Source organism: Caretta caretta, chromosome 9 (assembly GCF_965140235.1).
Source record: "Caretta caretta isolate rCarCar2 chromosome 9, rCarCar1.hap1, whole genome shotgun sequence".
In the NCBI taxonomy this organism is placed as follows: domain Eukaryota; kingdom Metazoa; phylum Chordata; order Testudines; family Cheloniidae; genus Caretta; species Caretta caretta.
Window position 1 is genome coordinate 101,022,351 of NC_134214.1, and position 72,089 is coordinate 101,094,439.

The window sequence follows — 72,089 nt, forward strand, 5'->3', positions numbered from 1 at the left end:
GGTCTGAACAACATGGACCCAGGAGTGGTGATCAGGTCAATAATTATTTAGGTCTTTAGCTGCAGTTAAGGTGCTTGTTAAATAGTGCAAATGAACCCACAGGTGCCATCTTTTCTCTGTGCCGGTGGGTGCTCGCATTCCCCTGCCCCTGGCCCCGCCCAAACTCCACCCCTGCCCCGCTCCTGTCCTGCCCCCATTCCAACCCTTTCCCTAAAGTCCCTGCCCCAGCTCCGCCCCTCCCTGCTCCTATTGGACCCCTTCCCCAAATCCCCGCCCTGGCCCCACCTCCTCCCCTGAGCACGCCGCGCTCCCCCTCCTCCCCCGCCCTCCCAGGCTTGCCGTATGAAACAGCTGTTTTGCGGCGCAAGTGCTGGGAGCTAGGGGGAGAAGCAGGACGCGGCAGCGTGCTCAGGGGAGGAGATGGAGGTGAGCTGGGGGGGGGCAGGGCGGGGAGCAATTTTTCCCCATGGATGCCCCAGCCCCGGAGCACCCACGGAGTCAGTGTCTATGAATGAACCTACAGGTATCATACTTTCGAATGCAAAGAGCCTTACAGAACATTTTAAAGTGGGCTTTGCTGTCTGACGTCTAGTATTTAGCTGGAGGCCTAGTGGTAGCAACAGTTAGCACAAGGCCCCAGGAAGCCTACTAAAAGCTGGCATTGGTGAGTAACCTTGGGTGAGAGGATTTAGCAATATAGACCTCGTGATAAACTGTCTAGGCTGTAAAGGCTTTATTTAGCCAGACTTATTGTGTAGAGAACCTTTGAACTGCACCGCTGCTTATGACAATTGTTAGACCCACCCACATGGGTAGCGGGAATGACAAATATGGACAAGAGGCCAAAACTTAACCACATAGGGTCCCAGCAATAGGTAGGTGTAAGGAATTGGTGCATAAAAAGGGAATCAAACCCGACCATCTGTGGGACCTTGAGATAGCAGGATGGTGACAACCTTAACACTTAATCTCACCTTAAGGGGAACCCCCAGGCCCACAGTTTGGGAGTACATGTGATGCTGTCACCTTATCTGGTTTTTCTAGTTCTGTGATTTCACTTATATTGATCGTGCTACTAATAAAATTCGAAGTCTCTGTGAGTCTCACCAATCATCTTTATAATTCGGCTCTAACTCACCACCAAAGAATGAATTTGTTATTAGTGACAAATGCATTTTGCACTCCAAATTAATCATAAAGCTACAGAGGGTGGGGTGTTTACTATCACACAACAACACAACAAACCTACAGATGCTCCTGGAAAGCACTGCATGGCCGACACCTAGGCTTGCACACCACTTTGGGCCCAGTCTCACCTCACTGAAGTCAGGGGCAGAGCTCAAACAGCATAGCCCCCAGTGCTCAGATGGCACACAGAGGTGGGTGCAGCGTCAGAAGCAGGAGCATACAGCTGGGCATACTGTTCCGCCACTGGTCTGCAAGCATCAAACAGAGCTCTGTTTTCTTTCCCTTCCCCTCCTCCCTCTTTTCTGTGTTTCTCTTGGTTTAAATTTAAATGTAATTAAATATTAGAAAATTCTGAGAGTCGCACAAGTAAAACCAAGTCCCTAGTAACAGAATCCTGAACCCAAACTGCTTTATATACTGTGGGAGTAAGAAAAACAATCCATAAGCCCCATCACAAGATTGTGTTAATAATTTGATCAGACGTATCCCACTCTGTCACACCCTGAGTGTTCACTTAAAACCTCACTCCATCTCAGTCTAGGTGCCCGCTCCCTGCCATCTTGGCTTCAGAGAGGATGCAGCTTCATATTTCATGGGGTCTTGTGTTCTCCTGGTGACTTGGAAGGTATTTAGCCTAAGGATCTACAACTGCAAATCCATGAGAAATCAAAAGCTCACTGGCTATTTGCCACCATCTACAGGGCAAGGTCAGAGATCATTGACTGTCATCACGTTGCAACTGCAGCACCTTGGAGCAAAACTAAACTTGGATGGTTTATGCAGAAGCTTGGAAAACTGCCACCAACATGAAGCCATTAGATGTATATTTTCTTAAGGATAGTCAAGTGCAATTCCGCTATTTTCAGAGGCAGCCGCTAAGCATAATACAGCTGCTCAAAACTACACGAGGAAAGTTCTTTTGTGGGGGGAAGGGAAGGCATCCCGCTTTTGGCATTTCAAACTTTAAAGTTTTGTCAACTTTTAAAAATTAACAAATTTCTCCCAGCTCTATAGTTAATTGCAATTTGAAAAATTTACACCAGGTGAGCATCTAGTGGGACCCATCAACCTCAGTATGGAGAACATTTAACTGAAGACAAACTTGTCTAGTCTTGTTTAGAAGTAGCAGAATCTACTTGCTGCTGAAGAAGTGCTGAGCAGGGCTGGTCAGGAATTTACTGACACAACAGGTTAATGTTGGAAAATGCTGATTTGGAAAATTAATGTTGGAAAAACTGATTTGGAAAATTAATGTTGGAAAAACTGAAACTTTGTGCAGGAACATACCAGTCTTGACAAAACTTCAGGTAGGAAGCTCTCTTGGGGCTAGGATGTAATTCCTGGTCAGGGGGAGACACCCACACTGGAATAGCCAATAGCTGAGTGGTTAGGCACTCACTGGAGATGTCTGCTCGGTCTAATGTGGTCTCCAACTGCCCACAATGACAATGAAAGCTTCTTATCAATAAAATCAATCTAAACAGTTTATTTTCTCCTGCTATTCTTATAAAACAAATATACCAGCTGAATGTGATTCATAGGCCTAGGCCAGGCCTCACTGAATTCAATGGGAGTGTTGCCATTGACTTTACCAGGACCACGATTTGGCCTGGCATCCGCTTTATTGTATTTAAGCATTTTGTTCAATTACAACAGATTACATCTTGCCTGAGCAGAGGTGCCTGACACTGCAATCTGCAAATTATCTTTACCTAACAAGATTGCCTGTTCATTATCATTGGACACCTTTATTCCTGCCTGGAGTTACACCAAAATTACTAGTCATGTTTTGCCATTCATGATTAACAACACAATGTTTTAATAACTCCAGGGGCTCGTCCTGTAACTTTTACTCACATGAGTCATTCCCCTGACTTTAATGGGGCTACTTGTGGAGAACAGCTCGATCATAGGAATAAGGATTTCAGGACTGCGGATCATAACTGGTGTATTATGTCCCATCAGTTCTGTACATAGGACTGGATCCAACACCCATTGAGGTCAAAGGAAAGACTCCCTGGGCATTGAACTTTACTTTAGCTATAATTTTCAATATAAAACACACAAGAGTTCTACTCAGAGTCCACAGCATTGGAGCAATGTGTACAGTGGGGGTGCTGAGAGCCATTAAACAAATCTGTAAACCCTGGGTATGATGGAAACCACCTCAAGCAGGGGGCGCTTCTGCACCCCCAGCACCCCTGCTCAGAGTTAAACCAAGGATTTATATCATGGCTCCAATTTACTCAGTAAGTATTAGGAATAGGTAGGCATCAGTCAGCTGTGATATACTGGAGTATAGAGGGTCACAGAAATCCAGATATGACTTTTTCTAATGGGGCCACAGAGTCAGTTGAGCAAAACTCCCGTTGAACTTGGTCCAGGGTCACGAACATCTGCGAACAAACCTGAAATCTTGACTTGGGAGGGGGAGGACTGTTCCCTAGCTCACCATTTCACACGCCCTGGATACAGAATGTTTGGGGTTTTAATCACTGGTATCGCTGGGAACAAAAATCACAACCACAAAACAAGGTGGGGGGATGGGGGAATGCCTTTTATGGGACCAACTTATGTTGGTAAGAGGGACAAGCTTTCAAATGACAAAGAGCTCTGTTAGTCATCACTTCTCCTTTCTCTGCCAGCCACCAGGATATGACCTTTTCCCAGAGTTCATGAGTACTATGCAGTAAGAATGAAACATGATGCTCTCTCCAGAGCATGCAACTGTGGCAAGCAACCAGCGTGCATTTGGCAGTGCATGCCATCTGGACTGAAATGCACTGCGATTGCCTAAAGCTTGTCTCATTACATAGACGCCAACGAGCAGCCATATGGAAGCAGTAAGGCTCCTGGGAAGTATGGACTCCCAGCAAAGAATCTGGGGTGTTGCGCTTACCGCTGCAGTTCTTACAGCTAATGAAATTTACACAGTGACTAGCTTTGCAAGCAGTAACTGATTTCTCAGCTAATGCAAAGTGGTCTATATAGCTTATGTAGCGTAAGTGTGCAAGAATTGGTAGGTAAAACAAAGGCATTTCTACCACTACAGCCATCAAATAGATTCTGAGTTGAATAATTTAGATGTTTTTCAACTCTCAGGTCATAGAACAGTGTAATTTAAACCTATTGTACGCCTGTTTCCCCAGCACAGTTTGAGGAATGCAATTAGGGTGATCAGACAGCAAGTGTGAAAAATCAGGACAGAGGGTGAGGGGTAATAGGTGACTATATAAGAAAAAGCCCCGAATATCAGGACTGTCCTTATAAAATCAGGACATCTGGTCACCCTAAATGCAAAGACCAGAATAGCCTGGTTGTCTGCTAGGATTTTTTGGAGGAGGACTTAGAAAAATAGCATTGCTTTCACAAACAGGTGTGTTTTGAAATTTTTCAGCCCATTAGTCAATAGTTTTCATAGATTCATAGATATTAAGGTCAGAAGGGACCATTATGATCATCTAGTTCGACCCCCTGCACAACGCAGGCCACAGAATCCCACCCACCCACTCCTGCGATAAACCTCTCACCTATGTCTGAGCTATTGAAGTCCTCAAATCGTGGTATAAAGACTTCAAGGAGCAGAGAATCCTCCAGCAAGTGACCCGTGCCCCATGCTACAGAGGAAGGTGAAAAAACCTCCAGGGCCTCTTCCAATCTGCCCTGGAGGAAAATTCCTTCCTGACCCCAAATATGGTGATCAGCTGAACCCTGAGCCTGTGGGCAAGACTCACCAGCCAGACACCCAGGAAAGAATTCTCTGTAGTAACTCAGATCCCACCCCATCTAACATCCTATCACAGGCCATTGGGCCTATTTACCATGAATAGTTAAAGATCAATTAATTGCCAGAATCATATTATCCCATCATACCATCTCCTCCATAAACTTATCGAGTTTAATCTTAAAGCCACATAGGTCTTTTGCCCCCACTGCTTCCCTTGGAAGGCTGTTTCAAAACTTCACTCCTTCACACCCTTCTGACCTTAATATCTATGCATCTATGAAAACTATTGACTAATGGGCTGAAAAATTTCAAAACACACCTGTTTGTGAAAACAATGCCATTTTTCTAAGTCCTCCTCCAAAAAATCCTAGCAGACAACCAGGCTGTTCTAGTCTTTGCATTTAGGGTGATCAGATGTCCTGATTTTATAGGGACACCTTTATTCATAGATTCATAGTATGATGGGGAGGGGGGGAACCTAATTTAAAAAGTTTGAACTATTTTGTGGAGAAATACAGTTTTCTACTCATATGCGCTAAGCTTCTACTAATATAAAAATGTCTAAGGGTTTTAAGCCCGTGCACAATTACGTACTATCAATCAGCTCAATAAATTGCATATCCGAGAGGGATTGTTATAACAGACCCTGTACAATTGTTTCAACATCTCATTTTTAATGAATGCCCAAATATATATGTAATCAGTACAACATAAGGGTCTAAATTAATTCCTTGGTGAAATTAATTATTACACCAGGGATGAAGTTGTCCCAAAAACTCCAACAGAGTCCCACACATTTTCAAATTTGATAAATATTTGGGCAGCCTATCAAACAGACCATAAAGATGTCTTCCAAGCACTTGCAATCAGTTAGGTGGGTAAGAGGCATTTGGAGAACAACATGTTTACTTTCCCAATTAAGCCTTTATGTGATCAAAAGGACTATCAGACAAATACAGCTGCCAAGCTACACTCACTGCATCAAACAAGAGTGCGGAGAGGAACAGAGGGGGGATGGTTTTCTACTGTGTATATCATTGCATGTGTAAGGGGACTGTTGCCCCCTTACTAACATTCAGGGGGGGTGTTTTAGTTGCTAGCTCCCAGTACTAAAAGGGGGAAGGGTGATGGGGAATCAGGACCCTGAGACTGACAGTCCCCAGAACAATGGGGAGAGGCCAATGCTCCAGGTCAGCCTGAATGACAGGGCAGGCAGGCTAATCAGGGAGTCAGGAGGCCAGGGAGGTCCTGTCCTCCCTGTGAGCTGGATTGGCCTGGGTCAGACAGAGTGGGGCTGAGCAAAGGAGGAAGCAGGGGCCCGAGCTGAGCTGCAGAGCAGAGCTGGGCCAGAGCCAGAGGGGCCAGAAAAGCAGCCCAGAGAGAGCAGACCCTGTCCTGGGAGCAGAGCTGCAGCGACCTGAGCCAGAGGGGCCAGAGAAGCAGCCCAGGAAGCAGGTCAGTGCTGGGAGCAGGGTCACAGAAGCAGCCTGCAGAGCAGACCTGTCCTGGGAGCCGAGCTGCAGCATCCAGAGCCAGAGGGGCCAGAGCAGCAGCAGCCGTGCAGAGACCAAGTGGTGGAGCTGGGGCTGGAGCAGTCCGGAGCTGGGTGTGGTGAGCAGCTGGGGAGAGCAAGGGGGGACCCTGGGCAGCGGGCCCAGCACAGGGAGACGCCTCAGCCAAGAGGCTCTGCAGGCCAGGCTTGGATCGTAACCCCGACAGGGCGGGGGTGACACTGGGCAGAAGGGTCCTACCACTTAGAGCGTGTGGCCACCACCAGAGCAAGTGTCCAACCCCCAGCATCCCTGCAGCACGGCCAGGGCCGGAGCAGGGGCCTGGGACTTACAAGGAGCAGGCTGTGAACTGCCCTGACGTTCCAGAGATGCTGTTTGTGATGTTCCCTGCCACAGAGCGGGGTGATGTGTTTCCTTTCACCTTTCCCATTTTCCCTTATTCTTTTTAAAATTAATTGTTGATTAAATAACTTGCATTTGCTTTAACTTGTTTGTAATGGTCAGTGGGTCAGAGAAGTGCCCAGTGCAGAGAGAGTACCCCAGAGTGGGGACACCCTAGCCCCTGTCCTAGGTGACCGCAGCAGGGTTGGGGGTCGAGCTCCCCAGGAATCCTGGGCCCAGCCTTGTTGGGGTTACGAGGACTCTGCCAGACAGGAGAGAGGAAGGGGAGTCCTCAAGGGCAGGGAGGACACTGGGTAAAGGAAGTGGGAGCGAGGACTCAGATCCTTTTGCTAGGCCACTTCAGCGGGGTAGTGCAGAAGCCAGGAAAGTTCCCCACAAGAGCGGGACTATTCCCCCGCTTACACATAGGTGACAGGGTGTATTACGGTGTATAGGCTGGGTTTGCTGCACTGCCCATTATGTCGCGTTTGTTTGTAATTTCCCATCTGTCTGTACCTATCAGCTGTCTCTTGTCTGCTTGGATGGTAAGCTTTTAGGGGAAGAGCCTTTGTACTGTGTTTATACAGCACGTAACACAGGGGGGTCCTGGTCCGTGACTGGGGCCCCTAGATGCTGCAGTGATATAAATAAATAATGATCGTAATAATGTGTGAGGCAGGGAGGTTGTGTTTGACTGAAGCATCAAGTCTTGGCCACACCTGGTTAAAGGTGATCAGGCACAGGGCAGTGGTTAGCCCAGGGCATTACCTCCTGAGTACCTACGTAAACCAACATTTACTCCTCTGACAATAACAATGAGTCCAGTCTAGCAAAACGTGTCCCTGGGCTGCCCAAGTCGCGTAAACACACATATGAAGCCACCGCAAAGGCTGGTTTATCTAAGGAAAAGCTTGGTCTGTCTGCCGGAAAGTAAAAGACTCAACTTGCTGGACCGGACCCATCTGCCTCTGTTCATCCACCCCAAAGCAATGCAGTGTGCCTTGGAGTAGGTGAGGGGATTTCCCCAGCTATGTCTGCTAAGAGAGCACACATTACAACCCCCCTGGGCAGTCCCCATGCTTTGCCAGCCTCCTGAAGTATTGCTGAGGAGGGCTTTAACTTTTCTTTGCATCTGCATTGTCATCACTGTTCATAAAACAAGTTTCCAAGGGAAGCTAAATTAGGAGCTGAGAAAAATAATAAAGAACAATGTAATCAGATGTAAGAGGGAGATTGTTTCATTACCTGAACCAAGGCTCATTATTCACCATTTCTCTGGGAAGAGCTGATAAAGTCAAACTAATGAGTCTTAGCCCAAAGAAACAAAGAGGGACTATCTATTTCAATACTGTAGCATACCAAGCAGGGAGCAGATTTTGTGGGTGGTGTAGCTTCCCGTACAAAGTGAAACAGCAGTGAAAAAAGCCGAACCAATATTATCTTCTGTTACTAGAGAAATACAGTGAAATTATAGAAGTATCTTACAGATACAGTAGTTACCCTTACAGAATCCCCATTCACCAACAGGTAGTAGACATGGGGGTAAGTTGCTATCAGGGCACTTCACCTTCCTGTTTTAAAGTTGTGTAGTGACAAAACCACAAGGAGGGGGATGATTTCATACTTTTTTTGGGAGTCCAGAGCATCTGGTAAGATTACATCTGTATAAATATCCAAAATATAATAGATACACTCCCTGTCATATTTTCTATATAGCCCTTCTGCCAGGTGTCGGCAGTAGCAATAAGGAGCAGTTTCAAATATTGAGGGGGACCCTCTTCAAACCACAAACACCTCTAGCCTGAGCCCCACTCAGCATTTCTAGGATGACTAAATACCTTCCCTACGCACCCTGTAGAGACAATACTTCCCCACTCTCAATCATTGTACAAAACACGGCTAACTTCACTGGAGGAATGGTTACTCAATATCAGCTTGGGAAAACACAGCAACAGTCTAAGAGAATGAGAAATAAATCACTCCTCCATGGTAACTTGTACAGTTATTGGTTAACTCTGCTCCCCATCCACCAGTTTAACCATCCAAGAAACAAAATGCCCTTTACAGTGTCATTTCCCCTTCCCCGTTCCCAGCCCCTTCCCCTTAACTCCACTCACGGTTAGGTGTCAATGATAGCATAGGCCCTGAGATCACTCAGGCAGGCCTATCTCCAGTTTCGTAGATAGTGCAGCTTGGTCCTGGCCTGAGGCTTCACCACCTTTTGCAGCTATATGGTTGAAGCTTTATTTGGATGCTGGCTAGAAAGGACTCTGGTGTTGTCTCCCATCAAAGAGTCTTCCCCGTGATGCAGGGCCCTTGTTAAATGGAAACCAGTACCATATAGGACCCTTGTACAAAATCTTTGCCACAAGCTAGGAGCTCTTTTTTCTAACCAATTCTGAGTTTGTGCATAGTTATGGTGACTCCCAAAGCATCAATGGAGGAATTCTGGGTGGGAGGCTTATGCAAATGAAGCTCTCTCTGTAGCTGTACTTCTCCCTTTTCACCAATAGATGGAGGCAGAGCACACCTTTCCCTCTAGAGCTTCTGTTCCTCTGGAGTTCTGGGTAAATAGCTTATGCAGATGAACCAGCTCTGTGGCCATCCTTACCCCTGTTCAGCAACAGATGGACAGGACCTCTCTGCTCCCGTCCCTCTAGAGCTTCTGGCTCCAGGGCTTACCCCTATACTGTTCCCATTCTCATTTTCACTGAAGACAGCAGTGTACAATCCCCAACATCACTTAATTAGCCCCCAGAATGTTTGCAGAAGTTGCAGAATGTCAGGCCCCTTTCAGCTGCACTGGTGTGCACTGAAAAAATACAAAGAGTGCTTAAGGCTTTACTCTACTGATCCACTCACCCTTATTTTTTTCCTTCTCCAAAGCATTTGCTCATGCAGGATATTCTCCAGTGACAGATTCCCAGGAATCCCTCAGAAAGTTCACACCGTATTTCCCCACTGGATTAGAATGAAATGAGAAACCCTAGAATCATAGAATGTCAGGGTTGGAAGGGACCTCAGGAGGTCATCTAGTCCAACCCCCTGCTCAAAGCAGGACCAATCCCCAGCTAAATCATCTCAGCCAGGGCTTTGTCAAGCCAGGCCTTTAAAACCTCTAAGGAAGGAGATTCCCCCACCTCCCTAGGTAACACATTCCAGTGTTTCAGCACCCTCCTAGTGAAAAAGTTTTTCCTAATATCCAACCTAAACCTCTCCCTTGACAACTTGAGACCATTGCTCCTCGTTCTGTCATCTGCTACCACTGAGAACCATCTAGATCCATCCTCTTTGGAACCCCCTTTCAGGTAGTTGAAAGCAGCTATCAAATCCCCCCTCATTCTTCTCTTCCGCAGACTAAACAATCCCAGTTCCCTCAGCCTCTCCTCATAAGTCATGTGTTCCAGCCCCCTGATCATTTTTGTTGCCCTCTGCTGGACTCTTTCCAATTTTTCCACATCCTTCTTGTAGTGTGGGGCCCAAAACTGGACCCAGTATTCCAGATGAGGCCTCACCAATGTCGAATAGAGGGGAACAATCACGTCCCTCGATCTGCTGGCAATGCTCCGACTTACACAGCCCTAAGTGCTCTTAGCCTTCTTGGCAACAAGGGCACACTGTTGACTCATATCCAGCTTCTCATTCACTGTAACCCCTAGGTCCTTTTCTGCAGAACAGCTGTCTAGCCATTCGGTCCCTAGTCTGTAGCGGTGCATGGGATTCTTCCGTCCTAAGAATAGAGTAGAGGAAAAACTTAGTGGATTCCACAGCCCAGCAAAGGTTTCAGTAGCATTAGCAGGAGGTAGCACTGCCAAATGCATAGTCTGCATGAAATTCTCTGCTCGTGCAAATGGAGGCAGTTTCACTGGCTTCCGTGGTGTTTTGCACACCGGCTCTGGCATGGCAGTCTTCTTTGCACTGACCCACTGGCGAAATCCCATTGTTCTCAATGGAAGGGCTGAAAAACAGAGCCCAAAATGTCTGAATTCTCAAAGTGGAATTTAACATTAGAAATGTCTTGGTTGAATAAAAAAAGGGAAACTGAATGAGCAGATGGTGGTTTAGCCCAGATGGAAATGATGGTTTATTCTACTAAACTATACTCGTAAATTAATTTAGAAAATAAAGACAATATAAGGGAGACAAAAAATCCTAACCTCCAGGATAGCGAGAGTGCAACTCAGCAGCTGGAACTGTGGAGACAGCCTGGACATAGACTGACTTCCAAGCACGAGAGCTGGGAACCAAGAAGTTCAGTTCAAGCCACCTTCTTCATGTGAGTAGTTCTATTGTCATCAGGGGCTCTGTTTGCATGATTAAAGTTGGGCAGAGTTCAACCCTGTTTCCTAGCTCCTTTCTTGACAGGGACCAGGATTCTGTCCTGGTAGAATTCCAACACCAGGGGGAGTGAAGGCAAATGTTTGACGTCTAGGACGAAAAAAGGAGAAATAAAGGTACATCCATTTCACTAAAAATAGGCTTTTCAAGTGAAAACGTTACAGTGAGTTGAGAACGTAGACTGTTTGCAGATGTAACCCTTCTGCCAGGTGGAGCCAGCAGCAACCAGGGCGGGTTCAATATCTAGGGGTTCCTTTTCAACAACACAACACAGAACCGGCTCAAGCCCCCGTCCAGTCACCTGGAAAAATTACACCCCATCCCTGGGAACCTCTGAGAGGCAATACTTCCCTACTCACAAGCGCAGAGTCTGAGTGTAGAACAGAAACTTTTAATGAAAGGAGGGAAGTCACCCAACATTAATTAGGGAAAATGCCACAAGCGGGATTCATAATCATAGAACTGTGATCAGGACACCCACCCTCCAGGGCGTGGGGCAGAGCCTTCTGCCCCCTGTTCTTGAGTTCTACAACCGAAAATTCCTTTTCTGTGCCCCTCTGCTCCCTCTCCACACCCAACTCACAGGGGTTGTCCTGGGTCAGAGAGGATCCAGGGTTCAGAGACGCATCTGTGTGAGTTCCCCTCCCACCCGGGGAAGAAGACCACTTGCTTGCTTTGCCATCTGAGTGCTTGTTTTGGCTGGGTGTCCCGCCAGCCGCTGCTCCTCACCACCCAGCCATCTTGTCAGCCACTGTTCCTCCCTGCCTGGCCGCGCTGCCAGCTGCTGCTCCTCGCTGCCTGGCTGCTGCTCCTTGCTGCCTCACCAACCACTTGTTCACCAGACATCAGTCACCTTCTGCTGCTGTGACCACTACACATCCATCTCTTAGTCATTTTCAGCTCTTTGCTGGCTGGGTAGAAACACAGCCCCACCACAACGGAATTCCGCTCTGATTGAGCATTCAACATAACAAAGAGGCTCCGAATGAAGCCTGTGTAGTTCTTTCTGTGAGCAGTTGGGAGGAACAGGTTAAACCAGACCAGTAGGGACAGTCCATGTCATCTGGCTAGGATACGTATCCCTATTTATTGTCACAGGGCTCTGATATTCAAGCCCCTGGTTTAACTAGGTCCTTTCAGCTGAGGGTGACCCCCTATTTTGGGACAGGTTGAGCACAGTTTTGCCCCCCTTTATTCATACAATAAAGACAACAACATTGATAACAGCATTCCACTACCCTGGCATTCAGTACTAAAGTGATTTGTAACCCAACACCAGCCAAAGTTGATCACTTTGAGCAACAGGGCTCTATCTGCTGGATATCTAAGCAGAGTAGGTGTGTTCAGATAAATACAGTTTGCTCCTGAAGTCTCTCCCCCTCCCAGCTAACTGTCAGGTAATAGTTCATTCTAGGGTGACCAGATGTCCGGATTTTATAGGGACAGTCCCAATTTTGGGGTCTTTTTCTTATATGGGCTCCTATTTATCTCCCACTCTCTGTCCCGATTTTTCACACCCTAGTTCATTCAGACCCTGCTTACACAGATTTTGTTTGTGATACAGAAGGAACTTCTATTACTTCTCCACGAGACAATGCTGACAACGAAGTGAGATCTGCAGAAAGTATTTTGGCTGATGGAAGTACAGAGCACAGAACGTCTCCGTTCACGTTTTTCAAAACTCCAGGGGCAGCACTGCTCTCTGAGCAGATGGAAATGCTACTCTATCCAGGGCTGGGCCTGCTAGCTCTTTCGATGAGGTTAGTGTCGCTGCGTCTCAGAGTGAGGGGGTGGAAAGCAGGATTTTGCTGATTCCCAGTATGCTGACACCTGTGCTGGGCTGTGTCTTCCACCCCCCGCCCCCAGACTCCCATTCTGTTTGACTGTATTTAGTAAACCCCAGATTTAATCTGCCTCTCCAACGTTGAAAGCACAGTTGCAAGTGACTGGCATTTTGAGAGTCATGCCAACATGCTGAACTCTGAATCCTCTAACTCATAAATCCAACATACAGGGATATTTTTTAAAAGATGGTTTTCATCCATCTGAAATCCCGAGAAGAGCAAATACAGATATGTCTTGTCTTATACTGTGTCAAACTAGCGCACTGGAGACTCTAGACAAGGGTTTAGAACATGCTTTGGCTTTAGGGTACAGACCTGTCCCCTGGGGGAAAGTGGAAGGATGTATTCTGCTCCCCGCCAGCTGATGGCATTGGCCCATCTTGCTAGATGGGTCACTATTGGCCAGTCACCACCCAGCTTCATTAGGAGCAGGGACTGGCCAAGATGGCCTGCACCCTGACCTGCTTGCGGGCAGATGTAGCTAATGTCTCCTCCACCTGCTACCTAGAAACCTCTACTTCTCCCCACCACACCACAAGTCACCTAGTGTCATAGGGTTGTGGCCACTATCTTAGTACAACTGCTACATCACCCCCTAGCTCTGACCCCAGAGTGCTGGCAATAGCTGTTACTTCTTCCCACACTTGGACAAAACTCAAACAGGAGCTGCAGGCTTTGACCCACAGGAAATCCTGGAAACTGGGAGTCTGTCCCATCCATCCAGTAGTCCCATGATACCAGGACCTAGAACCTTGGTGACGGGCCAGGACTATGGCTTTGGGGCTAATGGTAGGTCCTAGCAGCATCCTGCCCAGCACAGAAACTCCTGGGGGCCAACCCACTGCTCTCAGACAGCTGCACTTAGCCGCTGCCATTCTAGGCACATGCCCTATCCTAACCACTGTATGAAAGAAAGAAAGAAAGAAAGAAAGAAAAATGTCACTTCCAACTTGTTGACAGAAACAAACAAAAGATTCCACCAATAAAACTAAATATTCATGGAAATTCTCCATAGTGAATAAAATACCCATTTCCTGAGCGGCTCTAAGAGGGGAGAGTCTCTATGACTGATGCCAGGAGCCCAGTTGGACTAGTTTAGTCACCGAAGCCACGTCTAATACTGACACATTCCTTATCAGGTGATCCTGTGCCCTTCCCTGTGTCATGTCTCCACCCTCGTTTCTGCCACTTCACGTGCTCTTGAGTCTGATCCATACCCCAATAATCACCGCAAGGCCCTTCTGCATGATTTTTTAATTTGTTTAATCATTTCACACTCTAGTCATTCACTTTAGTCAGGTGCATTACAACAGATTCCTCTAATTAGTTTAGTCTTCGTAATAACTCTGTAATATTCTACATAGTTATTAATTTCTCCCCAAACAACTCTTTCTTTGCTAATATTGCTATATCTTCCCCTTCTATATTTCTGTCTTCCCTACATAATCCATAGCTGTGACTATTTGTCCCTGACTAGCCTTTTCATTTCTTTATGTTTGTTTTTAAAGCCTTTGGATGAAATTTGACTAAAGAAAAACACTGTAGACTAAAATTCAGAAGCAAGGTAGTTAAAAGAGCTGTAGTTAGCTGAAGAGCTCTGGGTGGCTGGAGAGCTTGTCTCTCTCAGCAACAGAAGTTGGTCCAATAAAAGATATTACCTCCCCCACCTTGTGTCTCTAATGAGCAAGGTAGTAATTCACCCACGTCTAATCATGCTAGTCGTTTAACAGATGGAGGAAATCTTTCTTTTTCATGTTCTTAATGTTTTATTTCTACCTTTTTAATAAGCACCAGATACAAGTTAACTTGCAGGGCTTTGAATATTCGTGAGTGCAATAAGATATCAGCTTTTTCTGCGCACTGCAAATGGGTGTGCATACTATGGTCCGTACTATGGCACATGCCATATTCAAAGTTGAATTCCAACTCCTATTGTAAATGTTTTCCCAGTCTTCCAGCAAGCAATATCTCAAGTGTTGTCCAGACGTGAATTGTTTTTGCAAATGTTGAGCAATAGTAGTTCAGCCATTTGCCCGTGTGTGTGTGTGCAGACACATATATATTCATTGGGCATGTGTAATTTGAACTGCTGGACTGATTTTTGTTCAAACTTGACTTACTTTGTAGATCTCATTCACGCAATTTGAGTTAAACACTGGCATTGGTGTCGTACATCTGAAATCTACACGACACGTAGAACTGATGAGAATCAGACATTTCCCTGGGAACAGAATTGCGCTATCCTGTTAAGTGCTTTTATGAGCAAAAGAATGTCTCTACTTTGCCCACCCAGCAGAATCCTTGCCCTGCTTACCCAGAATTCTGAGTATCCTGGAGGCTGAACGCAGGGGGAACCTGGACTTATATTTTAAAAAATAATCTACAAATATGTCTGTGGTTTTAGCACGGTGTAACCAGCACAGGAGAGGCCTGAGAAATCTGGGAGTTTGAATGGGAATCTCAGGAGAAATCATGAGCTAAGGAAAGGTATAATAGAAAAAAATACCAGTGCTCCAAAATAGACTGCATGTTTGGGCTCAAACCTGTGCTGTCTGCTGCTGTCCAAATGCAGGCGGCCAAAAAAATGACTGATTGAAATTCCCAGGTTTGATTATGCTCCTTTTCCCCGCCACCTCCCAGACCATCTGGTGGCTTGCTGCGGATCCAATCCCAGGAGTGAATGTCAACAGAGCAAAGAAACAGACAAGGAAATCAATTATCAGGTCCCTTCTCCCTGCTAGGCCTGATTGCTTTTCGCCATGCACAGCCTCCAGTGCAGAAAGACAGCAGCATCTGCCTATCACCTTTTATTAGCCAGCAAACTTTAGCAGCCATTGTTGCAGGGCAATATCATATATAGTGCACCCTTTCCCTTTCTGAAGCATTGATCTTTTGGGCCATGCTTTAAGCTTCCTGTACTCGTATTTCCCCTGGAATGTTTAATACCCTTTTTTAAAAAATGCCCATGTTTACTTCCCCCTGCCTTTTGTCTCATTACTTAGAGATCATAGAATCATAGAAAAGTAGGGTTGGAAGAGACCTCAGGAGGTCATCTAGTCCAACGCCCTGCTCAAAGCAGGACCAACCCCAACTAAATCATCCCAGCCAGGCCTTGTCAAGCTGGGCCTTCAAAACCTCGAAGGATGGAGATTCCACCACCTCCCTAGGGAACCCATTCCAGTGCTTCACCACTCTCCTTATGAAATAGTGTTTTCTAATATCCAACCTAGACCTCCCCCACTGCAACTTGAGACCATTACTCCTTGTCCTGTCATCTGCCACCACTGAGAACAGCCGAGCTCCATCCTCATTCGAACCCCCCTTGAGGTAGTTGAAAGATGCTATCAAATCCTCCCTCACTTTTCTCTTCTGCAGACTAAGTAAGCGCAGTTCCCTCAGCCTCTCCTCATAAGTCATGTGCCCCAGCCCCCTGATCATTTTTGTTGCCCTCCACTGAACTCTCCCCAATTTGTCCACATCTTTTCTGTAGTCGGGGGCCCAAAACGGGACACAATAGTCCAGATGTGGCCTCACCAGAGCCGAATAGAGGGGAATAATCACTTCCCTCAATCTGCTGGCAATGCTCCTACTAATACAGCCCAATATGCCGTTAGCTTTCGTGGCAACAAGGGCACACTGTTGACTCATATCCAGCTTCTTGTCCACTGTAACCCCTAGGTCCTTTTCTGCAGAACTGCTGCCGATCCACTCGGTCCCTAATCTGTAGTGGTGCATGGGATTCTTCCATCCCAAGTGCAGGACTCTGCACTTGTCCATGTTGAATTTCATCAGATTTCTTTTGGCCCAATCTTCCAATTTGTCTAGGTCACTCTGGACACTATCTCTACCCTCCATCATATCTACCTCTCCCCCCAGCTTAGTGTCATCCGCGAACTTGCTGAGGGTGCAATCCAGCCCCTCATCCAGATCATTACTGAAGATGTGGAACAAAACCGGCCACAGGACAGACCCGTAGGGCATCCACTTGATACCAGCTGGCAACTAGACATTGAGCCATTGATCACTACCCCCTGAGCCCAACGATCTAGCCAGTTTTCTATCCACCTTATAGTCCGTTCATGCAATCCATATTTCTTTAACTTGCTGGCAAGAATACTGTGGGAGACTGTATCAAAAGCTTTGCTAAAGTCAAGATATATCACATCCACGCTTTCCCCATACCACAGAGCCAGTTATCTCATCATAGAAGGCAATCATGTTGGTCAGGCATGACTTGCCCTTGGTGAATCCATGTAGACTGTTCCTGATCACCTTCCTCTCCTCCAAGTGCTTCAAAATGGATTCCACTCCATGATTTTTCCAGGGACTGAGGTGAGGCTGACTGGTCTGTAGTTCCCCAGATTCTTCTTCTTCCCTCTTTTGAAGATGGGCACTATATTTGCCTTTTTGCAATTATCTGGGACCTCCCCCAATTGCTATGAGTTTTCAGAGATAATGGCCAATGGCTCTGCAATTACATCAGCCAACTCCCTCAGCACCCTCGGATGTGTTAAATCCAGCCCCAAGGACTCGTGCATGTCCAGCTTTTCTAAATAGTCCTTAACCTGTTCTTTCACCACTGAGGGCTGCTCACCTCCAGGGCAGCAGTCTGGGAGCTAATCTTGCCTATGAAGACCAAGACAAAAAAAGCATTGAGTACTTCAGCTTTTTCCACAACATCTGTCACTAGGTTGCCTCCCCCATTCAGTAGGGGTCCCACACTTTCGCTGACCTTTTACTTGTTGCTAACATACCTTTCTTGTTACCCTTTACATTCCTTGCTAGCTACAACTCCAATTATGCTTTGGCCTTCCTGATTACACCCCTGCATGCTCGAGCAATATTTTTTTATTCCTCCCTCGTCATCTGTCCAACTTTCCGCTTGGATTCCCGTCTTTCAATTTCTTGTTTTCTCTTTACCTTCCCTTCCCGGTGCTGTTATTTTATTTTGGTAGAGAGTCCCACTATATAAATCCATGATATGCCCACACCTTGAGTACTGTGTGCAGTCCCGGTTGCCCCGTCTCAAAAAAGGATGTATTAGAAATGGAAAAAATACAGAGAAGGGCCACAGAAATGATGAGGGGTCTGGAACAGCTTCCACATGAGGCGAGATTAGAAAGACTGGGCCTGTTCAGCTTGGAAAAGAGACGATGAAGGGGGATTGAGAGAGGTCTATACAATCATGCCGGGTGTGGAGAATGTGAATCAGGAAGTGTTATTTACTCCTTCTCATAACACATGAACCAGGGGTCACGCACTGAAAGTAATTGGCAGCAGGTTTAAAACAAACAGAAGGAAGTCCTTCACACAACACAGTCAACCTGTGGAACTTATTGCCAGCGGATGCTGTGAAGGCCAAAAGTATAACTGGGTTCAAAAAAGAATTAGATAAATTCCTAGAGGACAGGTTCATCAATGGCTATTAGCCAGGGGTCAGGGCTCTGGGTGTCCCTAAACCTCTGACTGGGAGTGAAAGACAGGGGATGGATCACTTGAAAATTGCCCTGTTCCATTCACTCCCTTTGCAGTGCCTGGCACCAGCCACTGTTGGAAGACAGGATACTGGGCTAGATGGACCATTGGTCTGACCCAGTCTGGCTGTTCTTAATCCACGGGAGGGGGAAGTGAAAACCTCACAAGCTGGCATTCCCTGACGCTACGTCTATCCTGCAATCATTGGTTCAAATGGTGCTCAAGTGGCTTTATAGATTCATAGATACTAAGGTCAGAAGGGACCATTATGATCATCTAGTCCGACCTCCTACACAACGCAGGCCACAGAATCCCACCCGCCCACTTCTGCGATAAACCTCTCATCTATGTCTGAGCTATTGAAGTCCTCAACTCGTGGTTTAAAGACTTCAAGGAGCAGAGAATCCTCCAGCAAGTGACCCGTGCCCCATGCTACAGAGGAAGGCGAAAAACCTCCAGGGCCTCTTCCAATCTGCCCTGGAGGAAAATTCCTTCCCGACCCCAAATATGGCGATCAGCTAAACCTTGAGCATGTGGGCAAGATTCACCAGCCAGATACTACAGAAAATTCTTTCCCGGGTAACTCAGATCCCACCCCATCTAACATCCCATCACAGGCCATTGGGCCTATTTACCATGAATATTTAAAGATCAATTAATTGCCAAAATCATGTTATCCCATCATACCATCTCCTCCATAAACTTACCGAGTTTAATCTTAAAGCCAGATAGATCTTTTGCCCCCACTGCTTCCCTTGGAAGGCTGTTCCAAAATTTCACTCCTCTGATGGTTAGAAACCGTCGTCTAATTTCAAGTGTAAACTTCCTTTACTCTAGCTAGCTTGGGCAGTGGAGCAGCGAAGCTCATGGCAGCGCAGAATTCAGCGTGGGCTTGCACCGCAAGAGCTCCCTGGGGCTCCAGGCAGACCAGTACAGCCTGCCCTGACGTGCCAGCTGCCACGGCTTCACTGCTCTGGGACCTGAGCTGGCTCGATTCACTGCAATCACAGCCCACATTTCAGGCTAGACGTACCCTGTATTCTCCTGATTCGTCCTTTGGAGAAGGGGTTGGAGACACCTCTTACCTGCTCTCAGGACATCCACTGGAGGCCAGGGTTATCTATATGGGGCCTCCTTGTTTCCATATGCCGACCCTGGTCCTTGGCTCCCCTGGGCAATATGTTTTCTGCAGGATTTTGTTGGGTGTCCCCAAGCTGAAAGTACTGCCGGTGACCCCCTCCTTGCATTCCCCTCCCCAGTTCTCTCATGCCAGAAGGTCAGGCAACGTATCCTGAGACAACAATGGCAGCTGCCCAAGGAACTCCCTGAGAGGCGGTTGCAAAGCAAGAGGGGAAAGTGACGAAGGTCCCTGCAGACCCTGGGGCTGATGCACTGCTCCCCGTGTAGGCCCGTCACAGTGGCGCACGTGTGTTCCCTGTTCCCGCCAGCCTGGCTCGGCCGTGGCAGGAGAACGCTGCTCGGGATACAGCACTGATACCGTGTGATCAGGAGCTGGCCCCTCAGGGGCCTCTTGGGTAGAGCTGGTCAAAACCATGGAAAGACACCAGCTGGCCATCAGACAACGCAGGGATGTCCAAGCTGAAGCATTCGACTTCGACAAAAGTTTATACAGAAAAAAGCTGAAATGAAACATTGCAACTTTCTCGTTTTGTTGTCAAAACGTCTCCTTTCGACAGGGCAAAACCCTCTTGTTTTGCCTTGAGCATTTCAGTTCATTTTGTTTTAACTTTCTTATGCTATTGACCTATTAACTTAAATATCACATCACACTTAGATGGCTGTTATACAATAGATGGCTTCACATTGCGTTACGCTGTCACGACACGAAGAAAATGAAGAATACGAAACATTTCAGCGTTCCTGACTCAAAGCTGGGGCGGGGGGGAGGGGGATTGGCACTCCGCAGGACACCGCAGCTTCTCACTCAGGTTCAGATGGAAACCAGAGCTCAAACTGGAGGAATTCCTCACTGAACGGCTAATCCATTTTCTGAGCAGCCCTATCCTGGGCACCTGGTGTCCACACTCCCAGGGCTTTAGCGCTCCTCATGTGGCTGTGAGCTCTGCTGAGCAGTGCGTGTGGGGCTGGGGGGGAGCCAGTCCCATTGGCAAGAGGAATGAGCTGTCCCCTTACTCCCAGGAGTGCTCATCTCTGACCCACGCTGCACAAGGAGCAGGGCAAAGGGCTCTGCACACTCGCTCCCCCCTGCTCCCCACTGCACACTTGTGCAAAGGCCGGGGGGGGATTCCAGCCCTTCTGGTGCAGGCTGGAGAACAGCAGCGACCATTGGGACTGTACCGTTGCAACCAGATACTGGTTTCTTGCCCCAAAAGCCGCAGACAAAACTAATGTGTTCCAGCCCGAGCTGCTGAAGAGCCCATTTGCCTGCACCTAGTTGACAAATGCAGTGCAGGGAGTACAGAGCACCAGTGCAAAGAGGCCCGTGGACATCAATGCGTTCTGCATAGCAGTGCATGCAGCTCCCATCAGCTTGTCTCCATGTGCCGAACTACGCAGCTTCCCTGCAACGCCCTTTAAGCTGCCAGGAGTGTTGTGGTAGGAGACACCCCCCGCCCCCCAGAAATGGATGAGACAACTGGGGAGCTGAACACGTATTTGCTTGAATCGCTCTGCCACAAAAATGCGGCAGTTGGTGCCAGCCCCTTAGGAATGCACAGGGGCCATGCTGCCAGGTGTAGCAGCTAAAGCAAAAGCAAATGTCTGTCCATGGATCACAAGGGAAAATACCTTTGTGCCGCAGTGTATCCGGAGGGGTGGTCGGGGGCCTGCCAGCTGAGAGGAGTGCAGGGGAAGCCATTGTTTTTCGATGGCATGTTTTGCGGTAATTGCTGCCTCGTTTGCACTGAGCATTCTGCAAGGCCAGCGGGAGGGGGGCATTGCTTCGGTTTCCCTTTATTCATTGCTCCTTCCTTCTGCCCATGACTGTGTCGGGGCGGAGGGTCTCATGGCCCGGGAAGCAGCGCCCCCACACACCCGTAGTAAGGTTACGTTCTAGTCACGGGCATTTTTAGTAACAGTCAGGGACAGGTCACAGGCAGCAAACAAAAATTCACAGCCGGTGACCTGTCCATGACTTTTACTAAAAACACCTGTGACTAAAACTTGGGCGGGAGGATCATGGCGAATTTTCATGCATCACCCAAGTGTGAAGAAGAGCAATAGATACCATGAATCTGATTCTGGTCTCAGTGACACGAATGTAAATCGGGAGTAATGGCAATGAGGTAAAACTGCTGTGAAATGGGAGTGAGGCCAGAATCAGACCAAGAAATTTAGCTACAAGCATTTCTGCTTTCAAATGAAATCCTCAGTGAAGCCTCTCATGAACACAAAGAAGAGCGTAAGCTAGGGGCCACCTCTGAGTCTAACAGTCCGTATTAGGCGTGGCGGCAGACTCTGGAATACAACAAACAGCGTGCATACCTTGCCATCTCTTCCCCAGCGCTGTGCCATGATACTGCATCTTAGGAGTGCACCTGAGCGAGAGAGGAAAGAGAAAAAGCAGCAAACCCACACTGTCCCCTACTGGCCAAACACCAACATGCACTGTGACTAGAGAGTAAAACACCCCACCCAAGGGCATTCCGTAGACATTAATTAGGGAAGGAAGGAAGGGGTTTTGGTCAAAAAAGGAGGAGGGGATTTGACAAAAAATAGCTATTGACCTTATGAAAATGTTCACATCAGTCAAAAGCTTCTCACTCTACTACCAACAATCAAAACTCACATTTTCATTTGGATTCAAACCGAATGGAATCGAAGTGATGGTTCTGTTTGGTTTTTCTGCCCTTTCCCTCCCCCCTGCCCCAAAGAGAGAGAAAGAGGGGAAAGGAATTTAAAAAAAAAACATAAAAGTATTTGGTTCAATTCAATTCAGTTTGCATCAAGAGGAAATTGTTTTCAATGATTTCTTCCAAAAGGGGGAAAAAAGATTTTGAACAAAACAAACCATTTCCTTTCTGTTTGGAATATTTTGCAAAGGAGAATTCCCATTGTTTGACCAGCCCTGATGCGAGCAGGGTGCTGAGCCCAGCTTTAATGGACTGTGCCCTCCCCCAGGAGCTGTGCTGGAGATCAGCTCAATCGACTCCCGAAGAACGAGGACTGAATGGGTGAGGAGACAGCACCTGTCTCAGCTGTTAGGCCAAGGGCTGTGGTGGGGGAATCTTGGCTTCTAAAGACATGGAAGGAATTGTGCCTCACCAGGAGTGGCAGCAAGGGGCCATGCCAGCCACCAGGGCTCTGTAGTCTCGGGAGTGATTTCCCAAGAGTCCTACCTGTGAGTGGGTTTGGCCCATATGGCTTGGCCTGATTCCCCAGGCTCTAGGGAAGCTGCTTGCTGTCTCGTTTATGGGCCGCACATGGGAGGCCGAGCTGCGATAGGATCATGAAAGTGATTCAGGGAGTTCCAGCCAGGGAAGCGCTGCACGAAGAGGGTGAGGAGAGATGTCCTGGCTGCTGCAGCTGGTGGAGATCCTAGCAGTATGGCACGTTTGCGGTACACGGAGAGGGGTGTATTATCCACTTTCTCCAAAGCCCCTGTTTACCCTCTGCTGAGCCTCTGGGTCATGTTTTGGGCTGGATTCACTTTCCCCCCATTTGGGGTATGACATTCTATTTATAGCTTAACCTCTGGATTCTTTCTCTGCTCCTTCCCTTGCCCTCCCTTTGCCAGGCACAGATCACTGCCCCTCCTCACACCTTGCCAGCTCTTCTGCTTGGTGCAAGGCAAGCTGGAGCCAGGGAGATTCTCACTCCCAGCCTCTCTCTCTGTCCCCAGCCTCCCACTGGAGAGCAGCTCCCGGACCAAGGGGTTGGTACCATGAAAACCCTGGCCCCAGAGCCTAGAGGCTGCTCTAACATATTCAAGCTAATAGCTTCCAAGGGGGCTGTTTGCCAGCCCAGGAGCAACAGTGCACTCCAGCCAAGCCTCCAGCTTGCCCCATCTCCCCAGGGCAGCTGGGATCAGGTGACACAGGACCTGACTACATGGGCTCAGTGATAGCCATACACTTCTCCATGCTGGAGGAATTGCCAGCTAGGGAAACCAGGCTGCTATCTGGGCCCTCTGCGCTGGGTCTGGATTGCAGCTCATGACCAGGTCTGTTATGTCTGTTCCTGGCTTCCACAGTAAAACACCTCCAGGATGGGGCTTCCCTCATCCCCACTTCAGGACACCGCAGTCTTGCTGCACTACAAAGCTGCTCTGACAATCTCAGGTAAGAACCGCTGGTGCTTTCTTTAGGTGATTTTCTACCCAGTGGGAGACAAGAGAGACCAGTTGGATCATCTGGTTCCAAAAGTTGTAAAAACTCTACATTTTATTTGCTAAAAACAGTAACACGATAGTTAATTTATCATAAAAATGCCAGTTCAAAATGTAGGTCTGTGTATACAGCACAGCCAGCCCTCAGCTCTCCGGCCCCCCTCCAGCCCAGAATTAGTAAGATACCACTGAGCGGATCCGGTACTTGATCACCCTGCCATGTTGTTTCAAAAAAAACCCCAGAGTTAACATGCGGGAAAAATAAATCCCACCCAATTTTTTAAATAATGCAAAATAGAAATCCTCTATTCTACAGGCACAAGTTTCAATTGTTCATTTAATATGATTTCTGTGTGGGGCTGGGCTTTCCAAGCAATGTCTGCATGGTCAGCACCCCTTAGCCAGACCACCCATTCCATATTTGGCAGCAAATGAATGAACAAATTCAATGCTCCGAAATCTCACGAGATTTGGTGTTTGTTCTTAAAGATACAGCTCCTGGAGTCATGTGATTATGTGCAAACCTCAGCTTTCATTTAAAAAGCAAAGTAAGTTTCTAGCCCCATCAATGCCAAGAAGAGCTGAAAACTGTGAACCCTAAAGCCACAAACACCAGAAGGCAAATAAAAGAACCCAACTCTCATGGTTTTTAAGCCAATCCCATGATTTTGGGGGTCCCCACTCATGATTTTGGAGTGGTTGAGGCTGGTGTCGTTGCAAATGCTGAATGGCAATTATAACCTACACTCAGGGTGAAATTCTGCTCTCCTGTGCAGATCACCAGCACAAGGTCTGGGCAACACTTAAGTCCCACCTGTGCTCTTTGTTGAAGGCTTAAGTAGCATGCAGGCCTGGTGCGGCGCCCCTGGCCAGGCGGAGCTTTGCCTTGAGTGTGGGCTCCAGAGAAGGGAAGGATGGGTAAAGCTGTGCGTGGTGCAGGAAAAACAGAAGGACCAAAAGCTGCAGGGTGAAAGTTTCTACTGCAGTGTCAGTGCTAAGGAAGCTGGGGTTGCGAGGACCAGACAAGTGAATGCTGACCGTATTTACACCATACCAAAAGGTGACCCCGGAGGAATTCCCGTGGAAACAATGATAACTCTATGGGAACTTCCCTCGCCACTTTCTATCCTCATCAGCAAGGCAGCTTGTCACCCCTCAATGTCGAGAGACACAAATGACACAGATGCACGTTTTTCTCAGCACCAATAGGGGGGAGGGATAGCTCAGTGGTTTGAGCATTGACCTGCTAAACCCAGGGTTGTGAGTTCAATCCTTGAGGGGGGCCATTTAGGGATCTGGGGCAAAAATTGGGGATTAGTCCTGCTTTGAGCAGGGGGTTGGACTAGATGACCTCCTGAGGTCCCTTCCAACCCTGATATTCTATGAAAAGCCCTGAGAAACCTGAGGAAGGCCCAGACAGCAGCAATTATTCACTTCCCCTGGGCTGCTGAGCCAGAGAGCAGCAACCTATCAGCCTGAGCTGTGCGCCAGCTCCGGAAAACAGAGCGCGCAGGGAGGTGCCTTGGGATCCTGGCTTGTTGGTACGTGCCCAGCACAGAGCCCCCCGGCCCAAGCCCTGTGCAACACATCCTCCCTTAGCAGCATCTGCAGGCCAGCTGCACTACAGACTGCTCCCAGTCCCTACGTTCTGAGAGGCTGGAGTGTATTTTCCTGCCCTCCCAGCCTGTGGGCTTGGGCTTTCCTCTCTACTTCATGCCCTGCTCCTCCCTGTACAGGCAGAGCTAACAATAAATAGTATGGCTTTCAATATTTTGAATCACTATTTTCCAACATTAAACAAAAAGAAAATACATTTGTGTTAAAAAATAATGCAGCCCAGGGCAGGCGTCTCATTGCAGCTTGTGCACGAAGCCATCCACAGTGGGGATCTCCTGGTCTCTTTCCTTGTGGGGATCTACCATGTGGCTGTACCTTTCTCCTCGGTGACATTCCAGGAAGGGTCCCCAGTTAGCAGCTGGCCGGCAGCAGCTCACAATACGCTGGGAAGCAAAAAATACAGTCCCCAAAGGGGATTTAATTTCTTTGCTGTTTCTGCTGATATTTCCTTGCAGGTTTTTATTCTCTGCACCATGCTTTATTTGGTACATTTTGCTGAACAGTGGGGAGAAATCGAAACACTGACCTCCCCGCGCCCCAAAACCCACCTCAGGTACAAAATCAAAGCAATCCAAACATTTGGTTACAAATCACAAGTGCCCAGTAAGTTCAGCTGCATTTAAAGCTCGTTCTGCAAGAGTGCCTGGGCTGATGGACTTGTGCTAGTGTAATGCCGACAGACCCCGGTCGTCAGCGGTGGGGGGGCGGGGTCTCTGGAGCTTAGTGCATGAGCCTCTACCGCATGAGCTAAAAGCCAGCCGGCTGCTAGCTAAGGCTACAGAGAGAGAAAATGAGTCTGCTCTAAGTGATCTCGGTGCCACTACCGAACACCACCCCCAGGAGGTGCGTGGGTTACACTAGCAGAGGTCCCTCCCCTACACATCTTGTTTGCTCTCCGCTGCTTCCCTTGCAGCTGCCCCGTGCTCACTCCATGGTGAAAGGTGACATCCGAAATAGGTGACCGTTTCCCCGTTCCTCCTCTTCCCTGTCTCCATCTTTTGTCCTGCAGCTCAATTCATCTGCATACTGCAATCCTATTTGCTGAAATTAAATGAGCTGAAGAACAAAGGGATATAAACTGGCCATCGACAAGTTTAGGCTTGAAATTAGACGAAGGTTTCTACCATCAGAGGAGTGAAGTTCTGGAGCAGCCTTCCAAGGGAAGCAGTGGGGGCAAAAAACCTAACCAGCTTCAAGCCCGAGCTCGATAAATTTGTGGAGGGATGGTATGATGAGACTGCTCGCAATGGCGTGTAGCCGACCTGCTACACACAGCAAATCTCTCCAATGGCTGGTGATGGGACACTAGATGGGGAGGGCTCCGAGTTACTCCAGAGAATTCGTTCCCAGGTATCTTGCTGCTGGGTCTCACCCACATGCGCATGGTCTCACTGATCGCCATATTTGAGATCGGGAAGGAATTTTCCCCCGGGTCAGATTGTCAGAGACCCTGGGGGCAGAGTTCCCCCTAATTTTTCCCCACTCATGTGCGGAATGAATTTTATGTGCACCAATATGGAGGCGATGTGTGACACATGACCTTCATATCGATGTGCACATAACAAAATTCACGTGGTGGGGGTGGGGCCACGGGGTTCGGAGTGTGGCGGGGGCTCAGGCCTGGGGCAGAGGGTTGGGGTGCAGCGGTGTGAGGGCTCCAGCTGGGGGTGCGGGCTCTGGGTTGGGGCCAGGGATGAGGGGCTCAGGCGTGGGGCCAGGGACGAGGGATTTGGGGTGCAGGAGGGTGCTCTGGGGCGACAGTGGGGAGAGAGGATTCCCCCCCCCCCGCAGCTCTCTCTCCCCGCAGAAGCACCTGGGTTGAGGGGGGAGAGGCGCCTCTTCCCGCAGAAGTAGTTCTGGGGTTGGGCTACAGGATAGGCATCCCTTCCCCGGCCCCAGCAGGTCCAGGCCAGGGGAGGGCTGCCCTGGCCGCACCTGGGGCCGGGCCACCCCAGCTGCACCTGGGGCCACTCTGGCCACGCCTGGGTCCGGGCCGGGCGCCCCGACCGCCAGTCTGGGCCGCAGCAGAGTTGGGGCTGGGGGAGGGGCGCTGCAGCAGGTTGGGGGCCGGGCTAGGTGGGGGCCAAGGGAGGGGTGCCCCGCGCCCAGCCGCGGCAGGTCCCCAGGAGGGTTCCCTGAGCACCTGTGTGGCACTAGGTAGGCTGCTCTGTGGCCCCGCAGCTTACAGGGAACTTAGCCGGGGCGGGGGCAGGGTTTGCCTTCCTCTGCAGCCTGGGGCACGGGGTCTCTTGCAGGCTTAAACTCGTGTAAATGGTGGGTTCTCTGTCCCTTGACGTCTTTAAACCATGCTTTGAGGACGTCAGTTACTCAGCCCGAGGCTAGGGGGTCGATTACAGGAGTGGGTGGGTGAAGCTCTGTGGCCTGCAAGATGATCATGATGGTACCTTCTGGCCTTAGAGTCTAGGAGCTGGCAAATACGCCCGGGCCTGGGCACACTGCCAGCCGGACCAGGCTATTATCCAGGCACTATCCGATATATGAGAGGTACATCGATGATATTTTCATCCTCTGCACAGATGACTTAAACTCCCTCATCAATTTTCACCACAACTTCAACCACCACCAGCCGTCCATTGAACTCTTTCCAGAGCACTTCCACACTGGCATCAACTTCCTGAACATCGTGATCAGCTTCAACAATGGAACCCTTCAGACAAGTGTATACAAGACACCCACAGATCACCACACCTACTTTCGCAGATCCAGTAACCACTCCAAACACACCAAGAGATCTGTTATCTACAGCCAGGTACTCAGATACCACAGAATATTCTTCCAGGAGAAAGTCTGGAATATACACCTTAAAACATTTAAAACTGCCTTCACCATACAAGGACACTCTACCTGAGAAGTAGATCACATCATGGAACAGGCCACCAAAATCCCCAGAAAGAAACTGTTTCAATACAGAAATAAGACCCCCCTCCAACCGCACACCCCTCGTTGTCCCCTACCATCTCACACTGGAACCCATATGGGGTAACATCAAACAATTACACCCCCACTCAATGGGAACCCTATTTGGAAAGAAATATTTCCTGAACCCCCTCTTCTGGCCATCAAACCACCCCCCAGCCTCTCCAAGCTCATCATCACAAGCAAGCACCTCACAGACCAGAACACACCAACTAGTTGGAGCTTGGTCCTGCTTTGAGCAGGGGGTTGGACTAGGTGACGTCCTGAGGTCCCTTCCAACCCTGATATTCTATGAAAGCAGCACCAGACCCTGCCAGAACAATTGATGCAAAACCTGCAGACATAGCTCCACGATACGATGATCATCACCCCCACAACACACCTTTCAAGATCCACGGTCCTACACAAGCCTATCACAACGTGTGGTGTACCTCATCCAGTGCATTAAATGCCCAATTACACCTGTGTGTGTGAAACCCGACAATCACTATGCTCTCGAATGAGCTCACACAGGAAAATGATAAAAGGCAAAAAACACTCTGTCACCTGTGGGTGAGCACTTTTCCCAAAGCGATCACTCTACATCTGACCTCTCGGTCCTCATCCTCCAGGGAAATCTGCACAACACCTTCAAAAGACGAGCCTAGGAGCTTAAATTAATCACTTTGCTAGACACTAAAAAACATGGTCTTAATAAAGACACTGGATTTATGGCTTATTACAACAATCTATATCCACTACTCCCCTCCCCTTTTTGTCCTGTGACTACAGGGGTGTTAATAGGCCATTTTACCTTGAATGGTCCCTCAGAATATGTGCTAATTACTTATGCTAAACTATCGGTTTGACCCTGTATTTAGCTCTGACACTCTCAGAACCTTTCCCAGGCCTGAAGAGCTCTGTGTATTTTGAAAGCTTGTCTCTCTCACCAAGAGAAGTTGGTCACCCACTTTGTCTCTTCCTCAATCCAAACCCTCATTAACTACAGTGGGATGGGGCCCGAGTGAAGATGCGAGCGTGACTGTAGATTTGAAATTGCATAGTTCAGCACTGGAATAACAATGGAAACAGTAAATGAGACCATGAAGATCAGGATGGACTGCATGTCTTTACCACAGGGAAACACTGACCACTGCCAAATGACTATGAAATTCCAAGGGAATTACTGATTGCCTTCGTATGACAGCCAATCGGGCCAAATTCATCTCTGCCAATGCCAGGGATTTGTTTTGATCCAACAAGTTTATCTGATTAATGTGAGAAGTCAGGGTCTGATCCTGCCCCCAGTGAAGTCACTGTAAGTGCCCCCATTAACTTCCATCTGGGCAGCTGACCCTGTGGCCCTATTGCAGATGTTCTCTTAGGCCCTCACCTGCCACAGGTTTCCTTGAGCTTTCACTATTTTTACAATTGCAACAATGGGAATCCAGATGATGCAGAAGACAATCATACACCAGCCCACAGCAGTTCCCCATGCAGGGTATTCGACTGAGCCATACTTGGGAGGTGAAAATGCGACCAAAGACCAGCATAAAATCACCTGTTAAAAAAAAGAAGAGGGAGAAAACTTGACTAAAGCTCAGACTGATTTGTACTGATTACAGAACACACAATTTACCAGTTTATCTCCAAGTGAACCTCTGCTGCTTTGACAGCAATCTAAGGTGGTTTCTGTAGACAGTCTCTGGCTTGCAGTTCAGGGTTTTGTTTCCAAATGTGGTCAGGCAATAAGCATCATCATGCATCGCCCCCTACTGACCTATAAGTATCCATTGACATGCATGCATACGCTTTCCGTATTTTTTTATATCTAAACACCCATGTTGCTCGGAAATCCGCATAGCTCGGCAGGCACATTTCTCACACATTCGGTTTGCATGCACAGCCATGCTCTGAGGATGTAGAAGGGATGGCTCACTATACCTCTATGCGCTAGTCGAATGTTTACAGGATTGGGGCAAAGAATGCTGAGTTAAGTTCTGGAGAACATTCCTGCACAGGTAAGATATTTATATTAGGCATTTCCTCACGGGTATCCTAGAGAGATTAGAGATAATGTTGTTGCTAGAAAGGGATATGCAACAGTTGCAGGTGTGGGTTTTTGTTGTTGTTGTTTTTTTACATAGTGCACATATTAAAGATGAGAAGCACACGAAAGCACAAAGTAGCAATGATCTGAAAGAACCTGAAGAGTAAGGGATGTGCCGAATGTGCATTCCTTAACTCTTGAGTTGCTAGGCACTGGCCCAGTGCAGAGGAGCCACCCCGGGCTGTTTTAAATTTCAGCCCCAGTTGCAATGGCCCGGCACTGCCAGAGCACAGGGCACCAGTCACGTGTCCTGTGCCCAGGGCGGGACGCTTCGCAGGGATGGCGTCTGGATTGCCACAATGGCTCACCACCACCCACGTTTCTTCCACGTGTGGAGACTCCTCAGCTGGCCTGTTACACTGGCTTTAAAACAGGCTCAAAGGGGCCAAAGATGCAGCCCCAAATCTCTACATGGAAACTGTTCAACCTGGAATGAATATGTTCTTGGCCAAAAACTCAAAGTAGTTCAACCGTGGTACTTACGCATAAGAGAACAGGGGTAATGAAGAACCAGCATGCTCTCCACCACAGCCAGAACCACCAGCTCTTCTTTCCAATCATCATTTCAATGTCTTGGATAAATCTGTTTCCTCCTGTTGAAAGATGGCCAAAGAGTGCACTGTAAGATTGGGGTCTAGAACATGGGTTTTATGATGTACAGAAAGCAAGTATAAGGAGCTTTACAAAGCATGGATGCATTGCTCCTTATAATTATCAGTTCATGGAAGATAGGTCCAGAAATGGCTATTTGCCAGGATGGGCAGTGATGAAACCCCATGCTCTGAGCGTCCCTAGCCTCTGAGTGCCAGAAGCCGGGAGTGGACAACAGGGTATGGATCACTCAGTGATTGCCCTGTTCTGTTCATTCCCTTTGAAGCATCTGGCATTAGCCACTTCAGAAGACAGGATACTGGATGGACCTTTGATCTGACCCAGTATGGCCATTCTTATGCTCTAATGATTTGGAACAGGAGATATTTTTAACCATTGAGATATTATGCAAATTTTTCTGTAGCATGTTTTGTTTTTATGACTGTGATATGACCAGAATTATTTGCATTGCCACAGCTTGATTTTCCAGTGTCAGTGATTTACCATAAATCCAGCTAATGCCCATTATTTCCAGGACCGCTGCAAAAAGGATCCCCCATCCAGCACAGAAATGATCCACTAGGTTAACCCAGTAAATTCCTGCCTGCAAAACAAACAATAAAGAGCTAGCTTTTCACCCAGTGCTAGTAACCTTTTGCATGGCAATACGAGGAATTCATGCCAGCTGAATTCAACCTCAGTCTGGGTTTTTGTTTAAAACCCCCATTTTCCAGGGGTAGATCTCATTCATTGCACATTACTTCATTTCAATATTTATATTTACACAGACAAGTGCATTTTATGGCATACTACTGATCACTATTGTAATAACAAAGCACATGTAAAAACACACATGAGGGGACAGCAGGGTTTGAACCTGAGACCCTGAGTGCCATAACATCAGCTTTTGAGGATGGAGCTAAAGGAGTAACACTAGCAATATGCTGAATATGCTGCTGAAGTTGACTTTTATCCTCTGTTATGCACCAGCCACTAGAGGGGGACAAAGACCCAGAAGTTCCTCGTGTGGGCTACACACAAATATGAACACACCTATAAAATAGTATGATAGGAAATAAGTGGAGGGGGAATTACTGAATATTATTCCATAGCTCTTGCCATGGGTTCATTAGGGTTAACTTCTTTTGGGGAAGCAACTTTCTCATTGTAATTACATATGTAAAACTATCTTTTTGGATATGGCCCTTAAAAATCACTCTTGACATCTTAAAAAGCAATCGTCCCAAGGAAGTACATTCAGTGAACTGAAAAAATACAATCACTATATTTTAGGGGCTAACCTGACTAGCTGAAGAAGCTTTTTAGCTACTGATTTTCTGTGAGCTGAATATACCAGTTCTAGAGAGCTGCCGTCTTTGGTAATCAATTCTGAATGATAAAACTATCAATATCCACTTGCAGTTCCTACGCTGCTGCAGGCATGGTGGATAAATGTTCAAGATTACACAAATTAATCTCCTGAACTGAAGAAAAAAATTAAATCAACGGCTCAGACACTAAAAGAACAGCTCACAAATTATCAGCTGACAAAGACTCCCATTTAAAAAATTATAGTCATTTCAGAGGACTGGATTCTGCAAATACTGCCATTAGGACTTCTTGTATGCATAAATTAAGCATGTCCATAGGTGTTTGCAGAACTGGGGGCATGGAGGTCACCTCTCTCAGAACAAACACACACAGGACTATGCTGCTAGCAGGGATTTTCTTGTCATAAGGGGAAATGGTGTATTGTCTTGTACAAATCCTCCCACCAGCTGAATCATAATTAAACCCATTGCCAACAAAGAGTTAATGTTATACCTGAGTGACACAGAGGAGACCAAGAAAAAACAGAAGCGTGCACAATCCCAAGGTTACAGGAACCCTCATCTTTTTCATCACCTTGGGGTACATATCTTGTATGGTGGTTGTCACTGTTTCTGCAGAGGAAGAAAGAATTTTACTTGTTGGACATGGGCAGCAAAATGAAGAAATGCAGCTAACTCTATCCGGGAAGCATTTTGTTATTTTAAGAGGAACGGTGTGAATACCTGATTTTTTCGTTCACTGGCTGTTCTGAAAATAAATAAATAGCTAAATAAATTAAAAATTGTCGACTTGAATCCACTTGAAATGAAAATTTTTCAACATGTTCAGCAAACTGAAAAGTTGGAAAAAATCATTCTGCATTGAACAAAACATTTTGTTCAACCTGAAATGTTCAAGCATTTTTTAAATTTCTTCAAAATAAAATTGAAGGAAATTTCTAAATAACATGTAATTGAAAATTGAAAAATTAAAATGTTTCATCTGGAAAATGTCAAAGTGAAATATTTGATTTTTGGAAGGGTTTGTGTGGGGGATGTCACTGAAACAATTCAATTAAATTAACACAAATTCTTTAAATGTTTTGGTTAATCCAAATCTGCGGGTTTTTTTGGGTGGAAAAATCAGCTGACAAATTTGACTCAGCTCTAATGTCACGTCTTACTCACCTATGGAAGCAAACTGAGAGTCAAGCCCCAACAGTAAAAGCATGAAGAAAAATAAAAAGGACCAAAGAGGGGCAACTGGTAACTTGGAGAGAGCCGATGGATAGGCAACAAATGCCAAATCAAACCCTGAAATAGGGGAGGAGAAGATACGTTATCATCGTGACCCGCTCAGTGCAAAATTGACTCATTTCTCTTAAACTTAAATAATGGGAAATTATATCAGAATTTGGAATACAAAAAGTGAGGTGTTAAAGTCAATGGAAGTTTTGCTATTGGCTATAACCAAAGCAGGATGTAGCCTGAAATTGTTGAACCAAACTCCGCCAAAGCTTTTAGCTGTGGCTGAATAGGATTGCGGAAATACGAACCACATTTCATTACTTTCATTCAGATTTGAATAGGCTAATATTTCAGGCAGATCCTGAACGAGAAAGAATTCAAATAGCCAAATGGGAAGGTTTAGGTTCTTAAATAGATGAGAGGTGAAATTCCCCCTGGTGAGAAGGTCTGGTCTTCCCAAAGGCCTGTGTGCTACTTTAGAACCACTTAAGCCCTATTTTGAGCGTTAAACTGTGCAAAGGCTTTGTGTATGGGGTGAATTTCATCTATAATTTGGAAGATTTACTAACATGTTTGATGCAACAGGACAAATAGAATCAATATCAAGCCTGTATTTTCATTTTTTAAAATGTCCTCTTCTATTACCTTACGTATCAATCTGTGACTGCTCCTGCCCGTCAGCTGAGATACACTTGATACATAGGGTGGGATTTTCAATAGCACCTGAGTGACTTAGGAGCAGAAGTTCCATTGACTTATGGTGGACAGCATGAAGTCAACTAGTGATGGAAAACGAGGACAAAACGTCCTCCTTCTTTCAAGCCTCTATACGCTGAAAGTGCTTGGCACCAATAAACTATGGTCAGAGCAGCTGAGATTAAACAGGTTTAGAAAACAACTCAAGAGTGTGACAGACAAGAAGTCTTTGTGATGAATACTGAGACTATCAAACAAACCTGAGTCTACAACTTCAGAGACGGGTCTGTCTGCCAGGAAAGCCATATGTCCCAAAACGGAGAATATCGCAAATCCCGCAAACACGCTGGTGATGCAGTTTACTAAACAAACAGCAATGGCATCGGAATAGCAGTTGTTATGGAACTTATTGTAAGAGGAGAGCGCGACCAGGCCCCCCCAGGCCACTGACAGGGAGAAGAATATCTGAGTAGCTGCATCTTTCCAAACCTAAACCAGAAATAATTTGGACGTAGGTTATTATATTATTTACCCCCAAATATTTGTTCTAACCCATTAGGAGTGTCCTGTAAGGGATGCTGCATTTTTTAAAAAAATGTTATGAGAATTTTAGTGAGAAGTGCCATATATCAATGAACCCAGGGAGTGAAGTTTCCTATCCAAAGGGCATGAAGGCTGGTCTTGTGCTTAAGGCACTAGACCAGAACCCAGGAGATCTTGATTCAATTCTTACCTCGGCCATTGACCTCCTGTGTGACCTTGGGCAAAGTCACCTAAATGTTCTGCATCTCAGTTTCCCAATAGGTAAGACCGGTGGGGATAGTACTTTCCTACTGCACAGGAGCGAGGAGAGATGAAATTCACTGAGGTGCCTGGGAGATGCTGAGATATGAACGCCATAGAAATACCAATGTAGAAATAAAACAGACAGCAGAGGCTGGCAACGGTGGAAGCTCCCACACACGTTGTCCCACCCATGCTCCTCAGACTGGGACCTGGGAGAATTGCCTCTATGACTGGGGAGGTAGTCCCTGGTTACACCAATGTTTCAGGTGATGTGCAGCAGACACCCATCCACTGAGAACCAAACTGCACCGGACACCAACCCGCAATAACATGGCAACAGCCATCACTGTGACAGAGGTGAGATCTGAATGGACAGCCAAGGCTCTAAGTGCTGTTCCCAGCCCCGGCCAGCCTTTATTATAGCACGCTAGGAAGAACCACACCTGAGCTTTGGTCTTAAAATAGGAGCTGAGGTTGGAGAGAACCTCACAGAAGATCCATGCTAGGAGCAAGTCTCCTCCCTTGCTCCCCACCCCCTATTCTGTCCTGATCTAACTTCCAGTGGAAGGCATAGTTTTAGGTGACCAGTCTAAAATTGAAGCTCAGACACTCATGAAACCTGCAGATAAAATGCCCTGAAATTCATGCCAACCAAAGCAGGCGTCCCTAATACTCACTCTCATTGTGAGACCTTTATCACCAGGCCACAGGGAATGTCCATGTTTAGCGAGTAAAGTTACACACTCCAGAAAAACAGAGGATGGTAACACAGAAACCTCAGCTGTAGCTGTGATAGCAGGCAACCCTACCCAGACCCCTCTTTATTCAAATGATGCAGTGGACTTGCCCTTCTTCTGGATAAATGAGCTCTAGGTGGGGATAGAGGGTTTCACTGTAATTGTGGGTTTCTGGAAGGCATGATCCAATTTTAGATAATCCCTGGAAGGGAGGGATAAGAGGAGTCTGGCTGGTTAAGAAGGAAGCTATTGTATTCTGGAAACCAAGTCACATGCAAGCCTTTATAGGCTTTGAGATTGTGTAATTACCCGCAAGCAAATATTTTATGCATTCAGAACCACCCCTGAGCCTCACCTCTCCCTCCATCAGCTTTGTGATATTGGACTGTGTTCCAATGTAATACTCAATGCCGTCCCGAGCCCCTTCCAAGGTGGCACCTCTGACAAGCAGGATAACGAGGACCACATAGGGAAAGACAGCTGTAAAATAAACCACCTGCCAAGAGAAATGGAGGGAGAGGCATTAGGCTTGGGGGGAAATGCTACGTAAAAATGACCTGGGCCTGAGCCAAACAAACCATTTACTGGATTCAGCTTGGGGCTGGGAAAGTCGGGATTCAAGTCTGGACGTGACCCTTCCCTCATTCTTCTCTACAAATTACCAGTCTGGATTCACAAACTGGGCACAACAGGGGCAAACAAACCTCGTCCAACCTGTCCCGGTGAGCACCTCAGGACCTGCCCAAGCCAGCTGGCTGGCAGCGGCGTATTTACTGAAAACGTTGAACGAAACCATGGGAGCAGATTCAGTTACTGAGCAAAGGGAGCTGTACGCTCTTTGGGGCAGGGACTATCTGTTTTCCTGCAGTTGTACAGCGCATGGCACAATGGGGTGACAGGCTGTAAAGGGGGGCTCCTATGTGCTAGCATAGTACCAACAAACAAAACAAACAACCAACAAGTCTGGAGGTGGTGCTCATTGCAGGTTTCACTGTCGTTTACGTCCGTAATTGAGCCAGGTTGGCTGGTTCCGCCTTGCTCCAGCATTGCATCATGCTGTAGGATTGCACCCCAACACACTGGCTGCACTGGCATCAAGAGCCTCCTTCTAATGGCCCAAGGGACACTCCTGCTCTCCCGCTGGGAGAGAAGGGCCTATAGGCCAAAAGACCCCTAGGAATAGGGAGGAACTAGAGTCTGGAATGGAAGCCGCTGTGGCCTAAAGAGACAGGAGAAGGGGACAGAAAATTGTGTTGCAGAGAAGAGTTAGAGGCAGAGAAAAGTGATGGGGGAGCAAGGAGAGAAGGAGACAGACATCATGGGAGGAAAGGAAAGAAAATTGAGTTAGCTAGGAGCAGGAAGACAGAGATCCAGGGGGGAAGACGGAGACAGATATGGGGGCAAGGAACCGGAGGAGCCAGGGAGACGAAGAAACATATGGGAGCAAAGAGAAGAATGAGAGCAGAATCGGGAGTTAAGAAACCGGGCAAGGGGGCCAGGCCGCACGTAGGAAAATGAGTTAACAGTCGCCCCCTGCCTGAAAGCGGGAGAGGAGCCCTCTTTAGCTGCAGCGGATCCGCCGGCGATCATGGCCTGGGGAGAGGGGGATTTTCAGGCTGGTCAGGGAGCCTGGCTGGATGGGAGGACTTGGGGTTACGAAGGAAAGATCTGTGTGCACTGGTCAGAAGCCTGCTCGAATAATACCGGCAGAGACGCTGTGGCAGGCCGGGCTAGCCGCTTGAGAGCATACCCACGGCCATGGGGGGGCTTGTACAGCCCAGGCTGCTGCAGCTTCTCTGTTATGTTACAGGAGCAAGCTAGCTCAAAGCCAGCATCTGCAGGTACTGCAGTCACACCTCTAACTACAGTGTAGACATCGCCTGAGGACTAATGAGGCCAATCCAGCAGGCTTTTCCCCTCTGGCTGGAGCACTGATGTGCGGTGATGTGTCTCTGTCCAGAAGAGCTGCAGGGCCTGGACTCAGAGCCCGAGTCACAAGAGACTGGGGGCTTTCCCAGGACTTCAGTGGGCCTCACGCCTAGTCCCTGACTACAGCATAGCGGGTTCCCACTGACAGAGACAGGACTTTATAGTGCAGCAGCAAGCGGCGTGTGCATAACTATCCACAGGATCGGGCCCATGCGTTCAGGCTAAACATCCTGCATGTGCATACTGGGTGCGCAGTGTGTGTGTGCTCAGTGTGTGCACGTGCGCATGCTTCACAAAAGACCAGGCTATAACAGGAACTCAACCGATGTCTCTCACACGATCATAAAAAGCCCCAATAGCACCATTCCTGGTGGAATAAGGGACCACTGAGCTTAGGTCAGGGTGGCAGAATCGGGCCCCACGTGCTTTATATGTGTCATGTAAAATATGAGCAAACAGCAGCAGCAAAGTCAGAAATCGCCTGTGTTCTGGGCCAGAGAATCAGGGCCTAACCCCACCAGGTGCTGAGCTGCCATTGAAGTTGGGATCATCTCCCGGCAGGATCAGTCCCAGAAATCTAGCATGAGTTCCTCCTGACTTACCTTTCCTGAAGATTTTATCCCTTTAAATAATGCAGCTCCGACTATCACCCAGGACAGGAGCAGGCAGAGGGCCAAGTACCAGACAATTTCACCCGTCTCATCCAGCCCGCCGGAGCGGCGAAGGACCACTTTACTGAAAGCACAGAACATCGTGATCAGCATCACGTCACTTGCAACAGGGCGTGGCAGCTGCTAGCATGAAGAGTCCCACTGATTATCCAGAGCCACTCTGGAGAGGGGATGCTCATGTCTGACTAGCTGGTGATGTCACACCCATGCGTCAACTTCCATTGGTGCACAGCCTGTCAGCCCCACTCCGCCCCCGCCTCCTAGCAGGGCTCTTAAATGTATCCTTTTAAACATCTGCTGATTTCAAGCAAGTACTTAAATTCCATTGACTTCCTGGGTAGCAGGCCAGGCTCGGAGTGATGGGAAAGCTGGTTTCTTTGCAGGCTTCAAAGAGAAACCAGTGCTTTCCTTTCAACCCTGCCTCGGATTGACGCTCAGTAGGTGGATAGACACGACTGTGCTGTTTTTAAAACGATAACTTTACTGCACAGAGCCAGCTCGGGCTATGAACTAAAAGGACGAGCCCAGCACTGGCTGACAGGAGTTGGAGGAAAACACCTCTCCAATGAACTGACTAGTCTTTCCACGCTCAAATACCATTATAAAAGTGGAAGTAGGTAGATTCCAATTTAGGGCCAGATTTTCTTCATCGGCGTTATTGTCCTTAGCTGGTATAAATAAGTGTGAAGAAAGTGAAGGTGCAAGTGGCCAGTGGGGTAATGCTAGGAGAAAAACACTTTTGTGTTATAGACTTTTAGTACAGCTCCAGGTGCCTGGTTGACAGACACCATAGAAAAACCTGAAATAGCGAAGGCAAGAGTGGTTCTGAAAGATCTGTATTGTAACAGCAACAAACCAAGCTAAGGTGAGCACTAATTCACGAGTGATACTCTTCCAGGGTGTCTGGAGCCGTACAGCTTCTGCCCCCACCCACACACAAGGCATGAACTGAAGGCATGCTAATGCCTACTCCGGCAAGGCTTATTACTCTATTAATCATCAGACAGCAGCGAATCATACACCTAAGTGTGTGGTATGCAGGTGAAACACCTGCACATTATGAACACTAACCTGCCTTGGAAAGTGTTCTGTAATGACAGGTATATGAAAGGATGAATATTTTCAACATCGTAAAGAACATGCCTTATGTTTGGGAGTTTAAGGGGAAAAAACTTCCTTAATTTTATTATTTATTTCTTAGTTATAAATTTGTTCTTATGCTTCTCTGTGACTTGGGTTACATTTGTCACCCTGATTCAGTATTTAATGTTTTCCTGGACAGAACTGCTCACTTCAGTTTGCAGTCCCATGAGCTTGGCCCAAAGCAGTTTCTGGAAAGTGGTATGAGTTCCCCAGAGGGCTCCTCCAAACCCCATCCAGTGCATACCGATTTTAGCAATATGAAGGTGGTATACTTACTTCCAGTACTGCTCACTGGGAGGCTGCACTTCTTTATACGTTGAGGTGCCATTGAGACAGGTTAGATTGTTGCTGGAGACAAACGAGTAGTTTGTGTGAATGACTGTCCCGTCTGCTAAGGTCGTATTGCAATCATGCACTAAAAGAGACAGGGTTGTTAATGTTCAGTGGTGAAATTAGAAACAGACTTTGATTACAGCTAGGGCCTTTTTCGTGCTGTTATCGCTACAGTTTGTATTCTTGTGGTAACTACCAACAGGCCCCCGCCACCACTTTCAGATGTGGATTTGGCTCCATATCCAAACACTCCCAGGTCTGATGTGTTCAGCTCTGGGAACCTGGCTGGCCTAATGTAAAGATAGGAAATGTTTGCAAAAATCAGATCTAGGTACAGTTAGGATTTCAAACTCTTTGATAATCTAAGGGCCAGATCCAGTATTTCAGTTCACACTCATCTATAGCAATCCCATATCATACTGATGGGAACAGACTGGCATTGTTCCTAATTCTCTTTAAAATGTACTGCAAATCTCTTGGCTACAATTTAAGCCAAACAAGAGTTGATCAAAGCATTAAAGATCACTATCAGCATGAGGATTTATTTGACATGAAACCCTGGTGAAATTTTAGTGCAGTACTGTGGGGCAATTTGTCTGACTTTTATACCAATCCAGCACACTTTTAATATGGGGTGAAACATTTGTATTGGTCTTTTAAATGAGTATCTCCTTGAAATTTATAAATGTAAAATTGTTAAACAACACATCAGAACTGCAGTCTATGATAAACTATTAAACTTAACTGTTGGGTGGGAAATCACAGTGTTAAAATATAATTACAGTTTTTAAATCATGCATGCACACAGCCAATCAATAGCCTAGAAATATTATCTAAAGACATGATGAAACATGAAGCCAATGCCCATCCAACACATGGTGTTAACAAAGCCACACATATAGGATAAAGGATTTTGGAAGAACCTCACGTGAATGCACTAGGTAGGCATTTCTTTTGCATTAGGAAGGCCATTTCTTTGTCATGAAGCACTAATGAAATTGCAGTGTGATATTTTTGGTGATTTTATACTAGTCTAGAAATCTGTTATTCTAAGGAAGAAGGAAAGATGGGCAGAAAGGCAGAGAGGAAGATTCATTCTAGTTCCCAACAGATCATATGGGCAAATGCGACAGGCAGACAGAAAGAAGATCAGTCCAGGTGTCAACAGGTTGTCAAGGTAAAGTAGACAGCAGCATCATGGCCAACTAACTATCCCACTACTGCCTTTTTAATGTATTTTGTTTATTACTGGGAAACAGAAGCAATGGAATTATTCCTAGTAATAGTGTGGATTATTTAAAAGTACCGTACCTACAGGTGTTTTGCTGCAATTTTCATCTGCCCACGCAAAGCAGTCTGACCACGGCAGCACACTTTGGAAGGAGGCAAACAAATAGTAGAGGGCATATGCAATGATAACATTGTAATAGACCGTCACCAAGGCGGTGATGACCACCATCGTGATTCCCACTCCTAGAAAAGAGAGAGTGAAAGTTTCATCATCCAACCCAAACAGAGGATAAAGAAAATGTGAATCATCAACTTCAGTGAACTCCACATTTCTCTACTCTTGCTCCACATTGCCTAGAAATTATTTTACTATCCACTGGATTGCATAGTATTGCTGGGTATATACACCAGGCAAAGACAATTCCCTGTGAATAAACCCTGGGCATATCTCAATTCCCTGCACATGTACAATGAACATGGTTCATTTCAAAGCACTCTTCATTCACTGCCAGGTTTTGAGAGGAGTTCCACACATGCACAGAGAGGAAGCAGTGAAGGCTGGTGTGACATCAGAAAGTGACCAGACAAAAGTGACATGCAAACACAAGGTAGAGCAGAGCAAAGTTCACGATGGATCTTATACCATGTGGTGTAGGCAGAGCTCTCTTGAGGAGATCCCATGACGGAGTGTGGTACTTGACCTTCAAACTCAAAGTGGTAGAACTTTGTAATGTTTAAAAACCCAGATACCTATTTGTATTGTCCCTGTTGCATCCTGATCTATTGGAATCAGGCTAGAGAAGAGACAGAATTAGAGGACACAAATATATACATGTTCCATTTCAATGTTGAAAAAAGCTGCCTGTCTACCAGGAAGGAGGGTGCGCCTTGGGATTTACAGGTTGCAATAAACAAAAAAAGCCTCAGCCTTGCTGCAGAGCTGGCAGGGGAGACACACTACGTTTTAATAGCTGGAGGGAACGTAGTCACCCAATCCCGATGCTACATACCTCCTTGAAAATGTAGGGGGGGGGGAAGGGTCAGCGCAGCGCAGCAGCAGGAAGAAAGTAACTCAGCCCGCAGTCAGGGGTCTAGTACAGGAGTGGGTGGGTGAGGTTCTGTGGCCTGCGAGGTGCAGAAGGTCAGACCAGAAAATCACAAGGATCCCTTCTGGCCTTAAAGTCTACGAGCCTGTAATGTTAATGTGTGGAGTGGCCAAACGGAGGACGAAGATGCTATGGTGAAGAGGGCAGAGTAAGAACAGAACAGAATACAACATCCGCGCCAAGGCAGTCTAGGCCAAAGAGAGGAGACCAGATTTCACTGGTTCAGATACCAAAGGGAGTCCAGTGCTGAAGAGAAAATTCGGACATGGCTGATTTCTATAGGCACAGTATGGCTAAAGTCTGCAAAGACGTTCCACTTCTGTGTGTAAATAAACTAACAACTTAACCTTACTGATCTTTCTTAGCAGTAAGACTAAGATCATTAAGGCTAATCTATTAGGTTATTTACATCATTTTAAAGATAAATATAAACTTGATAAAGTAAGGGAGAGTCTTCTGCATTCCACACTGAGTTAGGGGGAAAATGCACCATGCTAGTCCAAGAGTACACATTAGTGTTAAAGAACCAGGGCAGCCCAGCTAGGGAGGGGAGGAGATCAGATCCGAGACTACCAGGAAAGAAGGAAACAGTGGCAATAGACTGTGAGCGGGGAGAAAGGGGAATGTACTACATGATTCTCTGTAGCCAATACAAGGAGCAATGAATCATGTGCTAAAGGGAACCATGTCCAGCTCTTTGCAGCTGAAGAAAGGACTGGTGAAGAAGACAGAAAGGAGGGAAAAGGGAGGCTGCATCGCTAAAAGAAACGTGTTAAATATAGGGGTGGAAAATATCTGTGCTAGTTAAATGAAAAAGCACAACATCAGTGGGAAGAATTACCTTCATTCCTTTTATCCTGGACAGTAACAAGCTTAGAGATGGGCTGAAGCCACAAAATTAGGGACTGGATCCAGATTTTGAATATCCCAAATGAGGGTTTGAATCCAGGGTTTGGGCCAGCCATGTAGGAAAATCAGAGCTGTTTGTGAATTCTGGGTGAGGTTTTAGATTTTCTGTATCCCTGAAGTTCAATGGATTTTGGTCTGGGTGTCTCAAAAAAAATGAAAGGAAACTTATACAAAACTGGGGCTGATGGCATCATTTGTAGAGATCTCATTGCGATTGCTAGTTGCATCAGTGAATGAAAGACAGCATAAACTAGTGGTTTGCAAGGAATTGCAGCTCTCTCTTTGTCAAAAGGAACTTTGTGAGTTTGAGGTCAACCTACCAAACCTTTTCCAATGATCTTGGGGAGTATATATGACATACACATTTACACACACACAGCCCTGGCTATCTCCATAGACCCAACTGCCTTTGGGTTGGATCCATCCTTCTTTTCATTTAGTGCAGATTTTGGAAGCTTGTGTGCAGTGCCTTGTTGTTTCTGGTGAGTTTTCAGGCAGAAATTGGTAAGGAACAGTAAATGCCTGGATATAATTCCTTTTTGTTGTCTACTAATATACAGGATCAGTAAAGGCAAATAAAGCTCTTAATACGATTAAAAATGTAATTTCCTTTCCTATCTTAATGCAGCTGGGTGGTGAGGAAGGCATGCAGGCCCAATGATGCCCTCGTTCATATCCATCCTTGTTGGAGAAGAATGGATGCAAATAGGGCAGAATTTGCCCCGTGATCCTGATTCCCATAGGTGCGGGATGTCTCTGATTGCAGCAGGCTCAGTGCCCCACAGACCACACTGCTGGAATAGAGGCCCAGGTGCATAGGTGCATAAAATGGTTCTTTACACGTGCAGGAGCCAATATGAGCAGCTAAATGCAGGATTTGCATGTCCCATGCAGACCCCTATATAGCATATAGAGTGAGAAGACATAGCCAGTAAATGAAAACAATAAACTTACATTGGCGCTCTGGAGAATTGCTGCTTCTGATGTATCACATATAGTGCCATGAATTCAATTTCCTCCCCTACAGTACATACAAGCCCTCTTAGTTTGGCCATCCATGAAATGGCATGACACACCGTGTACTCTAGAGTCTAATTTATGACACTAGCCAGAAGCATTATGGTGAAATTATTAATCCACTTTTGACTATTAGCAGCAACAAAAGAAGATCTATACATAAGAAACTAATGTCACTGACCTTGTAAAATTGGTAATATTCTCCACACAGAAACCGGCCCCAAACTGGCAAACTGCCCCAAGGAACATTCCAAAAAAAATAAAGGTAAACCAGCTAACGCCAGCATAACTGTGTAGGGTATTAGAAAGGCACCTGGGGAAAATAGAAAAACCTATTATACCTGCACAATTCTTCTCCTTGTGTAGCCATATATGCAAATATACCAAAGTGGTTTTTATTTTGTACAGAATATACAGATTGCTTTTTTTAAAGGACTGTGTTCCATAAAATCAAATAGTATTTGCAGAGGAAAGGGATAATTACTCATTGGAGGTCTGATCCAGGTTCCATTAAAGGTAACTTTAGTAACATAAGCACGTCTGTTTTGTAAAATAAAGTTCTCATGTATTTCGTTCTCTTTCTTTCTTTCCTTCCTTCTTTCACAATGATAGATTCTTACCAACAACAGGATGCACTATTGTCTATCCAGAGATGTTTGCTTGTGTCACATAGATCCCAGATATACCTTCACGCATGACTACGAATTGTGCCTATGGCCACAACTGAAAATATGTTTCACAGGAAAACATCAGCAGGTCAGAAAGATGCTGAAGTGGCTCTATCTCTGAATAACTTATTTAAAAGTCTAAGATTCAAGGCACAGTACGAAAGCCCTACCTCCGGGCTGAAATGGTGGGCCCTTAATATTTTGAATAAAAGGGAATAGATGTACTTGCATAACATATATATGAAAGTTTTAAAATTATCTAGTTTTCCCCACCTGCTTTTTACTTTCAGTAATTGCTTACAGGAACACTGGAACATAGTTCAGCCCAAAATTTAGATTTTATAATTTAAAAATAAACATTTTACAAAACCAAATATTAATAAAAATTTATTTTAATCTTAATCATTTAAGCAAAATAAAACGTGCACCACATTGCACTCACAAATCAGGTACTTAGACTTCCACATTACGTCAGTTGTACCTGCAAATCAATGCAGGCACAAAACTGCATCCACAGGTGTTTGCACCGTGGGTTTGCACATACGCATAGAAAGGCTGAATTATCAAAAAACTGACCTCATCTCTTTTTTATTTCTATAGGTGCCAAGCAAATGTATAGTGCTATATAAATCCTGGTGATTAGAGTCTGCTGCCTGTACTTACTTGGCTGGGGCTGCTCGGCATGAATCAGACACTACCCATGTGAGTAGAAATAGCGGAGTCTGGCCCATAATATATAAACAACAGGAATTCAGAACAAATCTTTACCACTCATTTTAGACCCTGCACAATACCACCAGCTGCTTCTCCTCTTCACCAATGCCGCGGAATGTATCGTTCTATGCCACCACAGGCGCAAAGCGCTGAGCCAGCTTGCTAGGCTCTGGAACTTAGAACGGACAAATTTTTATGGCACAACTTTCCTTTTGTGAAAAGAAGGATGAAAAAAACCTTGTCCAACACATACTGCTGCCAGGAAGCCAGAGACAATATTTGGCTGCATATACTCTTGATTTTGTTTGCATTGTACGGTAGCTTATGTTTTTTAATTTACAACAGAAATGAACTGTTTCTTCTTTGTACTTAGTGGTGATTTGCAACTCTCTGTTAGAATGGCTAGAACATGGAAATGTTAGTCATTTGTTTCATATGGTTGGCTGACTCCTTTCTGATACAGAGCCTCAGCTGGTCACTTGCATGAATGCTTTCCTAAATTCCACATTAAACTGGGGTCAGGGACATAGGTGCTGGAAATAGGGATGTTGGGGGTACTGCCGCATCCCCTGGCTTGAAGTGCTTTCCATCATATACAGGGTTTAAAGTTTGGTTCAATGGCTCTCAGCACCCGCACTGTACAAATTGTTCCAGCACCCCTCATTACTGAGATCTATTGTACTATGAGAAGGACCAGCATTTCATATTTGCTGTACTGCATAAGTGTGAGAGAGAATCAGCACCCAGGAAGTGATCTGATATTCATGCATGTGCAGCTGTTTATCTATTTTTTCTCTTCACCCACAGAGGGGTTTAAGATAAACTAGGGACCCAGTTTGGCAAGATATTTAAGCACGTGCTTAACCTTAAGCATGTAACCCCACTGAATTCAAGCAAACTAAACATGTTTAAAGTTAAGTAAATGCATACATGCCTTGTTGAAGGCACCTTGCCTTACAGGCAGAAGGGTACAAAAAATAGTCCCAATGAAATATTTTTAAATTCTAAAATATTCCTCATAAAACTGTTTTGTTCCATATATATTGTTCCATGGTGCAGTGTGATAAACTGATTTTATTAGCATTCATTTTGGATTAGAATTCTCCTTCATCACTCATGAGGAATGCAACCAGGTCAAACACATGCCAATAAAAGATGTATGCCAAGAATGCCACTGTGTATTCCATACATCTCTCTCTCCAATGTTTGTATGTAAAATTTCATACTTGGGCCGTGTTGCACTTACACAACAACACCCATTGACCTTAAATGGGAGTTGGACTTGGCCCTAAGGCCTTTAGGGCTTTTCCCACCTGAAATAGAATCTCTGACCTCCATAAATCACAGGACAGGCCAAAGTTTGTCTATCCTGCCTCTGCATTCAGCCAAGAGATTCACCAGAGATTTGTCAGGTAAAGCCAGCCACACGGTTCTGTGAAGGAGCTGCCAAGGCACCCATAGAATGTAACCTTCTAGTGAACAGATTAGAGACCTTTATTTTTAGTCTTTGTTTGGGGGTAAACTATTTTTAATCCAAGTAAAAAAGGGGATGTCACTTTAAAATAGGCCCTTTTAAATAAATAGGCATTGAGCATCATTTAGTGTGGGACAGTTTCTAACTGGAGTGCAGCATTGTGAAGTCTAGATAAGTGTAACCTTCAACATTTACACCAGAAATAGCCATTAACAACAAACAGAACAGGCTCTAAGTCAGGGGTTCTCAAACTTCACTGCACCGTGACCCCCTTCTGAGAACAAAAATTATTACACGACCCCAGGAGGGGGGAACGAATCCCCCCACTCACTGCCCTGGGTGGGGGCGTGGGGAGGGGAGAGTCAAAGCCAAAGCCCAGGGGCTTCAGCCTCAGGCAAGGGGCCTGTAACCTGAGCCCTGCCACCTGGGCCTGAAACTCTTGGGCTTTGGCCCTGAGCATTGGGGTTCAGGCTTCAGCCCTGGGCTCCAGCAAGACTAAGCCAGCCCTGGCGATCCCATTAAAACAGGGTCCCGACCTATTTTGGGGTCCTGACCCACAGTTTGAGAGACCCATAGTTTGAGAATCGTTGCTCTAAGTAGTTGTTTCTACAATCACAAAAAGTTGTGTCATTTATTTCAGGTCACATCACAATTATTTTTCTCTGTGTACTTCAGTCTAATGATTTCAGCTTTAAAGCCTGTCCTGCAACTCTTACTCACATGAGTAACCCTTTCCCAAATGACTAGTCCCATTGCACTGACAATAGTGAAGCAGGGGTGTCTCAAGGCCCCAAAGCACTTAGGTAGATGTAGAAGCAGTGATGAGCTGCCAAAATCTTAACACTGGGTTCCCTCTTCACCCCACGAGGCGGTCGTTGCCCACCCCCGTCCCCCAGGGCCTTCTGCCCCATCCAACCCCCCCGCATTCCTTGATGCCCCCCCCAGGACCCCTGATCCATCCACCCCCCTCCTCTGTCCCCTGACTGCCCCCAGAACTGGGCAGGAGGGTCTCGTGGGCCACCGTAGTGGGTGCCCACCCCACCCCTAAGAGCCAGAGGCACCTGCCGGGAGGCAAGGTGGGGAGTCCCGGCGATGCTTACCTGGGGCAGCTCCCAGGAAGCATCCGAAAGGTCCCTCTGGCTCCTAGGGGCGGGGGAGTGTAGCTGGGGGGGGGAGCGGCCGCTCCCCCCACTGATCACATCAAAAGTGGGTGCCTTAGGCGCCGACTCCCTGGGTGCTCCGAGCCTGGAGCACCCACGGGGAAAATTGGTGGGTGCAGAGCCCCCACCGACAGCTCCCCGCCCCGCGCCTGGCCCCAGCTCACCTCCGCTCCACCTCCTCCCCTGAACCCACCGCCCCGCTCTGCTTCTCCGCCCACCCCCCCCGCCCCCGGCTTCCCGTGAATCAGCTGTTCGGCGGGAAGCCGGGGCGGGCTGAGAAGCAGGCCACGGCTTCCCGCTCAGGCCGAGGGTGGCGGAGGTGAGCTGGGGCGGGGAACGGTTCCCCTGCGTGTGCCCCCCCCCGCCCGGGTTACCTGCTGCGGTGCGGGCAGCCCTCCTCGTGCCCCCCCACCCCAGCTCACCTCCGCTCTGCCTCCCTGGGCCTGGGCGCGAAGCCGCCGCCTGCTTCTCAGCCAGCCCCGGCTTCCCGCGCGAACGGCTGATTCGCAGGAAGCCTGGGGGGTGGAGAAGCAGAGCCGGGCGGCGCGTTCAGGGGAGGAGGCGGAGCGGAGGCGAGCTGGGGTCGGGGAGCTGCCGGTGGGGGCTCTGCAGCCACCAGATTTTCCCCTTGGGTGCTCCAGGGCTGGAGCACCCGTGGAGTCGGCGCCTAAGCCACCACTTTGGGCCGGTTCAATTTAGAAGCCCTGTTAGAACCAGTTCTCCCTCGCGGAACAACCGGCTCTAAAAGGGCTTCTAGATTTAACAACCGGCTCCAGCTCCCCGCTGTGTAGAAGCACATGAGCATTCAAACTAACTTGAATCTTTACACACGTGGCCAGACCGCTCAGGGCCAAAGACCAAGAGTTTCAGGCCCAGGTGGCAGGGCTCAGGTTACAAGCCCCCTTACACACGTGCTTAAGTACTTTGCGGGATTGAGGCCTCAGGAATTACCAAATGCTGAGAATATTGCTGTCTGGTTGGTTACCCATCCCTGGCAGTAGATTAGGTCCCCAGAGCACTGGAATGGGAGACCTGGATTCTGGTTTGGGTTCGGCCACCGGCTCATTGAATAAGTCTGAATCAGTTACAGCCTCTCTGTACCTCGTTTTCCCATCTGTCTGATTCCCATCTTATTCTCCTGGCTTGGAGAGCCTCAGATGGACGTTGTTAATTAAGTGCTAACTAGGTTTAAAATTTTATTAAAGCTAATGTTAAAATTATATAATACACAGGTTGAGAAAAGTGTCTGTCTATCTGGTCATAGTGCAGGGGTGGGCAAACTACAGTCCTCCAGGAGTTTTAATCTGGCTCTCAAGCTCCCACTGGGAGTGGGGTCCGGGGCTTGCCCCACTCTGTGTGGCTCCCAGAAGCAGCGGGATGTTCTCCCTCCGGCTCCTACGTGTAGAGGCAGCCACGGGGCTCCGCATGCTGCCCCAACCCCAAGTGCTGGCCCCACAGCTCCCATTGGCCGAGAACTGCAGCCAGTAGGAGCTGCAGAGGCAGCGCCTCCGGACAGGGCAGCGCGCAGATCTGCCTGGCTGCACCTCTGCTTAGGAGCTGTAGCGGAGATATGCCACTGCTTGAGGTAAGTGCCACCTGGAGCCTGCACCCCTGACCCCCTCCCGTGCCCCAACCCCCTGCCCCAGCCCTGATTCTCCTTTCTGCCCTCTGAACCCCTTGGCCCCAGCCTAGAGCAGCCTCCTGCACCCCTCATTCCCAGCCCCACCCTAGAGCCCACACCCCCAGCTAGAGCCCTCACCCACCCCTGAACCCCAACCCCCTGCCCCAACCTGGAGCCCCTTCCTGCACCCTGAACTCCTCATTTCTGGCCCCACCCCAGAGCCCTCACCCCCCCCCCCTGCACTCCAACCCCCAATTTCATGAGCATTCATGGCCTGCCATACAATTCCCATACCCAGATGTGGCCCTTGGGCGAAAAAGTTTGCCCACTCCGGTACAGTGCTTAGTTTATCCACAAATACAAAGTTTGTTTAAAAACTTGTAAGATACACATACTGCATGATCTGCAATAACCCAAATTTAGATAAACTGTATCGTTAAATTTAGATATTAGAATTTAAATACTCAGGTACATCACTCATGAAAAGTTATACAGAGAGTTGGTTGTAGACAGCAAATATAGAAATGAGTGTAGATGGTCCCTCAGTCATTGAGCATTTAGGATGGGTTGTCCCTTAGTAGATATAATCCACCAGAGAAGTATTTTGAAAAGTTTCAGAGTAGCAGCCATGTTAATCTGTATTGGCAAAAAGAACAGGAGGACTTGTGGCACCAATTTATCTGAACATAAGCTTTGGTGAGCTACAGGATACATCTGATGAAGTGAGCTGTAGCTCAGGAAAGCTTATGTTCAAATAAATTGGTTAGTCTCTGAGGTGCCACAAGTCCTCCTGTTCTTTTTAGAAGTATTTCAGTTACTTTCCTGATAGGGAAGGAGTTTGGAACAGATACTTCACATTTCCCGTCCATTCCTAATACCCTGATCCACTGCTAACTCCAGATGGGCCCACCCCACCTGTCCCGGGGTTCGGGTTTGGGTTTAGCCGATTATAAAGGCTGGTGCCAGCTGGAACATTCATTCCACCGGGAATCCCAACCTCTCCAAAAGCTCGGGGATGTTTGGCTCGGAGACTCGGGGTTGAGACTGCTGGCTAACACACAGCATCTGACCCGAGCTGGGGACAGCCGAGGTGCTGCAGGAGAATAAAAAGGTAATTCCATGAATGCCGCGTCCGTGCCCGGCAGGGAAGCAGAGAGGACGCTGCTGCCTTCGCTGAGGTGTGTAGCCCAGACGGGGCAAAACTTACCCCCTCCGTTCTGGTAAGTCAGGTAGGGGAACCGCCACACGTTCCCCAGCCCCACGGCGTAGCCCACCATGGAGAGCAGATAGTCCGTTTTGCTCGACCAGTTACCGCGCTCCGAGTTCTCGTCGCTCTGCCCCGCGGGGGCATCTTTCCCCTTCGACAGCGTGAAGTCCTGCGGGGGGAGAGGGGGCCGCCGTGGCCCGGGGGGGGGGTCTGATCACCCGCGCCCAGGGCCCCCGCCGGGCGCTGGAGAATCTGACCCGGAACGTGGCGCCCAGGGGGGAGAGATGGAGCCCCGGCCCCGGGCAGCAGCCGGGGCTTCGGGGGGACACCCGGCTCTCCGGGGCCGCTGGCTGGCTCGGGGCTCCTGCCTAGAGGTCCCGGCCCCCGGCTGCGCCTGACCAGGGGCCCCAAGCGCCCCCCTGCACCTGCCCAGGGGCCCCGAGCCCCCCTGCACCTGACCAGGGGCCCCGAGCGCCCCCCTGCACCTGACCGGGACCCCGAGCCCCCCCCCCCCGCCCCGCTGCGCCTGACCAGGGGTCCCGAGCGCCCCCCCCCGCCGCGCTACACCTGCCCAGGGGTCCCGAGCCCCCCCCCCCCCGCCGCGCTGCGCCTGCCCAGGGGCCCCGAGCGCCCCCCCGCACCTGACCGGGGCCCCGAGCCCCCCTGCACCTGACCAGGGGCCCCGAGCGCCCCCCCGCACCTGACCGGGGCCCCGAGCGCCCCCCCCCGCCGCGCTACACCTGCCCAGGGGCCCCGAGCCCCCCCGCCGCGCCTGCCCGGCCCCCACCTTCTTTGTCCCGCAGCAGAGGCAGGCGGGCGGCGTCAGTCTCCCCATGAGCCCGGCTCCCTGCGCTCCCCTGCCCGAGTGAGCGGCGGCCGCGGGGCCGGGCCCTTTATCCGCCCCCCGCCCCCGTGGGGCTGCCCGGCAGTGACGAGCGCGGCGGGACCCGGGCGGGGCCGCGGCAGGTTGGACACCTCCCGGGCCGGCTCCCGGCGCCAGGGCGGGGCCGTGTCTTCGGCAGGTAAATCACCTGCCAGCTCCCCCCCCCCGCTAATCATCCATCCGCGCCTCCCCCCCCGTCCTCCCACCTGCCAGATCTCCCCATCCAGCCCCCCCATCCTCCCACCTGCCAGCCCCCCCCCAATCCTCCCATCTGCCAGATCTCCCCATCCAACCTCCCCATCCTCCCACCTGCCAGCCCCCCCGTCCTCCCACCTGCCAGATCTCCCCATCCAACCCCCCGTCCTCCCACCTGCCAGCCCCCCCGTCCTCCCACCTGCCAGATCTCCCCATCCAACCTCCCCATCCTCCCACCTGCCAGCCCCCCCGTCCTCCCACCTGCCAGATCTCCCCATCCAACCCCCCGTCCTCCCACCTGCCAGATCTCCCCATCCAACCCCCCCATCCTCCCCCCTGCCAGCCCCCCCGCTAATCATCCATCCGCGCCTCCCCCCCCCGTCCTCCCACCTGCCAGATCTCCCCATCCAGCCCCCCCATCCTCCCCCCTGCCAGCCCCCCCGCTAATCATCCATCCGCGCCTCCCCCCCCCGTCCTCCCACCTGCCAGATCTCCCCATCCAGCCCCCCCATCCTCCCACCTGCCAGCCCCCCCATCCTCCCACCTGCCAGATCTCCCCATCCAACCCCCCCGTCCTCCCACCTGCCAGCCCCCCCATCCTCCCACCTGCCAGATCTCCCCGTCCAACCCCCCCATCCTCCCACCTGCCAGCCCCCCCCATCCTCCCATCTGCCAGATCTCCCCATCCAACCCCCCGTCCTCCCACCTGCCAGCCCCCCCCATCCTCCCATCTGCCAGATCTCCCCATCCAACCCCCCGTCCTCCCACCTGCCAGCCCCCCCGTCCTCCCACCTGCCAGCCCCCCCCCCAATCCTCCCATCTGCCAGATCTCCCCATCCAACCTCCCCATCCTCCCACCTGCCAGCCCCCCCGTCCTCCCACCTGCCAGATCTCCCCATCCAACCCCCCGTCCTCCCACCTGCCAGCCCCCCCCACATCCTCCTCCCTGCCAGACCCCCCATCCTCCTACCTGCCAGCCCCCCCATCCTCCCATCTGCCAGATCTCCCCATCCAACCTCCCCATCCTCCCACCTGCCAGCCCCCCCGTCCTCCCACCTGCCAGATCTCCCCATCCAACCCCCCCCGTCCTCCCACCTGCCAGCCCCCCCCACATCCTCCTCCCTGCCAGACCCCCCATCCTCCTACCTGCCAGCCCCCCCACATCCTCCTCCCTGCCAGACCCCCCCCGCACATCCATCGCTCCCCGCTAATCATCCATCCACTCCCCACACACACATCCTCCTACCTGCCAGCCCCCCGCCCATCTATCCGCCCCCCCGCCCATCCTCCTGCCAGCATCTCCCCGCACATCCAGCCAGCCCCCCCCCCACAATCATCCTCCCCCCGGCCAGACACCTCCCCAGTAATCCCCCCACTTACCTACCCCTCACCACACACACATCCTCCTACCCTCCTAGTGGCACCATTTCAGATTGGGGGAGATGCAACTTTAACCATGATTTCAGAGACTCCTTGGGCACCTGATAACTCTTGGGGTTATTTTTGTTTGTTTGGGGGCAGGGATCTTTGTTTTTTGCGAACAACAACTGGGGTGCTCCTGTCAGATAATTTCTAATTCCTATATAAAAAAAGAAAATGAAATAAATATTAGACCCACGCAGCGTTAAACCTAACGCGTTGGGACATCTTGTGTCAGTCCACGGAAGGGACACTGGTCAGGTTTAACAGTGTTAATGTATCGTCTCACTTTGTCTCTAACGCTGAACACGACTGTTGGAACAATTGTAGAAGAATCTAGATGACTTTCTGGCACTTGTTTGCAATTCATCCAGCTTGGAACAGAGCCTTTAACTTTTTGAAACATCCAACTAGGGCAAGGCCCCATGTGTTTACTTATCCTGCACCTGCCTGGGGGGTGTTACCCCACTACAAATAACAGACTAGAAACTGGCTTTAAACAGGAGTGAAATGGACACTTTCAAGTCACTCTCATAGTGTTGCCAATCCCCAGTGTTCAAAAATCATGACTCAGGCCCAGCAAAAATCACGAGACTGCCTCTGAACTCATGAGATTATGTAAAAATAACAGAATTGGTGTTCTTTCTATTTGCCTTCTGCTCTTTGAGCCTTTAGGGTGCACTGGGGTCACATTTTGAAGCTTTCTCCACAGCCACAAGGGCTGGAAACTTCATTTTTCTTTAAGAACGAAGGCTGAAACCATCACAGATGTTGCGACTCCAGGAGCTAGGGCTTTAAGGAAAACAATAATTATCATGAGACTCATGACAAAATCATCAGAGGTGGCAACACTGCATGAGTTTCACTTCTGTTTAAAGGCTCATTACTTTCCAGAAGGGTCTTAAACACAACCCTACAGAGACTGAGTTTCAGTTTTCACAGGAGAATATTTTAAACCAACCACCAAGAAAATTCAACGACATCCACCCTCCTAACTACCCCCCATCCGACACATCCATCCTCCGAACTATGCCCCCACTTGACACATCCATCCTTCTCCCGAAACATCCATCTTCCCACCTACTTGCTCGCCATTCCCCACACATCCTCCCCACCTGCAGATCCATCCTCCTACCCATGTACCTACCTACCCCTAGACACCACCCCACATCCATCCTCCTACCTGCCATCCATCCTCCCCCCGCACATCCATCCTCCTAACTACCCTCCACCTGACATCCATTCTCCCCCAGCACATCCATCCTCCTAACTACCCTCCCCTCCTGCACATCCATCCTCCCTCCCTGCACATCCATCTTCCTAACCACTCCCACCCCCAGCACATCCTCCGTCCCCCTGCAATCCATTCTCCTAATTACCCCTCACCCGACACATCCATCCTCCTAACTACCCCCTCCCCCAGCACATCCACCCTCCCCCCGACACATCCATCCTCCGAACTACCTCCCTCGACACATCCATTCACCCTCCGCCCTCCCACACATCCATCCTCCTAACTACCCCCACCTGACACATCCATCCTCCCCCCGCACATCCATCCTCCTACTTGCCATCCATCCTCCACCCGCACATGCATCCTCCTAACTACCCACCACCTGACACATCCATCCTCCCCATTCCTGCAAATCTATCCTCCTAATTACCCCCACCCCAACACATCCCCCCTCCAATCCATCCTCCTAATTACCTCTCACCCAACACATCCATCCTCCTAACTACCCCCTCCCCCAGCACATCCATCCTCCCAACTACCCCCCACCCGGACACATCCACCCTCCTAACTACCCCCCTTGACACACCCATTCACCGTCCGCCCTCCCGCACATCCATCCCCCACAATGCACATCCATCCTCCTAACTCCCCCCACCCCCAATACATCTCCCCCTCCCCCCCTGCACATCCATCCTCCTAATTACCCCCCACCCGACACATCCATCCTGCACATCCATCCTCCTAACTACCCCCTCCCGCAGCACATCCACCCTCCCCCCACGACACATCCATCCTCCAAACTACCTCCCCCCACACACACACACACTGCATCCACCTAACCTGCCAGCCTGCTGCCCCTGCTCTTCGTGCTCCCAAACCATTGACCAGATATGGAAATTCCAACGCCTAAACTAAACTTCCTAGGAGCCCTTTGTAATTTCCTCACTGAGGGAGTCACCAGCCAGAGAGGCATGGTGGAGTGTGGCCTTTTCCAAGAGGGCCAGGTGGGATCACTTATCAATCGTGCTAGAGAACAGACCATAAAAGCAGAGTCACCTGTAGGCCAGGAATCCGAGGGGCAATGGGTGGGAAAGGGCTCTTGTTTTACATGCGGTGAGTGTGGATTTCACAACGAGCCCTTTCTGGACAAGAAATAGCAAACTGGCCAAAGCACCCCCACGCTTCCTGCAGGAGAGACCCCGTCCCTGGCAAGGGGACTCGGGTGGGGACTGACTGATGGCTTCATTGCTTCTATTTCCAACTCTAGGGCCCATTTTCTTTTGCAGTCCCAGTTTGTGCCACCCATATTCACGGTGAGCAGCACCCTTCTTCACAGGTCTGTGTGGCTCCTTATGGAGTGAGGAGCTGCTTGGCACAAGCAAGCAGGGCACAATCCAGCCATTCGTCAAAGGCGTATTTGGTACATTGTGGGGAGGGGGAGGATAGTGTGTGAAAGGTAACAGGATTGTATTGGGTTCTGTTGGATCATCCTGTAAAGTAGGATGTGTGTTAGCTATGAGACATGTGTGTTAGCTTGCTGGAAAAATGCCAATCTACAGTACCTGCTGAAAGAGATGCAACCAGAGTTGTCGGGCTGCATGACACACTGGCTTTGGTGAAGGCATTTCTTTGGGCTTCCATCTTCCCTCTGAATTCTGAGTTCGAACAAATTCAGCCTGAAAGAAAATGCAAATCTCACCTATGCGCTAGAGAAACCCATACATCAGCCCAGATTCTCTCAGACTTGGCCCCATGTTTGTTGGGATCGAACATGAACTTTAGCGGAGCTTTTGACAAACTGGATTCCGAGCTGTGAGTGTGAAATTACCTATGAAACAAGGGGAGTTGGCCTGGCTTATGGGGGATTTCTTGACCATTTGCATAGTCCGAGTCATCAGTTCTTCACAGCCGGGGTGAAAACTGTTTGTTTGAACAACGTTACAGTAGTGCCGAGTTTTCTTCAGAACTACAGTTTAATGATTTAGAAGACAGCTCCTGTTCCTGGGGATGTGCTTAGTTTGAAACGAAACTAGAAAAAAAACAACCCAACCTGTTAGCCGCAACCTCTCCCTTCTCATTAAGATTAAGTGCATGTTGTAATGTTGTGAAGTCACTTACTGGGGTATTTTCTTTCCATGTAACTAGAGACAACTACAGTACAGTGACCCTTAATGTACCACACCTGGGACATAGTCTCTTCCTGACACTTGACTGTTCATTTTTATGCACTTCCAGTACTTAAAAGAATCAGTGCTTAGTACAAATATATTGCAGGGCCTATCGAAGGAGAGCTTCCAAGCGCGTGGCTTTGCTCTACCTTGTGATGAGATACATTGCTGAAAGGCACAGCTGTTTGATTTGCATTTCCTATAGTCGGACTCCTCCAACACTGGGGGAGGGGGGATTTTCCCCTCACACTTGAGCTAACCATTGACTTCATTACAGTGTAATAATTACCCCTGTTGATTGCTAAGCCAGTTACCAGTGGAATTCCTGATCCAGCAACACAACAGTAATGAGCAGCTTGACCCCACCTGCACAAAGTGGGGTTTTCAGAAGCACTTCAGTGAGTCGGGGCACAAGCCCCATTGAGTTTGCTAAGAACATCAAAGAGTTCAAATTCTCCTTTCAGATACATGAGTGATTTCACTGGGAGTTCAGTGTGGCTGTGGGTTAACACCAGCACATCTGCAGGAGTGGGGGAGAGACACATTCAATGTGTGTTAAAGAAACTGGTGAGACAAAGTCAACTGCTTCCTCTCCTGTACGAAGCTGTGTGTCACCTGGGACACCAACACATACCCAATGCACTCAACGCACATAACACTGTGACCAAATATGCATTTCCCACAAGGGGACGAGACAAAATGAGGTGCAGCGGAGCAAGGCAGGACTCTGCGTCTGCTGCTGCCAGTGGGTAGGACCTAAAGGAGACCTGAGGAAGTTCTTCTTCCCTCAGCGCAAAGTCAGCCTGTGGAACTCCTTGCCTGAGGAGGTTGTGAAGGCCAGGACTATAACAGGGTTTAAAAGAGAACTGGATACATTCAAGGAGGTTAATCCATTAATGGCTATTACCCAGGATGGGTAAGGAATGGTGTCCCTAACCTCTGTTTGTCAGAGGGTGGAGATGGATGGCAGGAGAGAGATCACTTGATCATGACCTGTTAGCTTCACTCCCTCTGGGGCACCTGGCATTGCTACTGTCAGTAGACAGGATATTGGGCTGGATGGACCTTTGGTCTGACCCAGTCTGGCCGTGCTTATGTTAGGAGTGACAGATCTGGCATAGCCTTTACCCAGAGGTAGGTGGAAGGAGCCATTTCAAGGCTATGCACACCACGGGAGGGAATCCAGATGAGGACTATGTAATCCGGAGGAACAACAGGCATTTGGCAACCAACACAGAGTGAATGCAGAAAGACACGAGCTGCCTCCATGCCAACAGACATGGCTGAGAAATGGGAGTAAGCCATACACATCTATGCCCCCGTGCGAGCAGCCAGACAAGAGTGCACGCTCGCATGAGCAGAACACTGCTGCTCTTGGAAAGGGGTGACAACACATGCACATGCCCAGCCTTTGTGTACAGGCAGTTGGCTGGACCAGGCAATGATGAACCAGAAGCCTGCAGGATAACCCAGCCCAGGATGTCATCCCCGCTGCAAAATGCAAGGGCCTTGGAAAAACTTCAGGGCTCCAAAAGAAAATGAACATTGCACTCCCACTCACAAAGTAGCCAGTTACACCTACTGACAAAGGCCCAGGCATAGGAACCAGACCCATAGCTGCAGGAGCCCTAAGTGCAGCCTGGCAGAACACAGCCCACACTGCGCACAGAGGAGTAGAGGCCCCCACTCGGGATACCCTGCTCCGCCCCGGGAACGGCACGATCCATGCACTCAGTGCGTACGAATGGTCATGAACGGGATGTCGCCGTCGTCACACGAAAAGCGCAAAGAGCCTTGGACAGAGCTTGCCGGTCAGCTGGTCCAGAACGGTCTGTGGGGAGAGGAGCGTAGCCTGTCCTCCCGCGGACAGAGGGACTGACCACAACAACATTAGCAGCATCATTGTTCCCACTTCAGCACAATACTTCTACAATGGCTGCCCCGTCACTGCATGTGCCCACTGGCAAAACAGGCGGCAGCCGCAATCTCCGTGTGAAAAGCCAGACTGATCCCAAGGAAGGGAGCATGAGTCATCCAATCGGTCATCAGCAGCACCAGGCTAGTGCTGCTCAGAGGTCGCAGACTATCGCTCGCGCTATACTTCCAGATTAATAGCGCGGAAGGGACTACCAGTGTCAGTTAGTGTGACCTCCTGCATCACGCAGGCCAGAGAAGGTCACCCAGTATTTCCTGCACTAGAGGGAACGTGAACGTTATCGGTCCCAATTGCGTGTGTTTGAACTAGAGCATGTTGTTTAGAAAGACAGCCAGTCTTGAGTTAAAGATCCCAACCGATGAGACTTTAGCCACACCCCTTGGTAGGGCCTCGTGAGGGTTGGTTCCCCTTCTGGTTAAAAAGTTGGGTGTCATATGGCGCCCGCAGTGGTACAATCCAAGCACCCCGCAAACATTCATGATCTAACCACCCAGCACCCCAGCAAGACAGGGGAATATTTTATCCTCATTTTACAGATGAGGAATGGAGACACAGAGAGACCAAGGGCTAGTTTTCCAAGGTGTTTAGGAACCCAGAGATGCTGAGAGGCACCTAGTGAGAGTTTCAAAAGCTCCTAGGTGACAAACTGTTATTGGTTTCTGTGGACATTTGGTTCTTAGGGGCATCTGAAAATTTCACTAGGCACCTACCTGCTCCTTTCCCCACCTAGCCTGAAGGGACCTGCCAAGTCTCAGGGTGTCTGTGGCACAGCCTGGAATTGACCTCAGGAACCGATGCCTAGATGATTTGCATGTGGAGTGGGGTCTGATCCACTCTCTGGTGAACGGTGCCAGCCTGACACCCAGTCTGTGACCACGGTAACAGCCGACATGCCTGCCAGCTCTACTACTGTGGATGGTATGGGGGTATCCAAACTATGCAATCCCAGCCTGGTCCCTTAATCACACCACCAGCCCGTCCCTTGTCACGTGTGCATGTTCCCTGATTTCCATGAATGGCATTGACCTCCTTGACGTCCTGCACAGTGGGCGAAGTGGCCACATCCTGCGGCCCTCCTGGGTGAGGTCATTCCGGCAGACTCAGCCGGAGGCTGAATGACGCGATCGCAGAGGCTGGGAACTTGCGGGAGCCATTCACTGGTGAGTGCATTTCAGGGGGAGCTGACAGCAGGGAGGCAGTTGGGGATTCCGTGTTTGCTTTCAGTGCTCCAGGAGCGCCCACCGCCCTGCTCAGCCTGCTCACGTGGATCCTAGCAATGCTGTGTGTTGGGAGGTACACAAGGCAATGCCTGGCAAGGCTGTAATGGCCATCGCTGAGTCCCAATTAACTGTGGCGCTAAGAGATGCTCTGTATTTTTCATGAGTTCATGGTCATTCTCTGTCCTTAGGTAGTAGGAGGTGTCTGGAATAGAGCCAGAGCCTTCACCACCTACTTAAAACCAACCTGACACTTCCCAGGCAACCCACGGAGAGTAACACAGGGTGGGTGTCATGTAAACCCGGTTACTCCACCCTGTGAGCAACTATTGCATTCCAGACCAGCTGCAAACAGCAGGGAAGCACATCTGGAAGAGCTGGCAAGAGGGGATGATACCAAGGGTCTGTCCACACTGCAATTAGATGCACGGGGCTGGCCCATGCCAGCTGACTCAGGCTTGCAGTACTCGGGCTAAGGGGCTGTTTCATTGCAGTGTAGACATCTGGAGCCTGGGCTCTAGGACCTTGCAAGGCGGGTGGGTCCCAGCACTTAGGCAACAGCTCGAGCCTGACCATCTACATTGCAATTAAAAAGCCCCTTAGCCAGAGCCCCATGAGCCCAAGTCAGCTGCCATGGGCCATCCAGGGGTGTCTAATTGCAGTGTAGAAATGCCCTAACTGGACTTCATGTTCAGAGGACATGTGTTATTGTGGAGAGGTCATCATAGGATAAACAAGGGCACAACCTATGCAAATTGCACAACTGAGGCATAAAAACAATGAGCTCTCACTGCAGGAGGAAACAGGGAGAAGGAAGCAGCTTCTTAGGGGGTTGTAATAAACTATAGTGAGGGTGAGAAATGATCATGAGAAAATCCTGCTGCCTACATCCTGCAGTTTCTATAGGACTGCTCCCATGAGTAAACAAGTGGGCTTTGCGTCTGATCATGCTCCCAATGTTGTCATTCACTTCAAGAAGACGAGTTCCTGCTTGCAATCAAAGCCTCTGCCAATGCAAGGCTAGGGACACTGGAAGGGTTATAACTGACCAACTGCCCCCCTTCCTGCCCCAGGATTTCTGCAGCTTTTTCCCCATGGCCACATTTATTGTTTGTGCACTGGAGCTGGTCAGAAAATGGAATTTCCATCCTTGGGGAAATCCCAGCATTTGGAAAGTTGTTTTTGTCCTAAACTGGGACTTCGAAATTTTTGTGGAATAGAAATTCACAAAAAGTTTGATTCAGAAAGTTCAGAAGAACTTTATCAAAGCATTTCATTTTTCTAATACGGTACATGAAAACAAGAAGGTTGGAATGAAATGAATTGAGCAAGTCAAAGCGAAATACTCCATTTCTATTTTGAATCTTTATGACACATTCCAGCAAAACCCGTAGCGTAAGATGTAATGGCATTGTCCAATGGAAAACTGCTCCAACAACTTAATTTATTTTTTTACCAGCTCTACTGTACATTGTAGGCAGAGGAGGTCCTGAAACATAAGACCTTGTATCAGAGGCCCAGTATGAGGCCTAAGGCCTAAGCTAAAGTAACGGTCAAGACTTTGCTGATATAAAACGAAGTTAAGCTGTGAGCAAGAGGGAGGCCCTGCTCACAGAATCTGGCATGAAGAGGGCTGATGCTGCAAACACACACATACCTAAAAGGTCCCGGGCACAAGTGATGTAAACACGTGCCAGGATGGTACCACAACACTCCAGCACAAGCACATTCCCCGTCAGATAACAGGAACATGCTGACTCATCCCAAAGATAGGGTTAAAAGGATAATATGATGGCTAGAGTTGTTTTAATTGAACCAACATGTACAAGGTAATAGGGGGCACCTTGACATGCAGAGGGGCTGTACCTCAATACGTCAGGAGTGATGTGTAACTTGTTTGTATCTGTGTATAAGAACGCATCCCTGGGGAGTTGTCTTGGTCTGGCCTAGGGGGCAGTGGTAAATCCCGCCACTGACCGAGCCGGTCCATTGTCAAGGAGCACATATGTACTAGCAGAACTGTAGACATCTGATCCGGGGAGCTGGAGACTGTGTTTCGTTTGGCAATAAACCTGGCCGGGTGCCTTCGTACCTTATCGGAGTCTGTGATCATTGTGGGTTCTCTCGGGGTCTGCTGTGTCAGCTATCCGCGGAGAGCCGGGGCAGCTCACAGGGGGAACACATGCCTGCAGCCGACTGTTATCAATATTGAACAGAGCAGAGCACCACACCAGTGATGCCTGACAACATGCATTATCTGCAATACAGTTTTCTAGGCAGCTGTCTTGACTTAACCCCCAGCACTAGTTCTCCAGCGAGATCTTTCTTCATTGTAACGTTCTCTGGGGCTATGTTTACACTAGGAGCTAGGGGGTGTGATTCCCCTGCTGCTGTGCAGATATTTGCACTAGTTCTCATCAAGCTAGCGTGCGTCTAAACAGGAGTGTAGCCACGGTCGTCTGATATCTTCCTTAGGCATTAGAGACAGACCCTGGGCCCTGCTCTTCTCTCAGGTATTTCAGAGTTGGCCCTGTGTAACTGAGGTAGAACTGTCTCCATCACTTTCAGAAGCTGGATGCAATAGCTCTGGTCTAACTGTCAAACATACAAACCTCTCTACCAAGAGAGTCTCTCTCAGGGTTTTCGAGGAATAAACACACTTTTCCCCCTTTCTGAAACAAACTTTCACCATCAACTTTTAAAGAATTGAAATAAACTTTAAAAAAAGCCTCAAGCCCCCTCTTCCTGACCTTTCATTTATATAAGCCACCAAGTATGTTCCACCTGTTTTTCCTTGAGCAAGTGAAACGTTCTGTGCAAATGTGCAGCTCAGGAGTGTCTCATTAACCCAACATAACAAGTTCAACTAATACAAGGGAGGAGTTAAAATTGCATGAAAAATACAAACTGGGAATTACAAACCTAAACTCTGTGGCAATGCACACAATTCGTGACTAGCCTAATGGGAGTGGAAATGTTTCAGAGCTACGAATAACGGGAACAAGGGAGTCATTCTTCACAGAAATATAACAGAGTATGAATATTCAGTCATATAATGACTGGAGTGTCAATTATTGAGAGTGCCCAGATGAGTCCCCCAGCCCTTGCTAACAGTGACATATTTCAATTATTAGCAAATTCTTCCCCATTGAATCAGTCTCATGTCATTTTCCTCAGTAAAATTTGAGTGCTACTGCATATGGAAACCACCCATATCCCATTAGTTACGTGAAAACGGCTTTGAAAAGAAGGCAGATGTGAACAACAAGCCTTGTGAACAAGAGGGAGGAGCAATAGATGTGAGATATCTCAGTTTTAGTAAGGCTTTCAATACTGTCTCACATGACCTCATGAGCAAACTAGGGAAATACAGTCTAGACAAACTATAAGATGGATGCACAACTGATTGAAAAATCATATTCAGAGAGTAGTTATCAATGGTTCACAGACTAGCTGGAAGGGCCTCGAATGGGGATCTGTCCTGGGTCTGGTTTTATCCAATATCTTCATCAATGGTTTGGATAATGGCATACAGAGTACACTTATAAAATTTGCAGATAATACCAAGCTGGGAGGGGTTGCAAGTGCTTTGGAGGACAGGATTAGAATTCAAAATGATCTTGAGAAATTGGAGAAATGATCTGAAGTAAATAGGATGAAATTCAATAAGGACATGCAAAGTACTCCACTGAAGAAGGAACAATCAGTTGCACACATACACAATGGGAAATGACTGTCTAGGAAGGAGTACTGTGGAAAAGGATCTGGGGGCTGTGAGTGGATCACAAGCTAAATATGAGTCAACAGTGTAACACAGTTGCAAAAAAAAAAAACCGCAAACATCATTCTGGAATGTATTAACAGGAGTGTTGTAAGCAAGGCACGAGTAGTAATTCTTCAGCTCTATTCGTCACTGATAAGACCTCAACTGGAGTATTGTGTCCAGTTCCAGGCAACACACTTTGGGAAAAGTGTGGACAAATTGTAAAAAGTCCAGAGGAGAGCAACAAAAATGACTAAAGGTCTAGAAAACCTGGCCTACAAGGAAAGATTAAAAAATTAGGTTTGCTTAGTCTGGAGAAGAGAAGACTGACGGGACGATTACAGTCTTCAAGTACTTAAAAGGTTGTTAGAAAGAGTACGGTGATAAATAGTTCTCCTTATCTATGAGGACAGGACAAAAACTAATGGGCTTAAATTGTAGCAAGGGAGGCTTAGGTTAGACATTAGGAAAATCTTCCTATCAGGGTACTTAAGCACTGGAACAAACTACCTGGAGAGGTTATGGAATCTCTGTCTTTTGAGGGTTTTAAGAGCAGCTTGGACAAACACCTTCCAAGGATGGTCTTGAAAATCCTTGGTCCTGCCTCAGTGCAGGGGACTGGACTAGATGACCTGTTGAGGTATCTTCCAGTCCTACATTACTATGGAAAGAGAAGGGCTGTCTATCACATAGCAAGTGTTTCAGCTGATCTGACATACTAAAACACCCTCATTACATGATCTTACAGGGCACTATATTCATGCTTGTTCTCCACCAACAGCATAAAAACCAGGCTGTAACCAATAGCCTGTATTGCCTTGGCTAGTCTTTATGCTTTTATCTTATGTAACTGACAGCAACTTCTGTCCACACTTCTCTTTGTGTGATACCTACTCACGTTTGGGAGCAATTACTTACAAAATATTCCCATCCAAGTCAACGGCACTGCTCGTCTGAGCAAGAGTTGACCAAGGTGAGTAAGGGTTGCACAATCTAGCTCTTCAATAAAATAAAATTCAGAAATAAAATGCCAGAGGCAGGAATCAGCCATTAATACCCACTGCATGGTACAATATTTATCCCTTTCTCACCCCTCAGTCACCAGGATTATGGACAAGTCTGTGGAAAAATAAATCATTCAGATAGACCTCCAGAGGTGCCTAGGCCTCACGGGTACCCCTCTCTACATAGGTGAATATCCAATCCTAGGTGCAAAAATTCCCCTTGCCCCCAGCAATGTCGGAGGTGCAAGGGGCCTGCCGGAGGAGAGAAGTTTGTTGTTCTCCCTCCCACCCCTGCATTCCATCACAAACAATCAGAACGGTGTTTAAAAAACAGGGGGAACCATCTTTCCCCAAACTCTGAAACCATCAGCATGTCTAACACAAGCACCTGCGTTCTGTATCATGGTCCGGATTCACCCAGAGAAATGGCAGGGCACGCCCCAGTGACTCCTGAGGACAGAATTTGGCTGACTGTGGCAGTGATCACAGGGGAAGAACTAAAAGTAGCACAATGGCATTTTGTAATTGCAAAGATGAGGTAGATGTGCCATCCGAAATAAGGGTTTGTACTTCCCTTCCTGTAGGCTCCTGTTCTCTAATCTATCTAGCGAGGGGACTTAATCCTCCAACACAGTAGAATCTGAGTGCCTTCCACACAAAGTCCCTAGCAGACTTCATGGAGTCGCGGTATAGAAAAGGTGAGGGGATAAATACATCCTTGATGTATCATCCCTTTCTCTCCAGTGGAGTTAAATCGGAGATGAATTTGCCAGAAGCTGTTTGTAATTCATCACCACAATTAATAGTGTCTATGCCTCTTCTTAAATATAATTTTATTTTCTGCACTTTCTGTGGGACAAACGAGTGGGCAGACCTTTATTGCATGCTCTGTCTGTGAGGAATTACACACATCCGTGTACACAGATAAATGACAACTTTGTTTTTATTTGACTGCTGATAAGAAAAGAGATTAATACACATAATTCCGCTACAATAGGCAGAAAAAAAATATGAAAATATTGGAATAAATTCTCTGGTATGCTGGGCTTCTTTGCACTGTTCTAGCGACACAGGCCAGCAATAACTCTGGTGTGAATGGCTAATTAACTGGGTTACAGCTGCTTTGCATTGCCAGCCTTCAGTAAAACAGCTGGATATGTAATCTGGCCCATTATTGTTACTCCACAGGATCGGACTACAGATTCCCCCATGCCCCAGTTGAAGAGATTTTATTTGCTTGTTGAAGTTGTGTTTGCTTTGCATTGCGACATTTCCTCAAATCAGTCATTGTTACCTTTGGGTTGTCCAAGTGATTTCCACTGTCAAGGGACACATCTTCAGAAATTCAGGTCCTTTCACATTCCTGGGGGTGATTATCCAAATCTTCTGACACCAATCCAAACCCAGAACATTTTGGAACATCAGCCTTTGTGCAATAATTAATTTGTCCATATTATCTCAACCCAATAATCCTGTCATTTGCTACCTCTCCACATTGGGGATGACATCTGGCCCTTCCTTGGCTGACATGCCCAGAAGAAACATTTGCAAGATAGTATTGTAATGCAGCTTGATGGAGTGCGGACATCGTCCTGGAATGACGTAGCCAGGGAACACATGAAGCTACTGCCACATACCTCATGGAGGGGCCACCCAGACCACAGCAACATGGTTCAGTAAAAAGGGGGCTTTGACAATGCCCAGACCAATCAGCACATCAACTGAAGCATTGGCCAACAGAAGACCAGCCACACAAGATGCTCCAACTCATCATAGACATCCATTAGTCGTGAATGAGGGGGGGGAGCGGTAATTCCCTACTCTTGGTGAAGTGGGCATTCTTCATGCCTGGATTCTTTTTTAAAGAACTGCTTTAAACCTGGGCTAAAGTACGAGGTTTGGCCCCTGTAGTTCAAGGTCTTGGGTTCAAGTCTGCTGACCTAGGGCACCTGAAACTGGTTTTTGTTGCCATGTGGACAAGGCTTTACAAAAGGTGTCTGAGTTCTGGTAGACCCTGCTAGGCCATCTCAGTTCACAGTATGCAGTCCCAACATGGCAAGCGTCTGCAGAGTGGTTACTTCCAAAACAGAAACTTGACAGCAAGATTGGGCTTGCTAACATTCAACTGACCCCTGTCAACGTGTAGTCTGCATTCCAAATCAGCGCTGGTAGGCATGTCTGTGGTATTGTAACCTTCCAGAATATGCACCTTTTAAAAATGTATTCAACCAAGGGAAACCCAGCCACTTGCACTGATTTAAGTGTCTGATCATTTACAATGCTCCGCTTCCACTAGACAGATGTAGATTCAGAAGTCATAAGACATCTACTTGATATAGCCCATCCCTTGCAAAGCACATATGAACTGGTTTCTGGAAGCATAGTGCAAAAACACTGCACCACTGCTATTTAATCAGTTCCATGTATCATGATTATGAAGGTTTAATGGTGTACAGACAGCACCGTGTTTAACTGAATCTTGTATACACAGAGCATTCCAGTCTGAAGGACACTGCAAAGATGTGTGGGATTGCTTGCAAACAGAGACAGGAGGCTTTGAAACATGTCATCTCAAGGTGGAAGAATAATGTTAGATATCTTCACTTAGAATTATAGATAATCATACATGGCAAATGATATTGCTGGAAATCCTTCAGGAAGAGCTACTATGTGTTACAAGACATCTGACAAGAGGCTGTAGATCAATTTGACACAAACATTTGATGGTTAATTTTCATTTTAACCCTGTAAATGGTTCAGATCCAAAGTTCTGAGTTCATTAATTGTACCTTTGCAGAATTAGATCAATTAACCTCAGACCATTTGGCTCTGTTACGGTATTGGCATTAGCATCTCATTTGAACTTGCCATTATTTAATTGTTTGTATTACTGTAGTACCTAGTAGCTCTAGTCATGACCCAGGACCCCATTGTGTTAGGTGCCATACATGGGTACACACTGTCTCAAGTTATTTTTTCTTATGGCGCATAGGAGGAAGAGAGCTTGAGACATAAGCCCTTGTATCAGAGGCCTGGTATGAGGCAGGACCTGCTCACAGAAACTGGCAAGAACAGGGCTGATATTGCAGAAATATACATTCCTAAGAAGTGCTAGGCACAGAGTACTCATGCAAACACATCCCGATATCAAGTGGTACCAGAACATCCCACTATCAAGGATGGTACAAAAAACATTCCCCAAGAATAACAGGAACACACTGACCGCTCCTAAAAGATAAGGTCAGGATGACAGTACATAACTTGTTCGTATCAGGGTATAAAGAAGGATCTCAGAGGGAGCATCTTCGTCCAGCCAAGGGGGAAATGGAAAGTCCCGCCATTCACTGAGCTGTGTCCAGTGTCATGGGCATACATGTCTTAGTATTCTCATAGAGTCTGCCAGGTGCTATTACCATGCTTTGTCAACAATTAACCTGGCCGGGTGCCTTTGTACCTTAAAGGATCTTGTGGTCATTGGGCAGTTGCTCGAGGTCTGCTGTGCCGGCTGTCTGTGCAGAGCTGGGGCAGCACGCAGAACAAACATACACATGCAGCTGAACATCTAACCACACTGGTGACCCCGACGACTGATCTGGTAAGTAAATGAGCTGTCCTCTGTAGGAATCTCGATCTAACATGACAGAAAACCACGAGCTAGAAACCCCCTTAACCCCGCCCTGCAAATCCTCACAGAGTGTAATAAGATATGGACATGCTGGGTTGCTAGCAAAAAAGGTCCACATGAATTTTAAAGATATAGTGGGGAAGGAATGTGGAAAGAAATCTGTAAGGCTAAGGCAAAACATCTTAGCCTTAAAAGTAATATATTGCAAACTATAACCACGGCTGTTAAATGGTTAACACAACATGCCACAAAATTCACAAATGCTGTTGGGAAGACATGATGTTGCTGTTAGCTTTTGTTATGCAATGTTCTGTGCAGAGGAAGCTGTTTGAGAAGCAGGAGAGATTCTGCTCAGTGTCTTGGTCTCTGATTTGAGTCAGTGCTCAGGCTGGAGTTACTCACTGCGAACTGGTGCTGGGCTGAAATTCTGGAGAGAAGAGATTACACTACAGGCTGTTTGTTCCCCATTGGGCTGGTGTATGTGTGTAAAGAAAACAAGTGACACTTAGAAATACCTAGACTTCACATCACTGATACTTCCTCCACTGGAAAGCCAACCTGCAAGGGTACCAATATCTGCTCAGCAGAGGGTCACACTAGTTCCAGAAATGGACACTTGTGTCAGAAGAAAAGACAACACTACAGCGTGACTATTGCTAGCAAGGGGTTAATTTTGATTGGCTGACATTTCTCTTTTATATGCTTAAGTGCTTCCAGTTAGCTGGCTGTATCCCACACACAAAATTGTTTTGCTGGCTAAGTTGCAATTTTTGTGTCCGAGCAAACTTGCTAACTAGTATTATGATGTGCTGAGCAAATAGAGTGGGGAAAAAAATCTGATCTTGGTATAAAGACAATGGGACTGATTAACAGACAGCATCAGGTTTGCCTTTGCATTAGAATGGTTTGTTCATGCTGCACACCATGAACTGATGGAAACAAAGACATTTTCACATTTGCAATCTTATCAGGAATCACAAAGAGGGCGACTTCATTCCTGGACAGATATTTGCCCATTGAAGACTAGAGGAATAGTGATGGCAACAATCTCAACAGCAACTCGGCTACATTTGTCTTGTTGGTTTTTTAGTAAGTTAGGCATTTCCGGGTACAGGGTACATGGGTGCTACTGGCAATAAATGTGTTGCTACATACATGTGTAGGTATGTAAAGAAGATGCAGATTTCTGCAAGGAAATTTGCAGAGACATCCAGTCTGTAACTCCTAAGATGTTTGCATTCAGGTTTCAGTTCTAGCCCGCCTCCATTCAACACCTAGGTAACATGTTACCCAAACCAGGACTAGGTAACATCACAGGGAGCTTGAATATTTGAAGAGCATTATTCAAATGAGTAGCATTGCCTGATCTATTCATTGTGCATTAATTATACTGATCACTTAAGAGTTCCCAGCAACACTCTGAGGTTTGAGAGGTTGCCGTCGAAAGGTCAGGTATTATTAGAATTACTGTTCCGTTGGGAACCCCGACATGTGCGGTTGCAACACTCGCACTTAGAAAACGCTTCTGAATCTGCAATAGTTTTATTAACACAGTTAAGCAAGATCACAAACAATCCAACCCACCAAAGTCGATAGAGGCAATACACGCAACGGAATACCCATATACTCACACCATCCCTTGCAAAAGGACCCAAAGCATCAGTCACTCTCAGCATCCCAGTGGTCATCATCCTGGCATCTGCCAAGGCATGCAGGCCGGAAGACAGCTTTTATGATATGTAATAGTGGCGCTCACGATATCTCTGCCTATTCAGTAGGCCTTTTTCTGATCTGTATTTCCTCAAGCTAATGTCCGGGCTCCTCTCTCCCATAGGTTTCGAATCCTTCTATCTCAGGTTTATTAGCATATACATCCATTAGTTACCACAGCAATCTTGTGGTCAGACATCTACTGATGTTCCTAATTTAAAAATACCTCAAAGTGATATAAACTGACATTTTGTGGTTACAGGTCAGCAGTTTAGTCATCACAGCATTCTAATTGGGATATCTTATGAGCTAGGGTTATTTCTGGTTAGCTGCTTATGCTAAGACTTCTTCGGCCTGGTTTAGCTAACCTATTGTTGCCCAGGCCTGAGGCCTGTAAGCTCTTTGCTTTACTGGCTTAATTTACACCTGTGCCTTATCTAGCAAATACCTATGCACATAGGCTAGAGTACGGACCTCTATTTTAGTCTTTTTTGCTTAACAAGACAACAGACTGATAGCACAAGAAGGCAAATGCCATATCACATACCAAACAAGATAGGCTAACACTCAGACATAAAATGAATATGCAAAGGACAATGGCAGGAGACGGCAAAAATTACTAATTCCCCACAATTGCTCCATAACCAGCATGAGATTTGGACTCCACCCATGACTGCCAACAACCTGCTGTGCTGGATGGAATATCAGGAGTTCTGAGCTGCAAATTCATCAAGATTTTAAACAGATTCAGGAAGCTTTGGTGGACTGGATGCCTGCAGAAGGGTTTATTTTGGTCGGCGGGATCTCAGTAAGGTGGTGAGAAGAACTAAAGCCGTACAGACACGAGAGAGAAGAGGAGGACATGCCTTGGAGATAATCTGAGGATTAAGTTTACATGGAGGTCCCAAACGGAGTAAGGACAATGTGTGTAGTGTATAAACCCCTTCATACACATCAAGTTGTATTCAATGGTTTGAAAAACCTCTGTTCCTCTCAGGGTGATGAAGCGGGGCTGGTAAGTCTAAAGTTTTGACATTGCCGATGCATTAAGGTAAATTCTTTTGAGTAATCGCTAAGGGTGATTTTCCCATTAGAAAGAAAATGAGGTAAAATGTATTTCAGAAAAACTGAGTTACGTGCAGGCTCTCTTCCTTGTTCTAGTCTATGGCTCGTTCATGGTGAGAAGGGAATGTGGTACAGTACATGAAGCTGTGATTATTTTGCTTTTAAGAGCTCAAATTTACGTAAATCCACATTTCTCAGGTTTCCCTGGGCTGAGATATTAATAGGGATTCTGGCGGTTTTTGTGCTCCTATCGATTTCCTGGAATCCGGTCTCTCTTGATATAACCCTGAGCTGTGAGCTAGGCTTTCAGTCCATTCTGCTGCAGATGCTGTGAGCACGGCTGGTTTGTTTCTCGCTAAGAAACAGAATTTTAAAAAATGAAAGTAATTTTGCGTGGATGTTATTTGTCCTCTTGGGTTTTTTATTTTGATTCTTTCGAGACTATGTGCGAAGGCAAACACTAACCCAAGTTTCAGTGTTAATGAGAGACACCAGAGAGAATAGGATAATGACGTTCTAGAAGGACCAGAACAGTTCTAGAGGGAGCAGAATATTCTAGAAGCTCGTGGAATGGCATTTCAGCCAAAGGACTTTACCTCCACATTGGGTTAGAAAAGTGAAAAGACGACGCTCATTCCTTCGTTAATGGGTGAGTCGTCTCAGCTTACACAGCAGTGAGATCACCCATGATCTGGGCTCTGCCTTCTATCCTGTTTGCGGGTCATGAGCAGTTAGGCACGAAGCCCAGGCGTGCTGGTTAGGGACAGAGCAGTGGCCTCCGCATTATGGCCTTGCTCCCGCACAGAGCAGGTATGGAGCATTGCTTGTAGTGTACACGCAGTTCCTGAATGCCCGGGAGGAATAAAGCTCCTTCACTGGCCTCAGAGCAGCCCTCGAGCCAGGTC

The 72,089-nt window shown here is 47.9% G+C and overlaps 1 protein-coding gene across 3 annotated transcripts; it reads right to left on the reverse strand.

Annotated features, from left to right (window-relative positions):
- Positions 1 to 23,800: 23,800 nt before the first annotated feature.
- Positions 23,801 to 51,875, reverse strand: SLC6A14 (solute carrier family 6 member 14). Of its 3 annotated transcripts, none has more exons than XM_048865021.2 (14): positions 51,753 to 51,875; positions 50,966 to 51,134; positions 44,303 to 44,434; positions 41,171 to 41,332; positions 39,803 to 39,941; positions 38,315 to 38,447; positions 36,139 to 36,279; positions 34,521 to 34,749; positions 33,505 to 33,630; positions 32,831 to 32,949; positions 31,511 to 31,610; positions 30,899 to 31,008; positions 29,699 to 29,866; positions 23,801 to 25,772 (listed from the first exon to the last, which is right to left on the reverse strand). In XM_048865021.2, exons 1-14 carry the CDS (start codon positions 51,798 to 51,800, stop codon positions 25,623 to 25,625), a joined length of 1,926 nt encoding a protein of 641 aa, XP_048720978.1. In that variant the 5' UTR covers positions 51,801 to 51,875; the 3' UTR covers positions 23,801 to 25,622. The 3 variants fall into 3 exon arrangements, with proteins under 3 accessions (XP_048720978.1, XP_074988698.1, XP_048720979.1); XM_075132597.1 differs by lacking the exon at positions 23,801 to 25,772 and adding an exon at positions 30,250 to 30,318 and having other exon boundaries at positions 29,778 to 29,866; XM_048865022.1 differs by lacking the exon at positions 23,801 to 25,772 and adding an exon at positions 30,250 to 30,363 and having other exon boundaries at positions 29,778 to 29,866.
- Positions 51,876 to 72,089: the final 20,214 nt, after the last annotated feature.

Excerpts from the sequence above, each read along its gene's own strand:
- SLC6A14 (XM_048865021.2), bottom strand. The coding sequence starts at position 51,800 with ATGGGGAGACTGACGCCGCCCGCCTGCCTCTGCTGCGGGACAAAGAAG. Across the intron at positions 39,942-41,170 it reads TTGCAGCAAAACACCTGTAG|TGCATGATTGCAATACGACC; the intron begins GTACGGTACTTT and ends TGTCTCTTTTAG. Across the intron at positions 34,750-36,138 it reads CAAAGCTGATGGAGGGAGAG|GTTTGGAAAGATGCAGCTAC; the intron begins GTGAGGCTCAGG and ends TTTCTGGTTTAG.